This window comes from Hoplias malabaricus, chromosome 8, assembly GCF_029633855.1.
Source record: "Hoplias malabaricus isolate fHopMal1 chromosome 8, fHopMal1.hap1, whole genome shotgun sequence".
Classification (NCBI taxonomy): Eukaryota; Metazoa; Chordata; class Actinopteri; order Characiformes; family Erythrinidae; genus Hoplias; species Hoplias malabaricus.
In genome coordinates this window covers 44,272,525-44,344,613 of record NC_089807.1, presented here as the reverse complement: position 1 = coordinate 44,344,613, position 72,089 = coordinate 44,272,525, and the positions used below count along the sequence as shown (strand labels likewise).

The window sequence follows — 72,089 nt, the reverse complement described above, 5'->3', positions numbered from 1 at the left end:
TTCCAGCCTACCTTCAACAATTTTACCTACAGGAGAAGCTCTAACTGTAGAAAGTTCAACAAAAGTAACTGAATCTGTGTCTGAGTCCACAGTATTGGGAGAGGTGCCTACATCTTTACTGGCTTCAACAGTTTCCGAAACAACTACAAGTCCAAGCAGTAGTCTTGAGACAATGTCTGTTACATCTTCAACAACTGCCACTAGTGGGGCTTTAACAGGAAATGTAGAATCAAAAACATCTTCACAATCCACAGGAAGCACAACAGCAGAGCTTCCTTCTACATTTACTCAAGTATTGACATCAGTTACTTCCAGCCTACCTTCAAAAGTTTTACCTACAGGAGAAGCTCTGACTGTAGAAAGTTCAACAAAAGTTACTGAATCTGTGTCTGAGTCCACAGTATTGGGAGAGGTGCCTACATCTTTACTGGCTTCAACAGTTTCCGAAACAAATACAAGTCCAAGCAGTAGTCTTGAGACAATGTCTGTTACATCTTCAACAACTGCCTCTAGTGGGGCTTTAACAGGAAATGTAGAATCACAAACATCTTCACAATCCACAGTAAGCACAACAGCAGAGCTTCCTTCTACATTTACTCAAGTATTGACATCAGTTACTTCCAGCCTACCTTCAACAATTTTACCTACAGGAGAAGCTCTAACTGTAGAAAGTTCAACAAAAGTAATTGAATCTGTGTCTGAGTCCACAGTATTGGGAGAGGTGCCTACATCTTTACTGGCTTCAACACTTTCCGAAACAACTACAAGTCCAAGCAGTAGTCTTGAGACAATGTCTGTTACATCTTCAACAACTGCCACTAGTGGGGCTTTAACAGGAAATGTAGAATCACAAACATCTTCACAATCCACAGTAAGCACAACAGCAGAGCTTCCTTCTACATTTACTCAGTTATTGACATCAGTTACTTCCAGCGTACCTTCAACAGTTTTACCTACAGGAGAAGCTCTAACTGTAGAAAGTTCAACAAAAGCAACTGAATCTGTGTCTGAATCCACAGTATTGGGAGAGGTGCCTACATCTTTAGTGACTTCAACAGTTTCTGAAACAACTACAAGTCCAAGCAGTAGTCTTGAGACAATGGCTGTTATATCTTCAACAACTGCCACTAATGGGGCTTTAACAGGAAATGTAGAATCAAAAACATCTTCACAATCCACAGGAAGCACAACAGCAGAGCTTCCTTCTACATTTACTCAAGTATTGACATCAGTTACTTCCAGCCTACCTTTAACAATTTTACCTACAGGAGAAGCTCTAAATGTAGAAAGTTCAACAAAAGTAACAGAACCTGCGTCTGAGTCCACAGTATTTGGAGAGGTGCCTACATCTTTAGTGACTTCAACAGTTTCCGAAACAACTACAAGTCCAAGCAGTAGTCTTGAGACAATGTCTGTTACATCTTCAACAACTGCCACTAGTGGGGCTTTAACAGGAAATGTAGAATCAAAAACATCTTCACAATCCACAGGAAGCACAACAGCAGAGCTTCCTTCTACATTTACTCAAGTATTGACATCAGTTACTTCCAGCCTACCTTTAACAATTTTACCTACAGGAGAAGCTCTAAATGTAGAAAGTTCAACAAAAGTAACAGAACCTGCGTCTGAGTCCACAGTATTTGGAGAGGTGCCTACATCTTTAGTGACTTCAACAGTTTCCGAAACAACTACAAGTCCAAGCAGTAGTCTTGAGACAATGTCTGTTACATCTTCAACAACTGCCACTAGTGGGGCTTTAACAGGAAATGTAGAATCACAAACATCTTCACAATCCACAGTAAGCACAACAGCAGAGCTTCCTTCTACATTTACTCAAGTATTGACATCAGTTACTTCCAGCCTACCTTCAACAATTTTACCTACAGGAGAAGCTCTAAATGTAGAAAGTTCAACAAAAGTAACTGAATCTGTGTCTGAGTCCACAGTATTGGGAGAGGTGCCTACATCTTTACTGGCTTCAACAGTTTCCGAAACAACTACAAGTCCAAGCAGTAGTCTTGAGACAATGTCTGTTACATCTTCAACAACTGCCACTAGTGGGGCTTTAACAGGAAATGTAGAATCAAAAACATCTTCACAATCCACAGGAAGCACAACAGCAGAGCTTCCTTCTACATTTACTCAAGTATTGACATCAGTTACTTCCAGCCTACCTTCAAAAGTTTTACCTACAGGAGAAGCTCTGACTGTAGAAAGTTCAACAAAAGTTACTGAATCTGTGTCTGAGTCCACAGTATTGGGAGAGGTGCCTATATCTTTACTGGCTTCAACAGTTTCCGAAACAACTACAAGTCCAAGCAGTAGTCTTGAGACAATGTCTGTTACATCTTCAACAACTGCCTCTAGTGGGGCTTTAACAGGAAATGTAGAATCACAAACATCTTCACAATCCACAGTAAGCACAACAGCAGAGCTTCCTTCTACATTTACTCAAGTATTGACATCAGTTACTTCCAGCCTACCTTCAACAATTTTACCTACAGGAGAAGCTCTAACTGTAGAAAGTTCAACAAAAGTAATTGAATCTGTGTCTGAGTCCACAGTATTGGGAGAGGTGCCTACATCTTTACTGGCTTCAACACTTTCCGAAACAACTACAAGTCCAAGCAGTAGTCTTGAGACAATGTCTGTTACATCTTCAACAACTGCCACTAGTGGGGCTTTAACAGGAAATGTAGAATCACAAACATCTTCACAATCCACAGTAAGCACAACAGCAGAGCTTCCTTCTACATTTACTCAGTTATTGACATCAGTTACTTCCAGCGTACCTTCAACAGTTTTACCTACAGGAGAAGCTCTAACTTTAGAAAGTTCAACAAAAGCAACTGAATCTGTGTCTGAATCCACAGTATTGGGAGAGGTGCTTACATCTTTAGTGACTTCAACAGTTTCTGAAACAACTACAAGTCCAAGCAGTAGTCTTGAGACAATGGCTGTTATATCTTCAACAACTGCCACTAGTGGGGCTTTAACAGGAAATGTAGAATCAAAAACATCTTCACAATCCACAGTAAGCACAACAGCAGAGCTTCCTTCTACATTTACTCAAGTATTGACATCAGTTACTTCCAGCCTACCTTTAACAATTTTACCTACAGGAGAAGCTCTGACTGTAGAAAGTTCAACAAAAGTTACTGAATCTGTGTCTGAGTCCACAGTATTGGGAGAGGTGCCTACATCTTTACTGGCTTCAACAGTTTCCGAAACAACTACAAGTCCAAGCAGTAGTCTTGAGACAATGTCTGTTACATCTTCAACAACTGCCTCTAGTGGGGCTTTAACAGGAAATGTAGAATCACAAACATCTTCACAATCCACAGTAAGCACAACAGCAGAGCTTCCTTCTACATTTACTCAAGTATTGACATCAGTTACTTCCAGCCTACCTTCAACAATTTTACCTACAGGAGAAGCTCTAACTGTAGAAAGTTCAACAAAAGTAATTGAATCTGTGTCTGAGTCCACAGTATTGGGAGAGGTGCCTACATCTTTACTGGCTTCAAAACTTTCCGAAACAACTACAAGTCCAAGCAGTAGTCTTGAGACAATGTCTGTTACATCTTCAACAACTGCCACTAGTGGGGCTTTAACAGGAAATGTAGAATCACAAACATCTTCACAATCCACAGTAAGCACAACAGCAGAGCTTCCTTCTACATTTACTCAAGTATTGACATCAGTTACTTCCAGCCTACCTTCAACAATTTTACCTACAGGAGAAGCTCTAAATGTAGAAAGTTCAACAAAAGTAACTGAATCTGTGTCTGAGTCCACAGTATTGGGAGAGGTGCCTACATCTTTACTGGCTTCAACAGTTTCCGAAACAACTACAAGTCCAAGCAGTAGTCTTGAGACAATGTCTGTTACATCTTCAACAACTGCCACTAGTGGGGCTTTAACAGGAAATGTAGAATCAAAAACATCTTCACAATCCACAGGAAGCACAACAGCAGAGCTTCCTTCTACATTTACTCAAGTATTGACATCAGTTACTTCCAGCCTACCTTCAAAAGTTTTACCTACAGGAGAAGCTCTGACTGTAGAAAGTTCAACAAAAGTTACTGAATCTGTGTCTGAGTCCACAGTATTGGGAGAGGTGCCTATATCTTTACTGGCTTCAACAGTTTCCGAAACAACTACAAGTCCAAGCAGTAGTCTTGAGACAATGTCTGTTACATCTTCAACAACTGCCTCTAGTGGGGCTTTAACAGGAAATGTAGAATCACAAACATCTTCACAATCCACAGTAAGCACAACAGCAGAGCTTCCTTCTACATTTACTCAAGTATTGACATCAGTTACTTCCAGCCTACCTTCAACAATTTTACCTACAGGAGAAGCTCTAACTGTAGAAAGTTCAACAAAAGTAATTGAATCTGTGTCTGAGTCCACAGTATTGGGAGAGGTGCCTACATCTTTACTGGCTTCAACACTTTCTGAAACAACTACAAGTCCAAGCAGTAGTCTTGAGACAATGTCTGTTACATCTTCAACAACTGCCACTAGTGGGGCTTTAACAGGAAATGTAGAATCACAAACATCTTCACAATCCACAGTAAGCACAACAGCAGAGCTTCCTTCTACATTTACTCAGTTATTGACATCAGTTACTTCCAGCGTACCTTCAACAGTTTTACCTACAGGAGAAGCTCTAACTTTAGAAAGTTCAACAAAAGCAACTGAATCTGTGTCTGAATCCACAGTATTGGGAGAGGTGCTTACATCTTTAGTGACTTCAACAGTTTCTGAAACAACTACAAGTCCAAGCAGTAGTCTTGAGACAATGGCTGTTATATCTTCAACAACTGCCACTAGTGGGGCTTTAACAGGAAATGTAGAATCAAAAACATCTTCACAATCCACAGTAAGCACAACAGCAGAGCTTCCTTCTACATTTACTCAAGTATTGACATCAGTTACTTCCAGCCTACCTTTAACAATTTTACCTACAGGAGAAGCTCTGACTGTAGAAAGTTCAACAAAAGTTACTGAATCTGTGTCTGAGTCCACAGTATTGGGAGAGGTGCCTACATCTTTACTGGCTTCAACAGTTTCCGAAACAACTACAAGTCCAAGCAGTAGTCTTGAGACAATGTCTGTTACATCTTCAACAACTGCCTCTAGTGGGGCTTTAACAGGAAATGTAGAATCACAAACATCTTCACAATCCACAGTAAGCACAACAGCAGAGCTTCCTTCTACATTTACTCAAGTATTGACATCAGTTACTTCCAGCCTACCTTCAACAATTTTACCTACAGGAGAAGCTCTAACTGTAGAAAGTTCAACAAAAGTAATTGAATCTGTGTCTGAGTCCACAGTATTGGGAGAGGTGCCTACATCTTTACTGGCTTCAAAACTTTCCGAAACAACTACAAGTCCAAGCAGTAGTCTTGAGACAATGTCTGTTACATCTTCAACAACTGCCACTAGTGGGGCTTTAACAGGAAATGTAGAATCACAAACATCTTCACAATCCACAGTAAGCACAACAGCAGAGCTTCCTTCTACATTTACTCAGTTATTGACATCAGTTACTTCCAGCGTACCTTCAACAGTTTTACCTACAGGAGAAGCTCTAACTTTAGAAAGTTCAACAAAAGCAACTGAATCTGTGTCTGAATCCACAGTATTGGGAGAGGTGCCTACATCTTTAGTGACTTCAACAGTTTCTGAAACAACTACAAGTCCAAGCAGTAGTCTTGAGACAATGGCTGTTATATCTTCAACAACTGCCACTAGTGGGGCTTTAACAGGAAATGTAGAATCAAAAACATCTTCACAATCCACAGTAAGCACAACAGCAGAGCTTCCTTCTACATTTACTCAAGTATTGACATCAGTTACTTCCAGCCTACCTTCAAAAGTTTTACCTACAGGAGAAGCTCTGACTGTAGAAAGTTCAACAAAAGTTACTGAATCTGTGTCTGAGTCCACAGTATTGGGAGAGGTGCCTACATCTTTACTGGCTTCAACAGTTTCCGAAACAACTACAAGTCCAAGCAGTAGTCTTGAGACAATGTCTGTTACATCTTCAACAACTGCCACTAGTGGGGCTTTAACAGGAAATGTAGAATCAAAAACATCTTCACAATCCACAGGAAGCACAACAGCAGAGCTTCCTTCTACATTTACTCAAGTATTGACATCAGTTACTTCCAGCCTACCTTTAACAATTTTACCTACAGGAGAAGCTCTAACTGTAGAAAGTTCAACAAAAGTAACAGAACCTGCGTCTGAGTCCACAGTATTTGGAGAGGTGCCTACATCTTTAGTGACTTCAACAGTTTCCGAAACAACTACAAGTCCAAGCAGTAGTCTTGAGACAATGTCTGTTACATCTTCAACAACTGCCACTAGTGGGGCTTTAACAGGAAATGTAGAATCACAAACATCTTCACAATCCACAGTAAGCACAACAGCAGAGCTTCCTTCTACATTTACTCAAGTATTGACATCAGTTACTTCCAGCCTACCTTCAACAATTTTACCTACAGGAGAAGCTCTAACTGTAGAAAGTTCAACAAAAGTAACTGAATCTGTGTCTGAGTCCACAGTATTGGGAGAGGTGCCTACATCTTTACTGGCTTCAACAGTTTCCGAAACAACTACAAGTCCAAGCAGTAGTCTTGAGACAATGTCTGTTACATCTTCAACAACTGCCACTAGTGGGGCTTTAACAGGAAATGTAGAATCACAAACATCTTCACAATCCACAGTAAGCACAACAGCAGAGCTTCCTTCTACATTTACTCAAGTATTGACATCAGTTACTTCCAGCCTACCTTCAACAGTTTTACCTACAGGAGAAGCTCTAACTGTAGAAAGTTCAACAAAAGTAACTGAATCTGTGTCTGAGTCCACAGTATTGGGAGAGGTGCCTACATCTTTACTGGCTTCAACACTTTCCGAAACAACTACAAGTCCAAGCAGTAGTCTTGAGACAATGTCTGTTACATCTTCAACAACTGCCACTAGTGGGGCTTTAACAGGAAATGTAGAATCACAAACATCTTCACAATCCACAGTAAGCACAACAGCAGAGCTTCCTTCTACATTTACTCAGTTATTGACATCAGTTACTTCCAGCGTACCTTCAACAGTTTTACCTACAGGAGAAGCTCTAACTTTAGAAAGTTCAACAAAAGCAACTGAATCTGTGTCTGAATCCACAGTATTGGGAGAGGTGCTTACATCTTTAGTGACTTCAACAGTTTCTGAAACAACTACAAGTCCAAGCAGTAGTCTTGAGACAATGGCTGTTATATCTTCAACAACTGCCACTAGTGGGGCTTTAACAGGAAATGTAGAATCAAAAACATCTTCACAATCCACAGTAAGCACAACAGCAGAGCTTCCTTCTACATTTACTCAAGTATTGACATCAGTTACTTCCAGCCTACCTTTAACAATTTTACCTACAGGAGAAGCTCTGACTGTAGAAAGTTCAACAAAAGTTACTGAATCTGTGTCTGAGTCCACAGTATTGGGAGAGGTGCCTACATCTTTACTGGCTTCAACAGTTTCCGAAACAACTACAAGTCCAAGCAGTAGTCTTGAGACAATGTCTGTTACATCTTCAACAACTGCCTCTAGTGGGGCTTTAACAGGAAATGTAGAATCACAAACATCTTCACAATCCACAGTAAGCACAACAGCAGAGCTTCCTTCTACATTTACTCAAGTATTGACATCAGTTACTTCCAGCCTACCTTCAACAATTTTACCTACAGGAGAAGCTCTAACTGTAGAAAGTTCAACAAAAGTAATTGAATCTGTGTCTGAGTCCACAGTATTGGGAGAGGTGCCTACATCTTTACTGGCTTCAAAACTTTCCGAAACAACTACAAGTCCAAGCAGTAGTCTTGAGACAATGTCTGTTACATCTTCAACAACTGCCACTAGTGGGGCTTTAACAGGAAATGTAGAATCACAAACATCTTCACAATCCACAGTAAGCACAACAGCAGAGCTTCCTTCTACATTTACTCAGTTATTGACATCAGTTACTTCCAGCGTACCTTCAACAGTTTTACCTACAGGAGAAGCTCTAACTTTAGAAAGTTCAACAAAAGCAACTGAATCTGTGTCTGAATCCACAGTATTGGGAGAGGTGCCTACATCTTTAGTGACTTCAACAGTTTCTGAAACAACTACAAGTCCAAGCAGTAGTCTTGAGACAATGGCTGTTATATCTTCAACAACTGCCACTAGTGGGGCTTTAACAGGAAATGTAGAATCAAAAACATCTTCACAATCCACAGTAAGCACAACAGCAGAGCTTCCTTCTACATTTACTCAAGTATTGACATCAGTTACTTCCAGCCTACCTTCAAAAGTTTTACCTACAGGAGAAGCTCTGACTGTAGAAAGTTCAACAAAAGTTACTGAATCTGTGTCTGAGTCCACAGTATTGGGAGAGGTGCCTACATCTTTACTGGCTTCAACAGTTTCCGAAACAACTACAAGTCCAAGCAGTAGTCTTGAGACAATGTCTGTTACATCTTCAACAACTGCCACTAGTGGGGCTTTAACAGGAAATGTAGAATCAAAAACATCTTCACAATCCACAGGAAGCACAACAGCAGAGCTTCCTTCTACATTTACTCAAGTATTGACATCAGTTACTTCCAGCCTACCTTTAACAATTTTACCTACAGGAGAAGCTCTAACTGTAGAAAGTTCAACAAAAGTAACAGAACCTGCGTCTGAGTCCACAGTATTTGGAGAGGTGCCTACATCTTTAGTGACTTCAACAGTTTCCGAAACAACTACAAGTCCAAGCAGTAGTCTTGAGACAATGTCTGTTACATCTTCAACAACTGCCACTAGTGGGGCTTTAACAGGAAATGTAGAATCACAAACATCTTCACAATCCACAGTAAGCACAACAGCAGAGCTTCCTTCTACATTTACTCAAGTATTGACATCAGTTACTTCCAGCCTACCTTCAACAATTTTACCTACAGGAGAAGCTCTAACTGTAGAAAGTTCAACAAAAGTAACTGAATCTGTGTCTGAGTCCACAGTATTGGGAGAGGTGCCTACATCTTTACTGGCTTCAACAGTTTCCGAAACAACTACAAGTCCAAGCAGTAGTCTTGAGACAATGTCTGTTACATCTTCAACAACTGCCACTAGTGGGGCTTTAACAGGAAATGTAGAATCACAAACATCTTCACAATCCACAGTAAGCACAACAGCAGAGCTTCCTTCTACATTTACTCAAGTATTGACATCAGTTACTTCCAGCCTACCTTCAACAGTTTTACCTACAGGAGAAGCTCTAACTGTAGAAAGTTCAACAAAAGTAACTGAATCTGTGTCTGAGTCCACAGTATTGGGAGAGGTGCCTACATCTTTACTGGCTTCAACACTTTCCGAAACAACTACAAGTCCAAGCAGTAGTCTTGAGACAATGTCTGTTACATCTTCAACAACTGCCACTAGTGGGGCTTTAACAGGAAATGTAGAATCACAAACATCTTCACAATCCACAGTAAGCACAACAGCAGAGCTTCCTTCTACATTTACTCAAGTATTGACATCAGTTACTTCCAGCCTACCTTTAACAATTTTACCTACAGGAGAAGCTCTAAATGTAGAAAGTTCAACAACAGTAACTGAACCTGCGTCTGAGTCCACAGTATTTGGAGAGGTGCCTACATCTTTAGTGACTTCAACAGTTTCCGAAACAACTACAAGTCCAAGCAGTAGTCTTGAGACAATGTCTGTTACATCTTCAACAACTGCCACTAGTGGGGCTTTAACAGGAAATGTAGAATCACAAACATCTTCACAATCCACAGTAAGCACAACAGCAGAGCTTCCTTCTACATTTACTCAAGTATTGACATCAGTTACTTCCAGCGTACCTTCAACAGTTTTACCTACAGGAGAAGCTCTAACTGTAGAAAGTTTAACAAAAGTAACTGAATCTGTGTCTGAGTCCACAGTATTGGGAGAGGTGCCTACATCTTTAGTGACTTCAACAGTTTCTGAAACAACTACAAGTCCAAGCAGTAGTCTTGAAACAATGTCTGTTACATCTTCAACAACTGCCACTAGTGGGGCTTTAACAGGAAATGTAGAATCAAAAACATCTTCACAATCCACAGTAAGCACAACAGCAGAGCTTCCTTCTACATTTACTCAAGTATTGACATCAGTTACTTCCAGCCTACCTTCAACAATTTTACCTACAGGAGAAGCTCTAACTGTAGAAAGTTCAACAAAAGTAATTGAATCTGTGTCTGAGTCCACAGTATTGGGAGAGGTGCCTACATCTTTACTGACTTCAACAGTTTCCGAAACAACTACAAGTCCAAGCAGTAGTCTTGAGACAATGTCTGTTACATCTTCAACAACTGCCACTAGTGGGGCTTTAACAGGAAATGTAGAATCAAAAACATCTTCACAATCCACAGGAAGCACAACAGCAGAGCTTCCTTCTACATTTACTCAAGTATTGACATCAGTTACTTCCAGCCTACCATTAACAATTTTACCTACAGGAGAAGCTCTAAATGTAGAAAGTTCAACAAAAGTAACAGAACCTGCGTCTGAGTCCACAGTATTTGGAGAGGTGCCTACATCTTTAGTGACTTCAACAGTTTCCAAAACAACTACAAGTCCAAGCAGTAGTCTTGAGACAATGTCTGTTACATCTTCAACAACTGCCACTAGTGGGGCTTTAACAGGAAATGTAGAATCACAAACATCTTCACAATCCACAGTAAGCACAACAGCAGAGCTTCCTTCTACATTTACTCAAGTATTGACATCAGTTACTTCCAGCCTACCTTCAACAATTTTACATACAGGAGAAGCTCTAACTGTAGAAAGTTCAACAAAAGTAACTGAATCTGTGTCTGAGTTCACAGTATTGGGAGAGGTGCCTACACCTTTACTGGCTTCAACACTTTCCGAAACAACTACAAGTCCAAGCAGTAGTCTTGAGACAATGTCTGTTACATCTTCAACAACTGCCACTAGTGGGGCTTTAACAGGAAATGTAGAATCACAAACATCTTCACAATCCACAGTAAGCACAACAGCAGAGCTTCCTTCTACATTTACTCAAGTATTGACATCAGTTACTTCCAGCGTACCTTCAACAGTTTTACCTACAGGAGAAGCTCTAACTGTAGAAAGTTCAACAAAAGTAACTGAATCTGTGTCTGAGTCCACAGTATTGGGAGAGGTGCCTATATCTTTACTGGCTTCAACACTTTCCAAAACAACTACAAGTCCAAGCAGTAGTCTTGAGACAATGTCTGTTACATCTTCAACAACTGCCACTAGTGGGGCTTTAACAGGAAATGTAGAATCAGAAACATCTTCACAATCCACAGTAAGCACAACAGCAGAGCTTCCTTCCACATTTACTCAAGTATTGACATCAGTTACTTCCAGCCTACCTTTAACAATTTTACCTACAGGAGAAGCTCTAACTGTAGAAAGTTCAACAAAAGTAACTGAATCTGTGTCTGAGTCCACAGTATTGGGAGAGGTGCCTACATCTTTAGTGACTTCAACAGTTTCTGAAACAACTACAAGTCCAAGCAGTAGTCTTGAAACAATGTCTGTTACATCTTCAACAACTGCCACTAGTGGGGCTTTAACAGGAAATGTAGAATCACAAACATCTTCACAATCCACAGTAAGCACAACAGCAGAGCTTCCTTCTACATTTACTCAAGTATTGACATCAGTTACTTCCAGCCTACCTTCCACAATTTTACCTACAGGAGAAGCTCTAACTGTAGAAAGTTCAACAAAAGTAATTGAATCTGTGTCTGAGTCCACAGTATTGGGAGAGGTGCCTACATCTTTACTGACTTCAACAGTTTCCGAAACAACTACAAGTCCAAGCAGTAGTTTTGAGACAATGTCTGTTACATCTTCAACAACTGCCACTAGTGGGGCTTTAACAGGAAATATAGAATCACAATCATCTTCACAATCCACAGTAAGCACAACAGCAGAGCTTCCTTCTACATTTACTCAAGTATTGACATCAGTTACTTCCAGCCTACCTTCAACAATTTTACCTACAGGAGAAGCTCTAACTGTAGAAAGTTCAACAAAAGTAATTGAATCTGTGTCTGAGTCCACAGTATTGGGAGAGGTGCCTACATCTTTAGTGACTTCAACAGTTTCCGAAACAACTACAAGTCCAAGCAGTAGTCTTGAGACAATGTCTGTTACATCTTCAACAACTGCCACTAGTGGGGCTTTAACAGGAAATGTAGAATCAAAAACATCTTCACAATCCACAGTAAGCACAACAGCAGAGCTTCCTTCTACATTTACTCAGTTATTGACATCAGTTACTTCCAGCGTACCTTCAACAGTTTTACCTACAGGAGAAGCTCTAACTGTAGAAAGTTCAACAAAAGCAACTGAATCTGTGTCTGAATCCACAGTATTGGGAGAGGTGCCTACATCTTTAGTGACTTCAACAGTTTCTGAAACAACTACAAGTCCAAGCAGTAGTCTTGAGACAATGTCTGTTACATCTTCAACAACTGCCACTAGTGGGGCTTTAACAGGAAATGTAGAATCAGAAACATCTTCACAATCCACAGTAAGCACAACAGCAGAGCTTCCTTCTACATTTACTCAAGTATTGACATCAGTTACTTCCAGCCTACCTTTAACAATTTTACCTACAGGAGAAGCTCTAAATGTAGAAAGTTCAACAAAAGTAACTGAACCTGCATCTGAGTCCACAGTATTGGGAGAGGTGCCTACATCTTTAGTGACTTCAACAGTTTCCGAAACAACTACAAGTCCAAGCAGTAGTCTTGAGACAATGTCTGTTACATCTTCAACAACTGCCACTAGTGGGGCTTTAACAGGAAATGTAGAATCAGAAACATCTTCACAATCCACAGTAAGCACAACAGCAGAGCTTCCTTCTACATTTACTCAAGTATTGACATCAGTTACTTCCAGCCTACCTTCAACAATTTTACCTACAGGAGAAGCTCTAACTGTAGAAAGTTCAACAAAAGTAATTGAATCTGTGTCTGAGTCCACAGTATTGGGAGAGGTGCCTACATCTTTACTGACTTCAACAGTTTCCGAAACAACTACAAGTCCAAGCAGTAGTTTTGAGACAATGTCTGTTACATCTTCAACAACTGCCACTAGTGGGGCTTTAACAGGAAATATAGAATCACAATCATCTTCACAATCCACAGTAAGCACAACAGCAGAGCTTCCTTCTACATTTACTCAAGTATTGACATCAGTTACTTCCAGCCTACCTTCAACAATTTTACCTACAGGAGAAGCTCTAACTGTAGAAAGTTCAACAAAAGTAATTGAATCTGTGTCTGAGTCCACAGTATTGGGAGAGGTGCCTACATCTTTAGTGACTTCAACAGTTTCCGAAACAACTACAAGTCCAAGCAGTAGTCTTGAGACAATGTCTGTTACATCTTCAACAACTGCCACTAGTGGGGCTTTAACAGGAAATGTAGAATCAAAAACATCTTCACAATCCACAGTAAGCACAACAGCAGAGCTTCCTTCTACATTTACTCAGTTATTGACATCAGTTACTTCCAGCGTACCTTCAACAGTTTTACCTACAGGAGAAGCTCTAACTGTAGAAAGTTCAACAAAAGCAACTGAATCTGTGTCTGAATCCACAGTATTGGGAGAGGTGCCTACATCTTTAGTGACTTCAACAGTTTCTGAAACAACTACAAGTCCAAGCAGTAGTCTTGAGACAATGTCTGTTACATCTTCAACAACTGCCACTAGTGGGGCTTTAACAGGAAATGTAGAATCAGAAACATCTTCACAATCCACAGTAAGCACAACAGCAGAGCTTCCTTCTACATTTACTCAAGTATTGACATCAGTTACTTCCAGCCTACCTTTAACAATTTTACCTACAGGAGAAGCTCTAAATGTAGAAAGTTCAACAAAAGTAACTGAACCTGCGTCTGAGTCCACAGTATTGGGAGAGGTGCCTACATCTTTAGTGACTTCAACAGTTTCCGAAACAACTACAAGTCCAAGCAGTAGTCTTGAGACAATGTCTGTTACATCTTCAACAACTGCCACTAGTGGGGCTTTAACAGGAAATGTAGAATCAGAAACATCTTCACAATCCACAGTAAGCACAACAGCAGAGCTTCCTTCTACATTTACTCAAGTATTGACATCAGTTACTTCCAGCGTACCTTCAAAAGTTTTACCTACAGGAGAAGCTCTGACTGTAGAAAGTTCAACAAAAGTTACTGAATCTGTGTCTGAGTCCACAGTATTGGGAGAGGTGCCTACATCTTTACTGGCTTCAACACTTTCCAAAACAACTACAAGTCCAAGCAGTAGTCTTGAGACAATGTCTGTTACATCTTCAACAACTGCCACTAGTGGGGCTTTAACAGGAAATGTAGAATCAAAAACATCTTCACAATCCACAGGAAGCACAACAGCAGAGCTTCCTTCTACATTTACTCAAGTATTGACATCAGATACTTCCAGCCTACCTTTAACAATGTTACCTACAGGAGAAGCTCGAAATGTAGAAAGTTCAACAACAGTAACTGAACCTGCGTCTGAGTCCACAGTATTTGGAGAGGTGCCTACATCTTTACTTACTTCAACAGTTTCCAAAACAACTATAAGTCCAAGCAGTAGTTTTGAGACTATGTCCGTTACATCTTCAACAACTGGCAATAGTGGGGCTTTAACGGGAAATGTAGAATCAGAAACATCTTCACAATCCACAGTAAGCACAACAGCAGAGCTTCCTTCTACATTTACTCAAGTATTGACATCAGTTACTTCCAGCGTACCTTCAACAGTTTTACCTACAGGAGAAGCTCTAACTGTAGAAAGTTCAACAAAAGCAACTGAATCTGTGTTTGAATCCACAGTATTGGGAGAGGTGCCTACATCTTTAGTGACTTCATCAGTTTCTGAAACAACTACAAGTCCAAGCAGTAGTTTTGAGACAATGTCTGTTACATCTTCAACAACTGCCACTAGTGGGGCTTTAACAGGAAATGTAGAATCACAATCATCTTCACAATCCACAGTAAGCACAACAGCAGAGCTTCCTTCTACATTTACTCAAGTATTGACATCAGTTACTTCCAGCCTACCTTCAACAATTTTACCTACAGGAGAAGCTCTAACTGTAGAAAGTTCAACAAAAGTAACTGAATCTGTGTCTGAGTCCACAGTATTGGGAGAGGTGCCTACATCTTTAGTGACTTCAACAGTTTCCGAAACAACTACAAGTCCAAGCAGTAGTCTTGAGACAATGTCTGTTACATCTTCAATAACTGCCACTAGTGGGGCTTTAACAGGAAATGTAGAATCAGAAACATCTTCACAATCCACAGTAAGCACAACAGCAGAGCTTCCTTCTACATTTACTCAAGTATTGACATCAGTTACTTCCAGCCTACCTTTAACAGTTTTACCTACAGGAGAAGCTCTAACTGTAGAACGTTCAACAAAAGTAACTGAATCTGCATCTGAGCCCACAGTATTGGGAGATATCCGTACATCTTTACTGACTTCAAAAGTTTCCGAAACAACTACAAGTCCAAGCTGTAGTTTTGAGACAAAGTCTGTTACATCTTCAACAACTGGCACTAGTGGGGCTTTAACAGGAAATGTAGAATCAGAAACATCTTCACAACCCACAGTAAGCACAACAGCAGAGCTTCCTTCTACATTTACTCAAGTATTGACATCAGTTACTTCCAGCGTGCCTTCAACAGTTTTACCTACAGGAGAAGCTCTAACTGTAGAAAGTTCAACAAAAGTAACTGAATCTGCTTCTGAGTCAACAGTTTTGGGAGATGTGCCTACATCTTTACTGACTTCAACAGTTTCCGAAACAACTACAAGTCCAAGCAGTAGTTTTGAGACAATTTCTGTTACATCTTCAACAACTGCCACTAGTGGGGTTTTAACAGGAACTGTAGAATCACAAACATCTTCACAATCCACCGGGAGCAAAACAGCAGAGACTCTGTCTACATTTACTGAAGTATTAACATCAGTTACTTCCAGCCTACCTTCAACAGTTTTACCTACATTAGGGGCTCTACCTGTAGAAAGTTCAACAAAAGTAACTGAATCTGTGTCTGAGTCCACAGTATTAGGAGAGGTACGTACATCTTCACTGACTTCCACAGTTTCAGAAACAGCTACAAGTTCAAGCAGTAGTCTTGAGACACTCTTTGTTTCATCTTCAACAACTGCTAGTAGTGGGTCTTTTACAGCAAATGTAGAATCAAAGACATCTCCACAATCCACAGTAAGCACAACAGCAGAGGTTCCGTCTACATTCACTCAAGTATTGACATCAGTTACTTCCAGCCTACCTTCAACAGTTTTACCTACAGGAGAAGCTCTAACTGAAGAAAGTTCAACAAAAGTTACAGAAGCTGTGTCTGCGTCCACAGTATTGGGAGATGTGCCTACATCTTTACTGACTTCAATAGTTTCCAAAACAACTACAAGTCCAAGCAGTAGTCCTGAGACAATGTCTGTTACATCTTCAACAACTGCCATTAGTGGGGCTTTAACAGGAAATGTAGATTTACAAACATATTCACAATCCTCAGGGAGCACAACAGCAGAGCATCCTTCCACATTTACTCAAGTATTGACATCAGTTACTTCCAGCGTACCTTCAACAGTTTTACCTACAGGAGGAGCATCTACTATAGAAAGTTCAACAAAAACAACAGAATTTGTGTCTGAGTCCACATTATTGGGAGAGGTGCCTACATCTTTACTGACTTCAACAGTTTCAGAAACAACTACAAGTCCAAGTAGTATTTTTGAGACACTGTCTGTTTCATCTTCTGCAACAACTACCACAAGTGGAGTTTTTACAACAACAAATATAGAATCACATGCATTTCCACAATCCACACTCAGAACAACAGCACATGCTTTTTCTACATTTTTACCAGAATTCAGTTCAGTCAGGCCCAGCTTGCCTTCAGAAGGTTTACCTATAGGGGCAGCATCAACAATACAAGGTTCACCTATAACTGTGCTAACCTCTACACCAGCACCTCTGCAGAACTCTACACCTACAACTCTGCATAACTCTACACCCATAAGTCTGCCCACCTCTCCAGCTTCAACTCTGACAATCTCTCCATCTCCAACTCTGCAGACACACAAAGATTCATCTCTGCAGAACTCTACACTTCCTAATCTTCAGAGCACTAAATTTTCAACCTCGAAAAGCACCAAATCACCTTCTGCACAGAACATTACAATCACAAATCTGCCATTCCCTACAGATCCAAATCTACAGAACTCTACCACATCAACACTGAAGAGCACTACAACCCTGGCTCCAAATGTGTAAGTGAATGTAATTTAAACAAACACCATTTCCAGAAAAGTTTGGAAAGTTTGGAAAATTTTGTTCATTTTATGTTAGAAACCACAACCTAGTGCTAGCCTTGAAAATCATTAATATCCACCCAAATGAAAACACTTCTTCAACACTTCAAACCATTATTGTAAATAGTGTAATCTATTTCTCTCTCTGTCTCTGATCTTCAGTCTAACTTTTCAATTCAAACTGTTGGTTCCAATTACGAATCAATTACAAATCTTTCATTCATTGTGTGAAACAGCTTATCCAATTCAGGCTCCTAAGCCTACCCAGAATCACTGGGCACAAGGCTGGAACACACCCTGGAGAGAGCACATGTCCTTCACAGGACAACACACATTCACACATTTACTCACACCTATGGACATTTTTGAGTCACCAATCTATTTACCAATGTGTGTTTTTGGACCCTGGGAGGAAACCAGAGCAGATATTTTATTAATCACCTTGGGAAACAAAGACTCCCTATTTAACCCTTCCATTGCAGTGAATACACAAACACATACACACACACACTGCAATTCTATGGTATTCCAGGTGTTATTTGGCAGTGTTGTACTACCTGTTCTTGACATTACTGTCTAAATTTCTAATTAATTAAAAGAAAATATTGTTTTTCTTTCAGGCTTGGGACCATAATTATTAATATTGTTCTGGTGTTTAAGAACGTGCCTGTCCTCCCCAGCGAAGCCCAAGTTATGAATGCTGCCAACACTTATCTGGACTCAAGTGTGAGAATGAAGCGAGATGTCAGAATGCAGAAACTCAGTAATCCAGTGAGCATTCAGAACATCACCTATACCAGTGAGTCTCAATTATTTTTAGTTGTTAATCTAGCCTCTGTAGGAAATGCCAACAATTTTCACTAAAATATTTGTTTTTACACATTGATAATGTATGTGACAGTCTATCATTAGATAAATCTGTTTAAGTTGTGAAGTGTCTACATTGCGAAACCTCACTTTTGGGTCCAAACCTCTGCTCAGTATTGCCAAATAAAATATTTATTGACTTTATATACCATCCAGTGAGTTATTAAACAAAACAGACTAGCACCAAATCTAGCGACTTTCTGTACAAACCTTAGCGACTTCATATAGAACAGAATTGAAGGTAACACAACTAGATAGAACCTCTGCTCCAAAGCTGGAGCTGCATGTGACATAACTCCCTCTCTGTGGTTCCTATGCTCTAGAGACAGAGAAGCACAGTCAGTCCGCACTGCAGCTCACATAGATAAGAAGGATCTGCAAATGTGCCAAAAGTGTCACTTATAACATTTGTTTCCTTTTATATATAATTTATTTCTTTTTCTCAATTCCTGAATGTGATTGAATCTGAACATTGTGAAACATCACACGTGGCGCCACACATAAACAAAAAGTTAGATTCCTGGTGATGCCACAGCCTTCTATAACCATTAGATACTATAAGAGAATTGATCGTTTGTGATCTCATCCTAGCATGCTGAGCAATATAGTATGACTGATTAAAAATTAGCTGACAACAGTTTAGCTACTGCTGAATTATTACCTGTTAAGGGGGACTGGTTTAAAATATGGATTTTCCAATAGGTTTGTGTTCTAATGATTGTTTTCACTAAGGGTCTGTGAGGTTTCACTGTGAGGTTTACTATAACTAAGTAAAGTAAACAGTGTAAATCCAGGATTGCTTTATAATTTTTATAATTTTTTTAATTTCTCTTTTAGAGACGAATAATAGTTCATACACCATCAGCTTTAAATTCCAGATTAGCAATGTGAACATATCATCCAATGCAGAAATGAGGAATGAAACACATAATGCAATTGAGAATATCACCAACTCCCTGGTAAGTGTCTTATAGCCAAGACAAATATAACTGAATAAACTTTGTCATAAAACAACAAGAATTATTTGATGCATATGTTGCCTAACATCACAGTTGTACTTATTTATGTATTTTGCCTGTTTTCAGCTGAACAAGATATTAAATGGCAAAAATTCTACACCATTTATTTTCCCACAACCAATATTCACGTAAGTGAAGAGACCACCCTTTTTCATTTACATATATGATCAGTGTTTAAAGGTATATATGTATAAATCATAAACAAGAATATATTTAATTTACTTTCTTGATACATTTTTAGGGATAACAAGACTGTGATTGAGGCAGACTCTATGTATGTGTTCACGGCGGGAGACATCAAATCCACGAGTGCATTTCTTTCCGAAATAATGACAGTTAGTGGATTGACCTCCATCACCCCTGCAGTTACAAATGCAATTAGTGGAGGAGGGGGAGGGTTTCCAGGCTGGGCTCTGGCAATTATTATTCCCTGCAGCATCGCCATCATTCTCATTCCAGCTTGGATTACACTCTGTGTAAGTAATGCCAAAAAATGTATAAACACACATTAAAATCTATAAACATCCATGAACATGAACATATGCGTCCCTGAGGATTCATAAATATCCATGAATATTTAAAGATACTAAAACATCCATACATATTCATAAACATCTATAAATCTATATTTATTTGGTGATTTCTGCCTGAATAATATGTGTATACACACCAGATACACAACCAAAACCAAAACAGATCACTAATTCACATTGTTAATGTTGAAGCAGGTATGCTCTGGTAAGCACTGCAAACTTACTGCCATGATATTTATGGTGAACTTGAGGCACAAGAAAATAACTGCTTCTCTACTGAAGTTTTATTCAGGTATTTTGAATGTGAAGCTGATGAATCAAAACCTGGGGGGGGGGGGGGGGGCAGGTGTGTCTTGGCAGAGTGACAAATAAGGTTTAAAAAGAATGAAACAAGGAAACTGGCTGAAGATCAGCTCCAAATTGGGAACATGAAGAGATATAAAGTGGGTGATGGTGAAGAATTGGCTGAGCTTTTGTTTGAACTTCTTACTTCAGCCACCAGAAACAGGGGCAGTACTGCCATAACACGAGCTGGTGAGTGTGGGCTGTGGTGAGCCTGTCCATGATGCAGTGATGAGCAAAAGGTGGGAAATGACAAACAAAGCAAACCCTGGGATGGCATACTTTAACAAAGGATATTTTTTTATCTAAATAAATGATTGCAACACAAAAGCTGTTTTCTTTCCTTTCTCACGCTGATGCTTCTCTTTCCTGATAGCTCCCATTTATATTTTTCTCTTTCATTTGGGGTTGTTTTTCTTGTTCTTTTTATATTATTTACCACCTACTCTCTCCATCTGCAGGGTTTAAAGCAACACTAGGTAGTATTTTTACCTTAAAATGGCAGCTTTAAAATTATTGTGATGCTCCACTGAAATGTAATATGGAGAACAGAGCCTCTGTTGTTGCTATTCTGGGCTCAGCAGTACAGAAGCTGCATTATGTATCTTTTGGAGTAGGGAAGGAAAGTGACCCCCTTACAGTTTCAGCTTCATTTTCATTTTGTTCCTCTATCACAGCTCTGACCAAAAAACACAAAAAACACAAGTGAATCCCAACTAAATCAAATCAAATTTATTTGTATAGCGCTTTTTACAACTGATGTTGTCACAAAGCAGCTTCACAGAATTCCAGTAAGACAAAGTTTTGACATGAAATGTAAAAAAAAAAAAATGTAAAAACCCTCAAGTGAGCAAGCCAGGGGCGACAGTGGCAAGGAAAAACTCCCTCAGCTGAGGAAGAAACCTTGGGAGGAACCAAGGCTCACAAGGGGTGACCCATCCTCCTCTGGTCAATATTTACAGTAAAAATGTAAAATGACTGTAAACATGATATTTAAGTTCATCTGATTATTATGTGCATGTACACACGTCGTAGTTATCAAAAATATCAGGAGGGATAATGTCACCTCAGATGTTACTGCTGTAACTAACTGTTCTTTAGATTACATATGAAAACTAATAGTCATTTGTGCTGTGTTTTTTTCAGTGTATGTTGTGTGGATGCTGCGCTGCCATTAGGAGGCGCTACAGCAGAAGGAGGTCCTACAATGTCCAATACACCACACGCAATGGACTCTTCTAACTACGCAACTTCAAACCTATACAACACAAACACAACAACAACACAAACACATTAAATAATAATAAATATTTTGTTTTTGAGAAGTGATAACTTTAACTTAATGATGTCTTCTATTTTATAAGATCAAGTTTCCAAAACATTTAAAAACATACATAAATAAATAAATAAAATTGTGTAATAGTACATTTTCTGAAAATGCACTTTTAAACTGCCTTAATATAAATGTACATTGCTTTAATTTATTCTTAATAAATAAACCTATATTTTAAAAATAATTTGCCTATTTCATTCAATTTTGTATTAACACAAATATTCCAATTCTCTACTGAGTTGATAATGAATAATTTATTTAAAAATGAAAAAAAAGTTTTAGTAGCTCTCCTTCTGGGGGGAGGACTGCGCTGTTTGCATTATTCAGTTTGAGTACTTTTTACTTCATCCTTTTTTACTTATTTATTCATGTACTTTTCTCTCAACGGGCAGATACATAGTTAATGAAAAATGTTTAATCCTTTGGAACAGGGGTGTTAAACTTGGGTGCAGGTTTTCATTCCAACCATGCAGAAGCCACACCTCATTCCATCTGTTTTTAATCATTGGATCTAATCAATAGATCTTGACTTTCAGTAGTGTGGGGCTTTTGCGTGGTTGAAAAGAACACCTGCACCCACGCGGCCCTCCGTGGATTTGGTTTGACACCCCTGCTTTAGACTGATGCTGTTATTAACTTCCACTTTAGTCTCTGCCTACCTGTAGATGTAGTTAATGTAAAATTGATCCTCAAACACAGAGAAAGGAGTGGACAACATGGATACTGAAGAACTATAAGACAAAAATACAAACAACAACAACAATAACAAACAAAAAAAAACACTGCTACTGTGGCTCAGTCCATTTTAAGAAAAATAAATAAAACATTAAATAAAAATAAATAAATAAATAAATAATGTACACATCTGCTCATGAAATGATTTAACTGGGCTGTAACTTGTCTCTGTTCATAAATACACAAATAGTCTGATATCTTTATATCATTCAGCTGGCCACACGGTCAGGATTCACCCAGATGTTCTCACCCCCCCTGAATCTCCATCTGTGATTTTGTGTATACACACTTCCCTGTATCATTTTATACTGGTCTCTCACTGAAGCATCCACGGCTTCTATAGTTCATACCACAGTAGGCAGATCTTGGCAATATCAATTCGATGTGAGACTAGCCTGTAAGAAATATTTGTGCGCTGATTCTCTGTTGTTGTCAGTTCTCTGACATCTGGCATGCAGTGATGTCACGCTCAAGAAAACGCATTCGTGTAGCACACACTCAGGCAGGTGTTTGAAGTGTTTCTTTACTTCACGCCAGTGTTTAGACAGCCAGTAAGAAAAGAGGATGAATTGGAAAAAACAACTTTCGTGACTGCATGTTTTGTAAATTATTAATTAAAATTGACATTCCTAGTATAATAAAAACATTTATATTCTTCAAATATTAGTGCATAATATTTATTTTTACTGAGTTTTACTTATTTAAATTGGATATTTAATATGAAATAACCTCTGATCAGGGCTCATTTCTCAATTTTTCTGCGGATAAAATGTAACTAGGTATAGACATGTGGAAAGATTGTTGCCTGTAGAAGATGTGTAAACTTATGTACAATTTGAAAATTAGTATTAATTTCATTACAACAATTTGAATGAAAATTAAGACTTCATAGATTAGTGTTTTCATTATAATTTACCCAATGACAGGCATTTACAGAAATGGGGTAAATGTATTACCTTAATATATATAGGAATTGAAACACAATACACTTTGATAAAAACAGCACAGTGAAAACAACATCATGATTTTTTAGCTTAATAAATTAATTGAAGTTATGTAATAACATAATTTTGGGAGTAGGACCACGCCCAAACTCCTCCTCTCAGCTCTATATACACCCTGCAAATTCACATCATTTCCGCGTCGGACAAACTCGCTTCATTTAGTTCAGGAGACGAATCTCGACTTGACTACTTCATTACGTCAGCTCGCTCCTCCATGCTGGGTCATTCCTGCTGATCCCCATATTCGGAGGCGTGTTCGGCCTTTATCAAGCCCACCGAGCCTCCTGTATTAAAACCTGCTGCCACCTCCACCCCGTCTCCACCCTTTTCTCGTATTCATTTATCCAATGGGGGGTCCGGCTTCATACACATTCATAAGCCACCCTGAACTCCTCCCCAAATACTTCTGAGTTCACCTCCCCATTTCAGCCTCTCCGGGTGTGGTCCGTACTAGCAAAAACATGTTTAAATGATTAACTCAGATCAGGAATTAAGATTAAATGAAACATATTTATTTCTGGATTAAACACCACTTAAGAAAGTTCCTTTCTCAAATTTAAGAATATTTGAGGGTATATTGAACAATATCATAATCAAATGAGTTAGAATTAAAACCATAGAAACAAGCATTACGACATTTCTCTGATATGTCTGTGTTCTTCAGCTGGAAATGTGTAAATATTAAATGAATAATAAAAAAAAACACCCTGATAACCAGAAACCAAAGTCTAAATTAACAAAAATAATAACATGTTTTGATTCCAGTCTTTGTACTGAAAAAAGTTTAATTACGTTTGTGTCTGAACTATTTTTTTTCTTTTGGACACACTACTTTTGTGCATTTTTCAGTTCCAAATATTAATGGACACTACTATTCTTACTACATTATCAAGTATCATTATTTTACATGTAACTACATACAGCATATCATCTCAGTCAGAAATATAATAAAGATTTCTCTTTACAGAGAATGTGGAAAATATTTGTTGCTGACAGTAAAATGATGAGATAAATTTTATGTTAAATATGCATATTAAATATGTGAAAATGACACATGTAAACAAAACATTGCTGTTTTCATATTGATATTCTTTGAAAAAAATGCATTATTATTTAAATAATTATTATTTATAATTCATTTTTGAGCTGTTTCAGCTGTGTGTGTATGTGTGTGTGTGTGTGTGTGTGTGTGTGAAACTTGATTAAGTAATTTATATTTTTAACATGACATTATAAATAACTAATATCAATACTTTTCTAGAAATTAACATATCATCATGACCTGGATAGATTGTAAATATTAAAGACAGTAAATACTAAACCCAGGGAAAATCAGAGTAAATAAACACTATAATCTGCATTTGTCTACATTTCTACAGAACTACATCTGTCTGAGGGAATATTTATCTCATTTATAATAAAGATCACAGATTCTATTGATTGTATTATTCACTAAATTATACTTATGATCAATTACTAAACTGAAAAGATGTTTTAGTGGTTCATATTTCAGATATTTGTATTTCAGTATGTATTATCTCTAAAAATCTTTATTAGTAAAATAAACTAACAAATGACTGATAAGAGAGTTGTTTAACAATTCTAATTTGACATAAGAAATAATATCTCATTCCTCAAATATAAGATTTATTTTTATCAGCGATAGGAAACTGTAAACTGTTGTATCTTGATTTTGAGTTTAAAGATTAAACAAGTGCAGTACTTTGAAACAAATCCTGCATTTATTTTTATTTACCTAAAAGCTATTTGTGGTGTAATAGGAAACTATTTCACAACTGAAAAGTATTTACATAAGAGAGATTCCAAAGACACACCTAGCACAGGTGTGTATGTCTGTGTGTGCGTCTGTGTGTGTGCATGACAGAGACAGGTACATTCCACCTGTTAAGGTCTCGCCCAAAATAATCCTTTAAGCAAACAACAGACACATGCTTCTCATCTCTTCATCTCCAGCTTCACACAAATAAACACACACACACACACACACACACACACACACACACACACACACACACACATAAAAGTCATGATATAAAGTAACGGGATACTATGTGTATTGGTAAGCATAAAGCCTGAAGTGAAGAGATTAGACTGTGTATATGTGTGCGCATATTTTAATCTTGAAGTTATATTTTAAGATCAGGTTTTCAGAATAGGTTCGGGTTAGAGGTAAGATTGCAGATAGGGTGAAGGTTAAATTTAAGGTTACAGTAAGTGTATTTTCCTTTGAATTTCTATTGTTTATGAAAGGTCATCTGTAAATAAGCTTGCTTTGCCTTACAGTTTTAGTTAATGTAAAGGCAAATTTATGCTTCTGTGTCAAAGACATGGCATAAGCAACCCACAGGTTGAGCATTGCCATGTACCCAATGCCGTACCCTACAATGAAGTGTAACTACAGTATGCTTTGCAACAATGAAAATCCACAACAACTGTGATTGTTCTTCAGTTGGACAAACTGAGAAGAAATACCTCAGTCCTTAAAGCTGAACTCTTATATTCTCCATGCTACAGAGGCTGCAGGAAGCAGCAAATTCATGGGGTTAGAATTATAATTAGAATAATAGTTAGATTAGAGTTACTATAAGGTGCAGGGGTAGGATTATAGTTAGGGTAAGGTAAAAATAAGTTTGAGGTTAAGGAAAGCGTTGTGTTTATTATTAAGCAAATAATAATTAAGGCCTTTGCAATGTTCCCTGGAATCATGGAGAAAAGACTGTTTACAATGTTTGTGTGTGTGTGAATTAAGGAGGATATACCTGTAACTAAAACAGTGGAATGACAGGTTTATTTCACAGTTCAGATGTGATTGTAATTTGATGGACACCACACCTTCTTTTGGAATGTGAACTTTGTAGCTGGTACTTTTATTATATATAATATACACACAAACACACACACACATACACATAGGGGAAAATGGGAAAATTCCAATACCAAATACAGAAATAACAAAACAACAGTGTGTGCAATTATTCATTCATTCATTCATTGTCCAGTTCTGGGAGGCTGGAATACACCCTGGAGGGGATGCTAGTCCTTCACATTATCTTATTATTCTTATCAGTCCTTATCATTTAATTGGTTTTGTTATATTTGTTTGTTTTCTGCTGTTGTCCCATATTTGAGATTGTTATGCAATGAAGTCAAGCACAGAACAAGTGGAACATGTTTATGGGTGGAGCTTCAAGCACGTCAAACTCCATCAGAACTTGATGATTGCACTTATTTTTAAACATAATGTTCTACACACACCTGTCTCATATATCACTGATTCTTGAGATAAGGAAGAAAACTTGTGTTACATTGCAAAGTCTACTTTTTTCTTAAAATGTAAGAAATTAGCAATAATACAAATTTGTATCTTTTAAAAACTTAAAAAGTTAAATAAGAAGGATCTGTGAATGTTCATTAAATTAAATGAATATAGTTTAAAATAATTTATTTATAACTTGTTAATCTTGAATAAATCAGGCAATGTCATGTTTAGCAATGACCCTGAGGACTCCTTTCCACTTCCTGCCCTTGGTGGGTGTAACAGTAATGTTTTTCATATTTTGAAATGTTTTGTCCCTTATCATATATATATATATATATATATATATATATATATATATATAGTGATATATAACTTCCTACCTATCTATCTAGGTACATAACATACACATGCACTCACACACTTGCATGTTAATGTCATACCTAATGACAGCAAGACTGTTGACCACATGAATTACTTTAATAACTAAAGTGGAACAGAAATAAAAATATTCATAAAAAAAATAAAAATTCATTTTTTCAGTTAGATATTCATTCAGGATTGTTTATTCAGTTTTTTTTTATTTTTTCAGTTTTTGAAAATTCTTGATATAAGGCACTAACAGTTTAAATATCTAAACTCCTTTTGTGTTTAAGTAAAATCAACCAAATCTTGTCAAACACTTTAATCCTTTAAGTGTGGTTCTGCTCAAACACTGAGGCCTCAGGCATTTCTCTGTTTTCAGCAGCCTCCAGTGTCTCAGACTTTATTACCAACACTGTCACATTTACAACAGAAATATCTACACATTTAAAAAAAACCTAATTAAAGTAAAATAATTTAAAAATCTCAATGATACTGGGAACCTTCAACAACACTGCAAGAATAATTTCTTTATTGCTTGAATTTGTATAAATATATAATTGTCTTGATGGTAAACAAATGGAACATGTTCTGATTGGTCTAAAGTTCAGAAAATTATGAACTGCTTAATTCAATTATCCAGAGTGAGCAGATAACAGAAAATCACTTATTGGATGACAAGTTCTTGGTCTTGAACACTAGTCCAACTGGTCCAGAAAGTCCTGGATGAATCTCCAACACTCCAGAGAATGCAATACACTACTTTATATTGTATTTTAAAATACCAATAAAGTGCACCATGCCACAGCCAGTATGTTAGCTTCATGTACAGCTGCTCTGGAGAATCCAATTTAATTACATATTTTTTTCTTTAGAGATCTGCAGTAGTGTTTTGCTCATTTTGTTATACATTTGCCAAAAATGCACATTTCCTTAAAGCAAGTTAATCTCAGAACGGAAAACTTTAGGAATATTGAGTTATTGATTTAAATGAGTGTGTGTGTATTTTGTAATGAGTCAGTACTAAAGTATAAGAGGAATTCTTGGTGTGATAATGACAGGTTGGATATACACCTGTTATTGTTAATTTGAGAGAGACAGACAGAGAGAGAGAGAGAGAGAGAGAGAGAGAGAGAGAGAGAAACAGGGTGAGGCATAGAGAATTACACATGAAAACCACCCCTAATGCGTCAATGTAGCAAATAAATAACCTTCACTACTTTCCTACATTCCTTCAGAAGCATCTTGTACTCACTCTGCCACACACAGAAATACACACACGCTTATTTATTAAACACACACAGATATAACACTCTTATTTATTAAACACACACAGAAATAACACTCTTATTTATTATACAAACTCCAACACATGCTGATACACTCTAGGTGGATTATGACTCTGAAGATGTTAATAAGGTAAGGACATTGCCTTTTTTCCAGTTTTTTAATCACTACAGTGATACAGAGCTACCATCAGCTCTGCAGGGTTTGACCCTGGAAAAAATGTTACTGAGCTTGATAAAAATTTCAAAACATTTACCTATACTTCTTTTAGATTAATCTTTTTTTTTTTTTTTAAGAATGATTAAAAAATTCAGTTTCTGTAAAGCTGAATTATAGCTGAATTAACAATGAATAGCTACTGTAAATGTATAATAAATCTGTATTATTAAGTTTAATTACCATTATTAAACAATGAAATCTAAATTGAACCTGACCTACAGCAGTGATAAATATGGATTAAAGCAGAATTTTATGCGGATTCTGATTCACAGGTTAATTCTCAAGAAAAATGTCAGCAGCAGAAAACACACATTCCTCACATTACGTAAGTCCTAAGTTTATTTCATATTCATCATCAGTACCTGAAGATAGCCTCATATTAGTCTTTTTTTTTAAAATAATGTTAATATATGTTATATGTAATAATGTTAAAATATGGACTATGTTTCAAATGTGAGGACATTATATCAGACATTATACAATAAATATTGTGCAGACTCTTACTAAACAAATATTTACTTACATACTCTCAGAAGTAAAACATGTATTTCCATGTTTAGTTTACTACATCATTTGAACAGCAGCTATACTTCACATGTTTTAAATATCTCATGATGAATAATGCAATATAAGCACTCCAAAATTATGCTGAATATAATCTTTTTTTCCTTTTAAAGTTAAAAGGTTTTGTCCTTCTCCTGTAAATGTATTATTTTGGACATAAATGTTTATCTTTGGACAGTGACGATATGTTTTTCTGTTAGATCTATCTTCAAATAGATAGACAGAAAAAAAATGGATGAAAATTCTTCTTAATCTTCTAACATTATGATGTTCACTGTATTTCTTTTATTATTGTCTAATAATATTTATTTAACAACAGTGTGTCTGTGGTGTGTGTTTATCGGGAATGAAGCACAAACGTGAGTAAATATTTTTATTCATGAAAACAATCAGTATTTGGCAGATGCTATAATTATTTTTTAACTTAGTTTCTGCTGCCATTTTGGAGGTGTTCTGTTGTCTAGGCTGTTTTATTTAGAGCACTCTAAGACTTTTCTTTTCCTTATAATCCCATGTAGGAAAAAGTAAAAAAAGATTTTAAATCTTGTTAATCCTTAGCTGGGCGGCACGGTGGCGCAGCAGGTAGTGTCGCAGTCACACAGCTCCAGGGACCTGGAGGTTGTGGGTTCGATTCCCACTCCGGGTTACTGTCTGTGAGGAGTTGGTGTGTTCTTCTCGTGTCCGCGTGGGTTTCCTCTGGGTGCTCCGGTTTCCTCCCACAGTCCAAAAACACACGTTGGTAGGTGAATTGGTGACTCAAAAAAAGTGTCCGTAGGTGTGAGTGAATGTGTGTGTGTGTGTGTTGCCCTGTGAAGGACTGGCACCCCCTCCAGGGTGTATTCCCGCCTTGCGTTCAATGATTCCAGGTAGGCTCTGGACCCACCGCGACCCTGAATTGGATATGCGGTTAGAGATAATGAATGAATAATCCTTAGCTAGATTCTCGTTCATCCATATGGCTGTAAATATATAACTAAGATAAAATGATGATGAGAGTGTGGTTTATTTTTGCACTGTGTCCTAGGTTGCTTAATGAAAATTAAATGCATTTTTTTAAACGTAATTGTGTTGAGCAATGCTTCAGCTTCAGTACTATGTTAAGCCCTTGTAATCTACACAATAACATGGCTTTATCATCATCTCCATCATCATTTCAATTACAACCTAAATATGTAATATATTTATAATGTCATGCTTTAATGGGAAAAACATTACTATTAAGTGAAGGCTCAGCACAAATTTCGGTGATTGCAGCAGTACTTTTGCTGTTCAGTCAAAATCACAGCCCTTCATTTAAAATGTAAAAACATCCTGCCCCAGCTATTGAAAAAATGCCCATGAGTTCCAGGGGTTTATAGTTTGGGAATTATTCACATGTAAACACACATTTCATGAAAATGACGGTAGGTAAAATGTACATACAAAGTTAGAGGCTGCAATGTAAGGACTGAGTTTATTATGGTCTGGTCATAGGGAAATTTTGGGGAAATTTGTCCATTTTGACCTCAATGAAAATATCTCTATGAAGATTCCTGGCACCTTCCTTATGCTTCTCCAGTTTAAATGCTGTCAAAACGGCTGAAAATATAAATGATACATAAGGTTACTCCTGATTTACATTGCTGTAACAATACCTCCAAAATGGCACCTTTGTGATATCACATTGTAATAATAAATGACATCACAAATAAAAATGTGACAACACAGACAATAATGACATTTGACATCAAATATAATAATCATGTCACACTATAGCTAATTATCTTATTGGACTCACGAAAACTAATTGCAGTGATTTAGTGATTGTATTAGTGAATATCATAAAAATGTACTCAGCTAAAAAAATGTTTCTGTAGAACGACACCGCCTGCACAGTCAAATGAAACCTCCATCGCAAACATCATGACCATGGAACATTCTACAGCTACAATAAGTATGTTTACAACCTCAGAAACTCTAACTACAGCAAATGAGACACCTCCATGGACTGAGACCACCATGTCCACAAATGAAGTGGCTCAAAGCATTGCTCCTGAAACATCTGAAACAACTGTTATTACAACTACTCCAACAAGTATAGATGCTTTGACCACTTTAACTGAAGCATCCACAACTACAAGTGCAGCATCAACAATTGTTATTACAACTACACCCACAAGTACAGAAGGTTTGACCACTTCAACTGAAGCGTACACAACTACAAGTTCAGCACCAACACCTGATATTACAACTATTCCTACAAGTACTGAGGCTTTGACCACTTCAACTGAAGCATACACAACTACAAGTTCAGCACCAACACCTGATATTACAACTATTCCTACAAGTACTGAAGCTTTGACCACTTCCACTGAAGCTTCCACAGCTACAAGTGCAACACCAACAACTTTAATTACAAGTACTCCCACAGGTACAGAGGCTTTGACCACTTCAACTGAAGCATCAACAACTACAAGCGCAGCAACAACTGACATTACAACTACTCCATCAAATACAGAAGTTTCAACCATTTCCACTGAAACATCTACAGCCTCAAGTACAGAAACAACAGTTGCTGAGACATCAACATCCACAGGTACAGAGGCACCAACCACTTCAAATGAAGCATCCACAACTACAAGTGCAGTCCAAACAATTAGTATTACAACTACCCTCACCAGTACAGAACCTTTGACCACTTCCACTGAATCATCCGCAACTACAAGTGCAGAAACAACAGCTACTGAGACAATAATTTCCACAAGTGCACAGGCTTTGATCACTTCAACTGAAGCATCCACAACTACAAGTGCAGCATCAACAACTGATATAATAACCACATCAACAAGTACAGAAACTTTGACCACTTCAACTGAAGCATCCACAGCTACAAGTTCAGCACCAACACCTGCTATTACAACTATTCCTACAAGTTCTGAAGCTTTGACCACTTCAACTGAAGCTTCCACAGCTACAAGTGCAACACCAACAACTTTAATTACAAGTACTCCCACAGGTACAGAGGCTTTGACCACTTCAACTGAAGCATCAACAACTACAAGCGCAGCAACAACTGACATTACAACTACTCCATCAAATACAGAAGTTTCAACCATTTCCACTGAAACATCTACAGCCTCAAGTACAGAAACAACAGTTGCTGAGACATCAACATCCACAGGTACAGAGGCACCAACCACTTCAAATGAAGCATCCACAACTACAAGTGCAGTCCAAACAATTAGTATTACAACTACCCTCACCAGTACAGAACCTTTGACCACTTCCACTGAATCATCCGCAACTACAAGTGCAGAAACAACAGCTACTGAGACAATAATTTCCACAAGTGCACAGGCTTTGATCACTTCAACTGAAGCATCCACAACTACAAGTGCAGCATCAACAACTGATATAATAACCACATCAACAAGTACAGAAACTTTGACCACTTCAACTGAAGCATCCACAGCTACAAGTTCAGCACCAACACCTGCTATTACAACTATTCCTACAAGTTCTGAAGCTTTGACCACTTCAACTGAAGCTTCCACAGCTACAAGTGCAACACCAACAACTTTAATTACAAGTACTCCCACAGGTACAGAGGCTTTGACCACTTCAACTGAAGCATCAACAACTACAAGCGCAGCAACAACTGACATTACAACTACTCCATCAAATACAGAAGTTTCAACCATTTCCACTGAAACATCTACAGCCACAAGTACAGAAACAACAGCTGCTGAGACATCTGCATCCACAAGTACAGAGGCACCAACCACTTCAAATGAAGCATCCACAACTACAAGTGCAGTCCAAACAATTAGTATTACAACTACCCTCACCAGTACAGAACCTTTGACCACTTCCACTGAATCATCCGCAACTACAAGTGCAGAAACAACAGCTACTGAGACAATAATTTCCACAAGTGCACAGGCTTTGATCACTTCAACTGAAGCATCCACAACTACAAGTGCAGCATCAACAACTGATATAATAACCACATCAACAAGTACAGAAACTTTGACCACTTCAACTGAAGCATCCACAGCTACAAGTTCAGCACCAACACCTGCTATTACAACTATTCCTACAAGTTCTGAAGCTTTGACCACTTCAACTGAAGCTTCCACAGCTACAAGTGCAACACCAACAACTTTAATTACAAGTACTCCCACAGGTACAGAGGCTTTGACCACTTCAACTGAAGCATCAACAACTACAAGCGCAGCAACAACTGACATTACAACTACTCCATCAAATACAGAAGTTTCAACCATTTCCACTGAAACATCTACAGCCACAAGTACAGAAACAACAGCTGCTGAGACATCTGCATCCACAAGTACAGAGGCACCAACCACTTCAAATGAAGCATCCACAACTACAAGTGCAGTCCAAACAATTAGTATTACAACTACCCTCACCAGTACAGAACCTTTGACCACTTCCACTGAATCATCCGCAACTACAAGTGCAGAAACAACAGCTACTGAGACAATAATTTCCACAAGTGCAGAGGCTTTGATCACTTCAACTGAAGCATCCACAACTACAAGTGCAGCATCAACAACTGATATAATAACCACATCAACAAGTACAGAAACTTTGACCACTTCAACTGAAGCATCCACAGCTACAAGTTCAGCACCAACACCTGCTATTACAACTATTCCTACAAGTTCTGAAGCTTTGACCACTTCCACTGAAGCTTCCACAGTTACAAGTGCAACACCAACAACTTTAATTACAAGTACTCCCACAGGTACAGAGGCTTTGACCACTTCAACTGAAGCATCAACAACTACAAGCACAGCAACAACTGACATTACAACTACTCCATCAAATACAGAAGTTTCAACCATTTCCACTGAAACATCTACAGCCTCAAGTACAGAAACAACAGCTGCTGAGACATCAACATCCACAGGTACAGAGGCACCAACCACTTCAAATGAAGCATCCGCAACTACAAGTGCAGTCCAAACAATTAGTATTACAACTACCCTCACCAGTACAGAACCTTTGACCACTTCCACTGAATCATCCGCAACTACAAGTGCAGAAACAACAGCTACTGAGACAATAATTTCCACAAGTGCAGAGGCTTTGATCACTTCAACTGAAGCATCCACAACTACAAGTGCAGCATCAACAACTGATATAATAACCACATCAACAAGTACAGAAACTTTGACCACTTCAACTGAAGCATCCACAGCTACAAGTTCAGCACCAACACCAGCTATTACAAATATTCCTACAAGTTCTGAAGCTTTGACCACTTCCACTGAAGCTTCCACAGCTACAAGTGCAACACCAACAACTTTAATTACAAGTACTCCCACAGGTACAGAGGCTTTGACCACTTCAACTGAAGCATCAACAACTACAAGCACAGCAACAACTGACATTACAACTACTCCATCAAATACAGAAGTTTCAACCATTTCCACTGAAACATCTACAGCCACAAGTACAGAAACAACAGCTGCTGAGACATCTGCATCCACAAGTACAGAGGCACCAACCACTTCAAATGAAGCATCCACAACTACAAGTGCAGTCCAAACAATTAGTATTACAACTACCCTCACCAGTACAGAACCTTTGACCACTTCCACTGAATCATCCGCAACTACAAGTGCAGAAACAACAGCTACTGAGACAATAATTTCCACAAGTGCAGAGGCTTTGATCACTTCAACTGAAGCATCCACAACTACAAGTGCAGCATCAACAACTGATATAATAACCACATTAACAAGTACAGAAACTTTGACCACTTCAACTGAAGCATCCACAGCTACAAGTTCAGCACCAACACCTGCTATTACAACTATTCCTACAAGTTCTGAAGCTTTGACCACTTCCACTGAAGCTTCCACAGTTACAAGTGCAACACCAACAACTTTAATTACAAGTACTCCCACAGGTACAGAGGCTTTGACCACTTCAACTGAAGCATCAACAACTACAAGCACAGCAACAACTGACATTACAACTACTCCATCAAATACAGAAGTTTCAACCATTTCCACTGAAACATCTACAGCCTCAAGTACAGAAACAACAGCTGCTGAGACATCAACATCCACAGGTACAGAGGCACCAACCACTTCAAATGAAGCATCCGCAACTACAAGTGCAGTCCAAACAATTAGTATTACAACTACCCTCACCATTACAGAACCTTTGACCACTTCCACTGAATCATCCGCAACTACAAGTGCAGAAACAACAGCTACTGAGACAATAATTTCCACAAGTGCAGAGGCTTTGATCACTTCAACTGAAGCATCCACAACTACAAGTGCAGCATCAACAACTGATATAATAACCACATCAACAAGTACAGAAACTTTGACCACTTCAACTGAAGCATCCACAGCTACAAGTTCAGCACCAACACCAGCTATTACAAATATTCCTACAAGTTCTGAAGCTTTGACCACTTCCACTGAAGCTTCCACAGCTACAAGTGCAACACCAACAACTTTAATTACAAGTACTCCCACAGGTACAGAGGCTTTGACCACTTCAACTGAAGCATCAACAACTACAAGCACAGCAACAACTGACATTACAACTACTCCATCAAATACAGAAGTTTCAACCATTTCCACTGAAACATCTACAGCCACAAGTACAGAAACAACAGCTGCTGAGACATCTACATCCACAAGTACAGAGGGACCAACCACTTCAAATGAAGCATCCACAACTACAAGTGCAGTTCAAACAATTAGTATTACAACTACCCTCACCAGTACAGAACCTTTGACCACTTCCACTGAATCATCCGCAACTACAAGTGCAGAAACAACAGCTACTGAGACAATCATTTCCACAAGTGCAGAGGCTTTGATCACTTCAACTGAAGCATCCACAACTACAAGTGCAGCATCAACAACTGATATAATAACCACATCAACAAGTACAGAAACTTTGACCACTTCAACTGAAGCATCCACAGCTACAAGTTCAGCACCAACACCTGCTATTACAACTATTCCTACAAGTTCTGAAGCTTTGACCACTTCAACTGAAGCTTCCACAGCTACAAGTGCAACACCAACAACTTTAATTACAAGTACTCCCACAGGTACAGAGGCTTTCACCACTTCAACTGAAGCATCAACAACTACAAGCGCAGCAACAACTGACATTACAACTACTCCATCAAATACAGAAGTTTCAACCATTTCCACTGAAACATCTACAGCCACAAGTACAGAAACAACAGCTGCTGAGACATCTGCATCCACAAGTACAGAGGCAACAACCACTTCAAATGAAGCATCCACAACTACAAGTGCAGTCCAAACAATTAGTATTACAACTACCCTCACCAGTACAGAACCTTTGACCACTTCCACTGAATCATCCGCAACTACAAGTGCAGAAACAACAGCTACTGAGACAATAATTTCCACAAGTGCAGAGGCTTTGATCACTTCAACTGAAGCATCCACAACTACAAGTGCAGCATCAACAACTGATATAATAACCACATCAACAAGTACAGAAACTTTGACCACTTCAACTGAAGCATCCACAGCTACAAGTTCAGCACCAACACCTGCTATTACAACTATTCCTACAAGTTCTGAAGCTTTGACCACTTCCACTGAAGCTTCCACAGCTACAAGTGCAACACCAACAACTTTAATTACAAGTACTCCCACAGGTACAGAAGCTTTAACCACATCAACTGAAGTATCAACAACTACAAGCGCAGCACCAACAACTGATATTGCAACTATTCTACCAAGAATAGAAATTTTAGCCATTTCCACCGAAACATCTACAGCCACAAGTACAGAAACAACAGCTGCTGAGACATCTACATCCACAAGTACAGAGGCACCAACCACTTCAAATGAAGCATCCACAGCTACAAGTGGTAATACAACTACCCTCACCAGTACAGAACCTTTGACCACTTCCACTGAATCATCCGCAACTACAAGTGCAGAAACAACAGCTACTGAGACAATAATTTCCACAAGTGCAGAGGTGTTGATCACTTCAACTGAAGCATCCACATCTACAAGTGCAGCATCAACAACTGATATAATAACCACATCAACAAGTACAGAAACTTTGACCACTTCAACTGAAGCATCCACAGCTACAAGTGCAACACCAACAACCTTAATTACAAGTACTCCCACAGGTACAGAGGCTTTGACCACTTCAAATGAAGCATCCACAACTACAAGTGCAGTCCAAACAATTAGTATTACAACTACCCTCACCAGTACAGAACCTTTGACCACTTCCACTGAATCATCCGCAACTACAAGTGCAGAAACAACAGCTACTGAGACAATCACTTCCACAAGTGCAGAGGTGTTGACCACTTCAGCTGAAGCATCCATAGCAACAAGTGCAAAACCAACACCTTTAATTACAAGTACTCCCACAGTTACAGAAGCTTTAACCACTTCAGCTGAATCATCCATGGCTACAAGTGCAACACCAACAAATGATATGACAACTATTTCCACAAGTACAGAAGCTTTGACAGCTTCCACTGAAACATCTACAGCTACAAGTGAAGCACCAACAACTGATATTACAACTATTTCCACAAGTACAGATGCTTTGACCACTTCAACTGAAACATCTACAGCTACAAGTGCAGCACCAACAACTGATATTACAACTATTTCCACAAGTACAGATGCTTTGACCACTTCAATTGAAACATCTACAGCTACAAGTGCAGCACCAACAACTGATATTACAACTATTTCCACAAGTAAAGCTGCTTTGACCACTTCAACTGAAGCATACACAACTACAAGTTCAGCACCAACACCTGATATTACAACGATTCCTACAAGTACTGAGGCTTTGACCAGTTCCACTGAAGCATCCACAGCTACAAGTGCAGCACCAACAACTTTAATTACAAGTACTCCCACAGGTACAGAAGCTTTCACCACTTCAACTGAAGCATCAACAACTACAAGCGCAGCAACAACTTACATTACAACTATTCCATCAAATACAGAAGTTTCAACCATTTCCACTGAAACATCTACAGCCACAAGTACAGAAACAACAGCTGCGGAGACATCTACGTCCACAAGTACAGAGGCACCAACCACTTCAAATGAAGTATCCACAGCTACAAGTGCAGTTCAAACAATTGGTATTACAACTACCCTCACCAGTACAGAACCTTTGACAACTTCCACTGAAGCATACACAACTACAAGTTCAGCACCAACACCTAATATTACAATGATTCCTACAAGTACTGAGGCTTTGACCACTTCCACTGAAGCATCCACAGCTACAAGTCTAACACCAACAACTTTAATTACAAGTACTCCCGCAGGTACAGAAGCTTTGACCACTTCAACTGAAGCATCAACAGCAACAAGTGTAGCATCAACAATTGTTATTACAACTACACCCACAAGTACAGAAGGTTTGACCACGTCAACTGAAGCATACACAACTACAAGTTCAACACCAACAACTGATATTACAACTATTCCTACAAGTTCTGAAGCTTTGACCACTTCCACCGAAGCATCCACAGCTACAAGTGCAACACCAACAACTTTAATTACAAGTACTCCCACAGGTACAGAAGCTTTGACCACATCAACTGAAGTATCAACAACTACAAGCGCAGCACCAACAACTGATATTGCAACTATTCTACCAAGAATAGAAATTTTAGCCATTTCCGCCGAAACATCTACAGCCACAAGTACAGAAACAACAGCTGCTGAGACATCTACATCCACAAGTACAGAGGCACCAACCACTTCAAATGAAGCATCCACAGCTACAAGTGCAGTTCAAACAATTGGTAATACAACTACTCTCACCAGTACAGAACCTTTGACCACTTCCACTGAATCAGTCGCAACTACAAGCGCAGAAACCACAGCTACTGAGACAATCACTTCTACAAGTGCAGAGGCTTTGATCACTTCAACTGAAGCATCCACAACTACAAGTGCAGCATCAACAACTGATATAATAACTACATCAACAAGTACAGAAACTTTGACCGCTTCAACTGAAGCATCCACAGCAACAAGTGCAGCACCAACACCTGATACTACAACTATTTCTACAAGTACAGAAACTTTGACCACTTCAGTTGAAGCATCCACAGCGACAAGTGCAACACCAACACCTTTAATTACAAGTACTCCCACAGGTGCAGAAGCTTTAATCACTTCAGTTGAATCATCCACAGCTACAAGTGCAGCACCAACAACTGATATGACAACTATTTTCACAAGTACAGATGCTTTGACCACTTCAACTGAAGCATACACAACTACAAGTTCAGCCCCCACAACTGATATTACAACTATTTCCACAAGTATAGAAGCCTTGACCACTTCCACTGAAATATCTACAGCCACAAGTACAGAAACAACAGCTACTGAGACATCTATATCCACAAGTACAGAGGCACCAATCACTTCAAATGAAACATCCACAACTACAAGTGCAGTTCAAACAATTGTTATTTCAACTACTCCAACAAGTACAGAAGCTTTGATCACTTCCACCGAAGCATCCACAACTAGAAGTGCAGCACCAACAACTGATATTACAACTATTTCCACAAGTACAGATGCTTTGACCTCTTCCACTGAAGCATCTACAGCTACAAGTGCAACACCAACATCTTTAATTATAACTACTCCCACAAGTACAAGAGCTTTGATCACTTCAACAGAAACATCCATAACTACAAGCGCAGTACAAACCACTGATCTTACAACTATTTCCACAAGTACAGAAACTTTGATCACCTCAACTGAAGCATCCACAGCAACAAGTGCAACACCAACACATTTAATTACAAGTACCCCCAAAGGTACAGAAGCTTTAACCACTTCAACTGAATCATCCACAGCTACAAGCGCAGCACCAATAACTGATATTACAACTATTTCCACAAGCACAGAAACTTTGACCACTTCCACTGAAGCATCTACAGCTACAAGTGCAACACCAACTTCTTTAATTATAACTACATCAACAAGTTCAGAAGCTTTGACCACTTCAATTGAAGCATTCACAACTACAAGTGCAGCACCAACAACTGATATTACAACTATTTCCACAAGTACAGGAGCTTTGACCATTTCCACTGAAGCATCTACAGCGACACGTACAGAAACAACAGCTACTGAGACATCTACGTCCACAAGTACAGAGGTCCCAACCACTTCAAATGAAGCATCCACAACTACAAGTGCAACAACAACAACTGTTATTTCAACTACACCCACAAGTACAGAGGGTTTGACCACTTCAGCTGAAGCATCCACAACAACAAGTGCAAAACCAACATCTTTAATTACAAGTACTCCTACAGGTACAGAAGCTTTAACCACTTTAATTGAATCATCCACAACAACAAGCGCAGCACCAACAACTGATATTACAACTATTTCCACAAGTACAGATACTTTGACCACTTCCACTGAAGCATCTACAGCTACAAGTGCAACACCATCATCTTTAATTATAACTACTCCCACAAGTACAGAAGCTTTGACCGCTTCCACTGAAGCATCCACAGCTACAAGTGCAACAGCAACAACTTTAATTACAAGTACTCCCACAGGTACAGAAGCTTTGACCACTTCAACTGAAGCATCAACCACTACAAGTGCAGAAACAACAGCTACTGAGACAATCACATCTACAAGTGCAGCATCAGCAACTGATATTACAACTACTTCCACAAGTACAGACACAACAGGTACTGAGACATCTACGTCCACAAGTACAGAGACCCCAACCATTTCAAATGAAGCATCCACAACTACAAGTGCAACAACAACTGTTATTTCAACTACTCCAACAAGTACAGAAGCTTTGACCACTTCCACTGAAGCATCCACAGCTACAAGTGCCGCACCAACAACTGCTGAGACAAGCAGTGCCACAACTACAGATGCTTTGAGTACTTCCAGTGAAACATCCAACACAAGAATTTTAGAACCAACAAATTTTATTACAACAACATCCAAAATTATAGAAGCTTTCGCCACTTCAACTGAAGCATCCATAGGTACAAGTGCAGCACCAACAACTGCTGAGAGAAGCACTGCCACAAGTACAGAGGCTTCAGCTACTACCACTGAAGCATCCACAACAAGTGCAGCACCAACAACTGCTGAGCCAAGCACTGCCACAAGTACAGAGACCTCAATTACTACCACTGAAGTATCCACAATTACAAGTGCAACAACAACTTTGACCACTTCAATTGAAGCATCCACGATTGTAAGTGTAGCACCAACAACTTATATTACAACTTATTCCACAAGTACAGAGGCTTTGACGAATTCCACTGAAGCATACACAACAAGAAGTGCAGAACCAACAACTAGTCCCCCAAGTACAGAGGCCTCAACTACTACCACTGAAGCATCTACAACAAGTGCAGCACCAGCAACTGTTGAGACAAGCACTGCCACAAGTACAGAGGCCTCAACTACTATCACTGAAGCATCAACAAGTGCAATACCAACCATGGTTGAGAGAAGCACTGCCACAGCTAATGAGTTGTCAACTACTACCACTGAAGCATCCACAACAAGTGCAGCACCAACAACTGTTCAGACAAGCACTGCCACAAGTACAGATGCTTCAGCTATAAACACTGAGGCATCCACTTTTACAAGTGCAGTACTAAACACCCTTGAGAGAACTACCATCACAAGTACAGAGACTGCAATCACTTTTACTGGAGCATATACAGCATCTACTGAAACAACTTCTGCTACAGAGTTTCCAAGCACAACTGCTGAGCCATTCACAAGTACAAACATTGCAACATCTACTAATGTATCATCTTCTGCCAGAAGTACAGAAGGTGCAATTACTAATACTGAAGCATCCACCAATACATTTACAGCACCAACAATGACTGGGGCAACACTGGGTGCAGACAAAATGGGTTTACTTAATATATCTTCTTCAAACACCTCTACTGCTGCAACCACTAAAACCACCCCTGCTGAGACAAATACTTCAAAAACTACATTTAGTTCAAGCACTCTTACTGAAACATCCACAAATACAAGTTTGCTGACTGAAATTGTATCGACACATCAATCTTCTACAAACGCTGCACCAACAACTGCTGAAACAAATACACAATTAACTGCAACAACTGCTACAACACTATCACCAACATCCAATCCCACAATTACATCAGCAACATCTGTGATAACAATGAAAGTAAACACTACAACGGTTGCTCAAGACATGCCTATTGTCCCAATATCAGTACAAAATACTGAAAAATTGAACAATTTAACAACACTCAACACAACAACAACCACTCAACAAACATCAGGAGTGAACGTACCAGTGAGAAATATGTAAGTATTAACTGGATAATAATATATAATGTGACAAAATCAAAACAAAAAATATTTGTATTTTTATTTATCAATGACAATAAACATTAACCAAAATTTAAGTTTCCACAAGAACCAGAGGCAGCTAATAAGCAAATTTTCATCTGTAGTCCCTGGACAGGTGATAACTAAATAAAAAAAAAACTTAATATAAAAATAATTAACAAAATCTCTCTTAATTGCAGCTCTGCAATAGTTTACACTCAGCTTCGGTTCAGCTCCTCCTCTCCTGCTCCCAGTGAGAGTTTGGTCCTCAGGGCGACCAAAATTCTGCTGGACTCTAGACAGGCAAACCTCAGTGATTCTACTCAAGTGCTCAACTACACCTATGAACGTAGGTTTTGCTTGTAACTTGCATGTTCTACTGTGTACAGCAATGTCATGCCTTTGAAATATGTAAACTAATTACTCACTTATCATTTGATTTGTTACCTCAGAGATATCAAATACTTCCTTTGCGTTGATAATTACATTCAACATCACTTACAACACCACTGGAGTCAACAATGAAACCTACGTTCAATTGGAGAACTCCACCAACCAAGCAGTGAGTCTACATCTCCATCAGTCTAATACAACACAGTTCACCTGTCACACGACTGGGGAAATGCAAATGAGCTAAGGGAACTCATTGAGATGAAAGTCACAACAATATACTCATGTCACCTGACTGAGTTCAGTACAGAAACAGTTTAAATTCAGAAGTTGTGCAGAGGTGCATCATTTGAAAGAGTAAGGAATCCTAGATCTCTAGATCTGTTCAGCAATTTCCAGCGGGCTTCATGATTCTGGAGGTGCTGACCCAGATAATTCAGTATGTAGTCAGCTATGAATTTATGCCTGAAAATTCTCTGTTAATCAGAAGGTGGTGTCAAGGTAGCAATTGTTTATGATTTGATCATGAGTAAGACTGGTTTGAATCCTGATTCACACACATAAAAGTGCCTTCAGCTTTAAATGCAATTATGAAAAGTACATGAAATGTAAGGGACATCCCATTATTCATCATTTTATCTCAAAATATCTGTTTGTGTCTCCAGTTAAACACACTGCTGAATAAACCTGGTTCACCACAGTTTGAAGCCAAGAGCTCCAATTTTACGTAAGTTTAGACCGGCACCGAATTGTCCTGAATCTGTGCAGTACAAGAATTTAAAATGACTGATCATTCACTGTCTCTGAACAGATCCATTGGAAACCAGATTCAAGGAGACGTGGAATACAGCTTCCAAGATGGAGACACTGTAACACCAATCAGCTTCCTTGACGAGCTCAGGACCCTGAGTGGTACGTTATAGATCACGACATCGTCCACATTTTCACTGAGAAATATACCAATTAATCCTTAATTCACTGATGACTTCATGTTGTTCTCTTGTAGCTCCATCTACAACAGTTTCTCCAACAAGTCCAACCAGTCTGCTGGTGACTTCTACAGCAGCTCAAACACAAATGTATGTTCAGCAGATTTCAGAGATATTTCGTGTACATTGACATTTTCCTCTTGAGGGAACCTTGAAGAAAATTAATCCTAATGTTTCATTTTCTTCCAGTCGTTTGTCTGCAGTGGTGAAAAGCCATATGCTGTTCAGCTCCTCCTCTCCTGTTCCCAGTGAGAGTTTGGTCCTCAGTGCGACCAAAATTCTGCTGGACTCTAGACAGGCAAACCTCAGTGATTCTACTCAAGTGCTCAACTACACCTATGAACGTAGGTTTTGCTTGTAACTTGCATGTTCTACTGTGTACAGCAATGTCATGCCTTTGAAATATGTAAACTAATTACTCACTTATCATTTGATTTGTTACCTCAGAGATATCAAATACTTCCTTTGCGTTGATAATTACATTCAACATCACTTACAACACCACTGGAGTCAACAATGAAACCTACGTTCAATTGGAGAACTCCACCAACCAAGCAGTGAGTCTACATCTCCATCAGTCTAATACAACACAGTTCACCTGTCACACGACTGGGGAAATGCAAATGAGCTAAGGGAACTCATTGAGATGAAAGTCACAACAATATACTCATGTCACCTGACTGAGTTCAGTACAGAAACAGTTTAAATTCAGAAGTTGTGCAGAGGTGCATCATTTGAAAGAGTAAGGAATCCTAGATCTCTAGATCTGTTCAGCAACTTCCAGCGGGCTTCATGATTCTGGAGGTGCTGACCCAGATAATTCAGTATGTAGTCAGCTATGAATTTATGCCTGAAAATTCTCTGTTAATCAGAAGGTGGTGTCAAGGTAGCAATTGTTTATGATTTGATCATGAGTAAGACTGGTTTGAATCCTGATTCACACATATAAAAGTGCCTTCAGCTTTAAATGCAATTATGAAAAGTACATGAAATGTAAGGGACATCCCATTATTCATCATTTTATCTCAAAATATCTGTTTGTGTCTCCAGTTAAACACACTGCTGAATAAACCTGGTTCACCACAGTTTGAAGCCAAGAGCTCCAATTTTACGTAAGTTTAGACCGGCACCGAATTGTCCTGAATCTGTGCAGTACAAGAATTTAAAATGACTGATCATTCACTGTCTCTGAACAGATCCATTGGAAACCAGATTCAAGGAGACGTGGAATACAGCTTCCAAGATGGAGACACTGTAACACCAATCAGCTTCCTTGACGAGCTCAGGACCCTGAGTGGTACGTTATAGATCACGACATCGTCCACATTTTCACTGAGAAATATACCAATTAATCCTTAATTCACTGATGACTTCATGTTGTTCTCTTGTAGCTCCATCTACAACAGTTTCTCCAACAAGTCCAACCAGTCTGCTGGTGACTTCTACAGCAGCTCAAACACAAATGTATGTTCAGCAGATTTCAGAGATATTTCGTGTACATTGACATTTTCCTCTTGAGGGAACCTTGAAGAAAATTAATCCTAATGTTTCATTTTCTTCCAGTCGTTTGTCTGCAGTGGTGAAAAGCCATATGCTGTTCAGCTCCTCCTCTCCTGTTCCCAGTGAGAGTTTGGTCCTCAGTGCGACCAAAATTCTGCTGGACTCTAGACAGGCAAACCTCAGTGATTCTACTCAAGTGCTCAACTACACCTATGAACGTAGGTTTTGCTTGTAACTTGCATGTTCTACTGTGTACAGCAATGTCATGCCTTTGAAATATGTAAACTAATTACTCACTTATCATTTGATTTGTTACCTCAGAGATATCAAATACTTCCTTTGCGTTGATAATTACATTCAACATCACTTACAACACCACTGGAGTCAACAATGAAACCTACGTTCAATTGGAGAACTCCACCAACCAAGCAGTGAGTCTACATCTCCATCAGTCTAATACAACACAGTTCACCTGTCACACGACTGGGGAAATGCAAATGAGCTAAGGGAACTCATTGAGATGAAAGTCACAACAATATACTCATGTCACCTGACTGAGTTCAGTACAGAAACAGTTTAAATTCAGAAGTTGTGCAGAGGTGCATCATTTGAAAGAGTAAGGAATCCTAGATCTCTAGATCTGTTCAGCAACTTCCAGCGGGCTTCATGATTCTGGAGGTGCTGACCCAGATAATTCAGTATGTAGTCAGCTATGAATTTATGCCTGAAAATTCTCTGTTAATCAGAAGGTGGTGTCAAGGTAGCAATTGTTTATGATTTGATCATGAGTAAGACTGGTTTGAATCCTGATTCACACATATAAAAGTGCCTTCAGCTTTAAATGCAATTATGAAAAGTACATGAAATGTAAGGGACATCCCATTATTCATCATTTTATCTCAAAATATCTGTTTGTGTCTCCAGTTAAACACACTGCTGAATAAACCTGGTTCACCACAGTTTGAAGCCAAGAGCTCCAATTTTACGTAAGTTTAGACCGGCACCGAATTGTCCTGAATCTGTGCAGTACAAGAATTTAAAATGACTGATCATTCACTGTCTCTGAACAGATCCATTGGAAACCAGATTCAAGGAGACGTGGAATACAGCTTCCAAGATGGAGACACTGTAACACCAATCAGCTTCCTTGACGAGCTCAGGACCCTGAGTGGTACGTTATAGATCACGACATCGTCCACATTTTCACTGAGAAATATACCAATTAATCCTTAATTCACTGATGACTTCATGTTGTTCTCTTGTAGCTCCATCTACAACAGTTTCTCCAACAAGTCCAACCAGTCTGCTGGTGACTTCTACAGCAGCTCAAACACAAATGTATGTTCAGCAGATTTCAGAGATATTTCGTGTACATTGACATTTTCCTCTTGAGGGAACCTTGAAGAAAATTAATCCTAATGTTTCATTTTCTTCCAGTCGTTTGTCTGCAGTGGTGAAAAGCCATATGCTGTTCAGCTCCTCCTCTCCTGTTCCCAGTGAGAGTTTGGTCCTCAGTGCGACCAAAATTCTGCTGGACTCTAGACAGGCAAACCTCAGTGATTCTACTCAAGTGCTCAACTACACCTATGAACGTAGGTTTTGCTTGTAACTTGCATGTTCTACTGTGTACAGCAATGTCATGCCTTTGAAATATGTAAACTAATTACTCACTTATCATTTGATTTGTTACCTCAGAGATATCAAATACTTCCTTTGCGTTGATAATTACATTCAACATCACTTACAACACCACTGGAGTCAACAATGAAACCTACGTTCAATTGGAGAACTCCACCAACCAAGCAGTGAGTCTACATCTCCATCAGTCTAATACAACACAGTTCACCTGTCACACGACTGGGGAAATGCAAATGAGCTAAGGGAACTCATTGAGATGAAAGTCACAACAATATACTCATGTCACCTGACTGAGTTCAGTACAGAAACAGTTTAAATTCAGAAGTTGTGCAGAGGTGCATCATTTGAAAGAGTAAGGAATCCTAGATCTCTAGATCTGTTCAGCAACTTCCAGCGGGCTTCATGATTCTGGAGGTGCTGACCCAGATAATTCAGTATGTAGTCAGCTATGAATTTATGCCTGAAAATTCTCTGTTAATCAGAAGGTGGTGTCAAGGTAGCAATTGTTTATGATTTGATAATGAGTAAGACTGGTTTGAATCCTGATTCACACATATAAAAGTGCCTTCAGCTTTAAATGCAATTATGAAAAGTACATGAAATGTAAGGGACATCCCATTATTCATCATTTTATCTCAAAATATCTGTTTGTGTCTCCAGTTAAACACACTGCTGAATAAACCTGGTTCACCACAGTTTGAAGCCAAGAGCTCCAATTTTACGTAAGTTTAGACCAGCACCGAATTGTCCTGAATCTGTGCAGTACAAGAATTTAAAATGACTGATCATTCACTGTCTCTGAACAGATCCATTGGAAACCAGATTCAAGGAGACGTGGAATACAGCTTCCAAGATGGAGACACTGTAACACCAATCAGCTTCCTTGACGAGCTCAGGACCCTGAGTGGTACGTTATAGATCACGACATCGTCCACATTTTCACTGAGAAATATACCAATTAATCCTTAATTCACTGATGACTTCATGTTGTTCTCTTGTAGCTCCATCTACAACAGTTTCTCCAACAAGTCCAACCAGTCTGCTGGTGACTTCTACAGCAGCTCAAACACAAATGTATGTTCAGCAGATTTCAGAGATATTTCGTGTACATTGACATTTTCCTCTTGAGGGAACCTTGAAGAAAATTAATCCTAATGTTTCATTTTCTTCCAGTCGTTTGTCTGCAGTGGTGAAAAGCCATATGCTGTTCAGCTCCTCCTCTCCTGTTCCCAGTGAGAGTTTGGTCCTCAGTGCGACCAAAATTCTGCTGGACTCTAGACAGGCAAACCTCAGTGATTCTACTCAAGTGCTCAACTACACCTATGAACGTAGGTTTTGCTTGTAACTTGCATGTTCTACTGTGTACAGCAATGTCATGCCTTTGAAATATGTAAACTAATTACTCACTTATCATTTGATTTGTTACCTCAGAGATATCAAATACTTCCTTTGCGTTGATAATTACATTCAACATCACTTACAACACCACTGGAGTCAACAATGAAACCTACGTTCAATTGGAGAACTCCACCAACCAAGCAGTGAGTCTACATCTCCATCAGTCTAATACAACACAGTTCACCTGTCACACGACTGGGGAAATGCAAATGAGCTAAGGGAACTCATTGAGATGAAAGTCACAACAATATACTCATGTCACCTGACTGAGTTCAGTACAGAAACAGTTTAAATTCAGAAGTTGTGCAGAGGTGCATCATTTGAAAGAGTAAGGAATCCTAGATCTCTAGATCTGTTCAGCAACTTCCAGCGGGCTTCATGATTCTGGAGGTGCTGACCCAGATAATTCAGTATGTAGTCAGCTATGAATTTATGCCTGAAAATTCTCTGTTAATCAGAAGGTGGTGTCAAGGTAGCAATTGTTTATGATTTGATCATGAGTAAGACTGGTTTGAATCCTGATTCACACACATAAAAGTGCCTTCAGCTTTAAATGCAATTATGAAAAGTACATGAAATGTAAGGGACATCCCATTATTCATCATTTTATCTCAAAATATCTGTTTGTGTCTCCAGTTAAACACACTGCTGAATAAACCTGGTTCACCACAGTTTGAAGCCAAGAGCTCCAATTTTACGTAAGTTTAGACCGGCACCGAATTGTCCTGAATCTGTGCAGTACAAGAATTTAAAATGACTGATCATTCACTGTCTCTGAACAGATCCATTGGAAACCAGATTCAAGGAGACGTGGAATACAGCTTCCAAGATGGAGACACTGTAACACCAATCAGCTTCCTTGACGAGCTCAGGACCCTGAGTGGTACGTTATAGATCACGACATCGTCCACATTTTCACTGAGAAATATACCAATTAATCCTTAATTCACTGATGACTTCATGTTGTTCTCTTGTAGCTCCATCTACAACAGTTTCTCCAACAAGTCCAACCAGTCTGCTGGTGACTTCTACAGCAGCTCAAACACAAATGTATGTTCAGCAGATTTCAGAGATATTTCGTGTACATTGACATTTTCCTCTTGAGGGAACCTTGAAGAAAATTAATCCTAATGTTTCATTTTCTTCCAGTCGTTTGTCTGCAGTGGTGAAAAGCCATATGCTGTTCAGCTCCTCCTCTCCTGTTCCCAGTGAGAGTTTGGTCCTCAGTGCGACCAAAATTCTGCTGGACTCTAGACAGGCAAACCTCAGTGATTCTACTCAAGTGCTCAACTACACCTATGAACGTAGGTTTTGCTTGTAACTTGCATGTTCTACTGTGTACAGCAATGTCATGCCTTTGAAATATGTAAACTAATTACTCACTTATCATTTGATTTGTTACCTCAGAGATATCAAATACTTCCTTTGCGTTGATAATTACATTCAACATCACTTACAACACCACTGGAGTCAACAATGAAACCTACGTTCAATTGGAGAACTCCACCAACCAAGCAGTGAGTCTACATCTCCATCAGTCTAATACAACACAGTTCACCTGTCACACGACTGGGGAAATGCAAATGAGCTAAGGGAACTCATTGAGATGAAAGTCACAACAATATACTCATGTCACCTGACTGAGTTCAGTACAGAAACAGTTTAAATTCAGAAGTTGTGCAGAGGTGCATCATTTGAAAGAGTAAGGAATCCTAGATCTCTAGATCTGTTCAGCAACTTCCAGCGGGCTTCATGATTCTGGAGGTGCTGACCCAGATAATTCAGTATGTAGTCAGCTATGAATTTATGCCTGAAAATTCTCTGTTAATCAGAAGGTGGTGTCAAGGTAGCAATTGTTTATGATTTGATCATGAGTAAGACTGGTTTGAATCCTGATTCACACACATAAAAGTGCCTTCAGCTTTAAATGCAATTATGAAAAGTACATGAAATGTAAGGGACATCCCATTATTCATCATTTTATCTCAAAATATCTGTTTGTGTCTCCAGTTAAACACACTGCTGAATAAACCTGGTTCACCACAGTTTGAAGCCAAGAGCTCCAATTTTACGTAAGTTTAGACCGGCACCGAATTGTCCTGAATCTGTGCAGTACAAGAATTTAAAATGACTGATCATTCACTGTCTCTGAACAGATCCATTGGAAACCAGATTCAAGGAGACGTGGAATACAGCTTCCAAGATGGAGACACTGTAACACCAATCAGCTTCCTTGACGAGCTCAGGACCCTGAGTGGTACGTTATAGATCACGACATCGTCCACATTTTCACTGAGAAATATACCAATTAATCCTTAATTCACTGATGACTTCATGTTGTTCTCTTGTAGCTCCATCTACAACAGTTTCTCCAACAAGTCCAACCAGTCTGCTGGTGACTTCTACAGCAGCTCAAACACAAATGTATGTTCAGCAGATTTCAGAGATGTTTCGTGTACATTGACATTTTCCTCTTGAGGGAACCTTGAAGAAAATGAATCCTAATGTTTCATTTTCTTCCAGTCGTTTGTCTGCAGTGGTGAAAAGCCATATGCTGTTCAGCTCCTCCTCTCCTGTTCCCAGTGAGAGTTTGGTCCTCAGTGCGACCAAAATTCTGCTGGACTCTAGACAGGCAAACCTCAGTGATTCTACTCAAGTGCTCAACTACACCTATGAACGTAGGTTTTGCTTGTAACTTGCATGTTCTACTGTGTACAGCAATGTCATGCCTTTGAAATATGTAAACTAATTACTCACTTATCATTTGATTTGTTACCTCAGAGATATCAAATACTTCCTTTGCGTTGATAATTACATTCAACATCACTTACAACACCACTGAAGTCAACAATGAAACCTACGTTCAATTGGAGAACTCCACCAACCAAGCAGTGAGTCTACATCTCCATCAGTCTAATACAACACAGTTCACCTGTCACACGACTGGGGAAATGCAAATGAGCTAAGGGAACTCATTGAGATGAAAGTCACAACAATATACTCATGTCACCTGACTGAGTTCAGTACAGAAACAGTTTAAATTCAGAAGTTGTGCAGAGGTGCATCATTTGAAAGAGTAAGGAATCCTAGATCTCTAGATCTGTTCAGCAACTTCCAGCGGGCTTCATGATTCTGGAGGTGCTGACCCAGATAATTCAGTATGTAGTCAGCTATGAATTTATGCCTGAAAATTCTCTGTTAATCAGAAGGTGGTGTCAAGGTAGCAATTGTTTATGATTTGATCATGAGTAAGACTGGTTTGAATCCTGATTCACACACATAAAAGTGCCTTCAGCTTTAAATGCAATTATGAAAAGTACATGAAATGTAAGGGACATCCCATTATTCATCATTTTATCTCAAAATATCTGTTTGTGTCTCCAGTTAAACACACTGCTGAATAAACCTGGTTCACCACAGTTTGAAGCCAAGAGCTCCAATTTTACGTAAGTTTAGACCGGCACCAAATTGTCCTGAATCTGTGCAGTACAAGAATTTAAAATGACTGATCATTCACTGTCTCTGAACAGATCCATTGGAAACCAGATTCAAGGAGACATGGAATACAGCTTCCAAGATGGAGACACTGTAACACCAATCAGCTTCCTTGACGAGCTCAGGACCCTGAGTGGTATGTTATAGATCACGACATCGTCCACATTTTCACTGAGAAATATACCAATTAATCCTTAATTCACTGATGACTTTATGTTGTTCTCTTGTAGCTCCATCTACAACAGTTTCTCCAACAAGTCCAACCAGTCTGCTGGTGACTTCTACAGCAGCTCAAACACAAATGTATGTTCAGCAGATTTTAGAGATATTTCGTGTACATTGACATTTTCCTCTTGAGGGAACCTTGAAGAAAATTAATCCTAATGTTTCATTTTCTTCCAGTCGTTTGTCTGCAGTGGTGAAAAGCCATATGCTGTTCAGCTCCTCCTCTCCTGTTCCCAGTGAGAGTTTGGTCCTCAGTGCGACCAAAATTCTGCTGGACTCTAGACAGGCAAACCTCAGTGATTCTACTCAAGTGCTCAACTACACCTATGAACGTAGGTTTTGCTTGTAACTTGCATGTTCTACTGTGTACAGCAATGTCATGCCTTTGAAATATGTAAACTAATTACTCACTTATCATTTGATTTGTTACCTCAGAGATATCAAATACTTCCTTTGCGTTGATAATTACATTCAACATCACTTACAACACCACTGGAGTCAACAATGAAACCTACGTTCAATTGGAGAACTCCACCAACCAAGCAGTGAGTCTACATCTCCATCAGTCTAATACAACACAGTTCACCTGTCACACGACTGGGGAAATGCAAATGAGCTAAGGGAACTCATTGAGATGAAAGTCACAACAATATACTCATGTCACCTGACTGAGTTCAGTACAGAAACAGTTTAAATTCAGAAGTTGTGCAGAGGTGCATCATTTGAAAGAGTAAGGAATCCTAGATCTCTAGATCTGTTCAGCAACTTCCAGCGGGCTTCATGATTCTGGAGGTGCTGACCCAGATAATTCAGTATGTAGTCAGCTATGAATTTATGCCTGAAAATTCTCTGTTAATCAGAAGGTGGTGTCAAGGTAGCAATTGTTTATGATTTGATCATGAGTAAGACTGGTTTGAATCCTGATTCACACACATAAAAGTGCCTTCAGCTTTAAATGCAATTATGAAAAGTACATGAAATGTAAGGGACATCCCATTATTCATCATTTTATCTCAAAATATCTGTTTGTGTCTCCAGTTAAACACACTGCTGAATAAACCTGGTTCACCACAGTTTGAAGCCAAGAGCTCCAATTTTACGTAAGTTTAGACCGGCACCAAATTGTCCTGAATCTGTGCAGTACAAGAATTTAAAATGACTGATCATTCACTGTCTCTGAACAGATCCATTGGAAACCAGATTCAAGGAGACATGGAATACAGCTTCCAAGATGGAGACACTGTAACACCAATCAGCTTCCTTGACGAGCTCAGGACCCTGAGTGGTACGTTATAGATCACGACATCGTCCACATTTTCACTGAGAAATATACCAATTAATCCTTAATTCACTGATGACTTCATGTTGTTCTCTTGTAGCTCCATCTACAACAGTTTCTCCAACAAGTCCAACCAGTCTGCTGGTGACATCTACAGCAGCTCAAACACAAATGTATGTTCAGCAGATTTCAGAGATATTTCGTGTACATTGACATTTTCCTCTTGAGGGAACCTTGAAGAAAATTAATCCTAATGTTTCATTTTCTTCCAGTCGTTTGTCTGCAGTGGTGAAAAGCCATATGCTGTTCAGCTCCTCCTCTCCTGTTCCCAGTGAGAGTTTGGTCCTCAGTGCGACCAAAATTCTGCTGGACTCTAGACAGGCAAACCTCAGTGATTCTACTCAAGTGCTCAACTACACCTATGAACGTAGGTTTTGCTTGTAACTTGCATGTTCTACTGTGTACAGCAATGTCATGCCTTTGAAATATGTAAACTAATTACTCACTTATCATTTGATTTGTTACCTCAGAGATATCAAATACTTCCTTTGCGTTGATAATTACATTCAACATCACTTACAACACCACTGGAGTCAACAATGAAACCTACGTTCAATTGGAGAACTCCACCAACCAAGCAGTGAGTCTACATCTCCATCAGTCTAATACAACACAGTTCACCTGTCACACTACTGGGGAAATGCAAATGAGCTAAGGGAACTCACTGAGATGAAATTCACAACAATATACTCATGTCACCTGACTGAGTTCAGTACAGAAACAGTTTAAATTCAGAAGTTGTGCAGAGGTGCATCATTTGAAAGAGTAAGGAATCCTAGATCTCTAGATCTGTTCAGCAACTTCCAGCGGGCTTCATGATTCTGGAGGTGCTGACCCAGATAATTCAGTATGTAGTCAGCTATGAATTTATGCCTGAAAATTCTCTGTTAATCAGAAGGTGGTGTCAAGGTAGCAATTGTTTATGATTTGATCATGAGTAAGACTGGTTTGAATCCTGATTCACACATATAAAAGTGCCTTCAGCTTTAAATGCAATTATGAAAAGTACATGAAATGTAAGGGACATCCCATTATTCATCATTTTATCTCAAAATATCTGTTTGTGTCTCCAGTTAAACACACTGCTGAATAAACCTGGTTCACCACAGTTTGAAGCCAAGAGCTCCAATTTTACGTAAGTTTAGACCGGCACCGAATTGTCCTGAATCTGTGCAGTACAAGAATTTAAAATGACTGATCATTCACTGTCTCTGAACAGATCCATTGGAAACCAGATTCAAGGAGACGTGGAATACAGCTTCCAAGATGGAGACACTGTAACACCAATCAGCTTCCTTGACGAGCTCAGGACCCTGAGTGGTACGTTATAGATCACGACATCGTCCACATTTTCACTGAGAAATATACCAATTAATCCTTAATTCACTGATGACTTCATGTTGTTCTCTTGTAGCTCCATCTACAACAGTTTCTCCAACAAGTCCAACCAGTCTGCTGGTGACTTCTACAGCAGCTCAAACACAAATGTATGTTCAGCAGATTTCAGAGATATTTCGTGTACATTGACATTTTCCTCTTGAGGGAACCTTGAAGAAAATTAATCCTAATGTTTCATTTTCTTCCAGTCGTTTGTCTGCAGTGGTGAAAAGCCATATGCTGTTCAGCTCCTCCTCTCCTGTTCCCAGTGAGAGTTTGGTCCTCAGTGCGACCAAAATTCTGCTGGACTCTAGACAGGCAAACCTCAGTGATTCTACTCAAGTGCTCAACTACACCTATGAACGTAGGTTTTGCTTGTAACTTGCATGTTCTACTGTGTACAGCAATGTCATGCCTTTGAAATATGTAAACTAATTACTCACTTATCATTTGATTTGTTACCTCAGAGATATCAAATACTTCCTTTGCGTTGATAATTACATTCAACATCACTTACAACACCACTGGAGTCAACAATGAAACCTACGTTCAATTGGAGAACTCCACCAACCAAGCAGTGAGTCTACATCTCCATCAGTCTAATACAACACAGTTCACCTGTCACACGACTGGGGAAATGCAAATGAGCTAAGGGAACTCATTGAGATGAAAGTCACAACAATATACTCATGTCACCTGACTGAGTTCAGTACAGAAACAGTTTAAATTCAGAAGTTGTGCAGAGGTGCATCATTTGAAAGAGTAAGGAATCCTAGATCTCTAGATCTGTTCAGCAACTTCCAGCGGGCTTCATGATTCTGGAGGTGCTGACCCAGATAATTCAGTATGTAGTCAGCTATGAATTTATGCCTGAAAATTCTCTGTTAATCAGAAGGTGGTGTCAAGGTAGCAATTGTTTATGATTTGATCATGAGTAAGACTGGTTTGAATCCTGATTCACACACATAAAAGTGCCTTCAGCTTTAAATGCAATTATGAAAAGTACATGAAATGTAAGGGACATCCCATTATTCATCATTTTATCTCAAAATATCTGTTTGTGTCTCCAGTTAAAAACACTGCTGAATAAACCTGGTTCACCACAGTTTGAAGCCAAGAGCTCCAATTTTACGTAAGTTTAGACCGGCACCGAATTGTCCTGAATCTGTGCAGTACAAGAATTTAAAATGACTGATCATTCACTGTCTCTGAACAGATCCATTGGAAACCAGATTCAAGGAGACGTGGAATACAGCTTCCAAGATGGAGACACTGTAACACCAATCAGCTTCCTTGACGAGCTCAGGACCCTGAGTGGTACGTTATAGATCACGACATCGTCCACATTTTCACTGAGAAATATACCAATTAATCCTTAATTCACTGATGACTTCATGTTGTTCTCTTGTAGCTCCATCTACAACAGTTTCTCCAACAAGTCCAACCAGTCTGCTGGTGACTTCTACAGCAGCTCAAACACAAATGTATGTTCAGCAGATTTCAGAGATATTTCGTGTACATTGACATTTTCCTCTTGAGGGAACCTTGAAGAAAATTAATCCTAATGTTTCATTTTCTTCCAGTCGTTTGTCTGCAGTGGTGAAAAGCCATATGCTGTTCAGCTCCTCCTCTCCTGTTCCCAGTGAGAGTTTGGTCCTCAGTGCGACCAAAATTCTGCTGGACTCTAGACAGGCAAACCTCAGTGATTCTACTCAAGTGCTCAACTACACCTATGAACGTAGGTTTTGCTTGTAACTTGCATGTTCTACTGTGTACAGCAATGTCATGCCTTTGAAATATGTAAACTAATTACTCACTTATCATTTGATTTGTTACCTCAGAGATATCAAATACTTCCTTTGCGTTGATAATTACATTCAACATCACTTACAACACCACTGGAGTCAACAATGAAACCTACGTTCAATTGGAGAACTCCACCAACCAAGCAGTGAGTCTACATCTCCATCAGTCTAATACAACACAGTTCACCTGTCACACGACTGGGGAAATGCAAATGAGCTAAGGGAACTCATTGAGATGAAAGTCACAACAATATACTCATGTCACCTGACTGAGTTCAGTACAGAAACAGTTTAAATTCAGAAGTTGTGCAGAGGTGCATCATTTGAAAGAGTAAGGAATCCTAGATCTCTAGATCTGTTCAGCAACTTCCAGCGGGCTTCATGATTCTGGAGGTGCTGACCCAGATAATTCAGTATGTAGTCAGCTATGAATTTATGCCTGAAAATTCTCTGTTAATCAGAAGGTGGTGTCAAGGTAGCAATTGTTTATGATTTGATCATGAGTAAGACTGGTTTGAATCCTGATTCACACACATAAAAGTGCCTTCAGCTTTAAATGCAATTATGAAAAGTACATGAAATGTAAGGGACATCCCATTATTCATCATTTTATCTCAAAATATCTGTTTGTGTCTCCAGTTAAACACACTGCTGAATAAACCTGGTTCACCACAGTTTGAAGCCAAGAGCTCCAATTTTACGTAAGTTTAGACCGGCACCGAATTGTCCTGAATCTGTGCAGTACAAGAATTTAAAATGACTGATCATTCACTGTCTCTGAACAGATCCATTGGAAACCAGATTCAAGGAGACGTGGAATACAGCTTCCAAGATGGAGACACTGTAACACCAATCAGCTTCCTTGACGAGCTCAGGACCCTGAGTGGTACGTTATAGATCACGACATCGTCCACATTTTCACTGAGAAATATACCAATTAATCCTTAATTCACTGATGACTTCATGTTGTTCTCTTGTAGCTCCATCTACAACAGTTTCTCCAACAAGTCCAACCAGTCTGCTGGTGACTTCTACAGCAGCTCAAACACAAATGTATGTTCAGCAGATTTCAGAGATGTTTCGTGTACATTGACATTTTCCTCTTGAGGGAACCTTGAAGAAAATGAATCCTAATGTTTCATTTTCTTCCAGTCGTTTGTCTGCAGTGGTGAAAAGCCATATGCTGTTCAGCTCCTCCTCTCCTGTTCCCAGTGAGAGTTTGGTCCTCAGTGCGACCAAAATTCTGCTGGACTCTAGACAGGCAAACCTCAGTGATTCTACTCAAGTGCTCAACTACACCTATGAACGTAGGTTTTGCTTGTAACTTGCATGTTCTACTGTGTACAGCAATGTCATGCCTTTGAAATATGTAAACTAATTACTCACTTATCATTTGATTTGTTACCTCAGAGATATCAAATACTTCCTTTGCGTTGATAATTACATTCAACATCACTTACAACACCACTGAAGTCAACAATGAAACCTACGTTCAATTGGAGAACTCCACCAACCAAGCAGTGAGTCTACATCTCCATCAGTCTAATACAACACAGTTCACCTGTCACACGACTGGGGAAATGCAAATGAGCTAAGGGAACTCATTGAGATGAAAGTCACAACAATATACTCATGTCACCTGACTGAGTTCAGTACAGAAACAGTTTAAATTCAGAAGTTGTGCAGAGGTGCATCATTTGAAAGAGTAAGGAATCCTAGATCTCTAGATCTGTTCAGCAACTTCCAGCGGGCTTCATGATTCTGGAGGTGCTGACCCAGATAATTCAGTATGTAGTCAGCTATGAATTTATGCCTGAAAATTCTCTGTTAATCAGAAGGTGGTGTCAAGGTAGCAATTGTTTATGATTTGATCATGAGTAAGACTGGTTTGAATCCTGATTCACACACATAAAAGTGCCTTCAGCTTTAAATGCAATTATGAAAAGTACATGAAATGTAAGGGACATCCCATTATTCATCATTTTATCTCAAAATATCTGTTTGTGTCTCCAGTTAAACACACTGCTGAATAAACCTGGTTCACCACAGTTTGAAGCCAAGAGCTCCAATTTTACGTAAGTTTAGACCGGCACCAAATTGTCCTGAATCTGTGCAGTACAAGAATTTAAAATGACTGATCATTCACTGTCTCTGAACAGATCCATTGGAAACCAGATTCAAGGAGACATGGAATACAGCTTCCAAGATGGAGACACTGTAACACCAATCAGCTTCCTTGACGAGCTCAGGACCCTGAGTGGTACGTTATAGATCACGACATCGTCCACATTTTCACTGAGAAATATACCAATTAATCCTTAATTCACTGATGACTTTATGTTGTTCTCTTGTAGCTCCATCTACAACAGTTTCTCCAACAAGTCCAACCAGTCTGCTGGTGACTTCTACAGCAGCTCAAACACAAATGTATGTTCAGCAGATTTCAGAGATATTTCGTGTACATTGACATTTTCCTCTTGAGGGAACCTTGAAGAAAATTAATCCTAATGTTTCATTTTCTTCCAGTCGTTTGTCTGCAGTGGTGAAAAGCCATATGCTGTTCAGCTCCTCCTCTCCTGTTCCCAGTGAGAGTTTGGTCCTCAGTGCGACCAAAATTCTGCTGGACTCTAGACAGGCAAACCTCAGTGATTCTACTCAAGTGCTCAACTACACCTATGAACGTAGGTTTTGCTTGTAACTTGCATGTTCTACTGTGTACAGCAATGTCATGCCTTTGAAATATGTAAACTAATTACTCACTTATCATTTGATTTGTTACCTCAGAGATATCAAATACTTCCTTTGCGTTGATAATTACATTCAACATCACTTACAACACCACTGGAGTCAACAATGAAACCTACGTTCAATTGGAGAACTCCACCAACCAAGCAGTGAGTCTACATCTCCATCAGTCTAATACAACACAGTTCACCTGTCACACGACTGGGGAAATGCAAATGAGCTAAGGGAACTCATTGAGATGAAAGTCACAACAATATACTCATGTCACCTGACTGAGTTCAGTACAGAAACAGTTTAAATTCAGAAGTTGTGCAGAGGTGCATCATTTGAAAGAGTAAGGAATCCTAGATCTCTAGATCTGTTCAGCAACTTCCAGCGGGCTTCATGATTCTGGAGGTGCTGACCCAGATAATTCAGTATGTAGTCAGCTATGAATTTATGCCTGAAAATTCTCTGTTAATCAGAAGGTGGTGTCAAGGTAGCAATTGTTTATGATTTGATCATGAGTAAGACTGGTTTGAATCCTGATTCACACACATAAAAGTGCCTTCAGCTTTAAATGCAATTATGAAAAGTACATGAAATGTAAGGGACATCCCATTATTCATCATTTTATCTCAAAATATCTGTTTGTGTCTCCAGTTAAACACACTGCTGAATAAACCTGGTTCACCACAGTTTGAAGCTAAGAGCTCCAAGTTTACGTAAGTTTACACCGGCACCGAATTTTCCTGAATCTGTGCAGTACAAGAATTTAAAATGACTGTTCATTCACTGTCTCTGAACAGAACCATTGGAAACCAGATTCAAGGAGACGTGGAATACAGCTTCCAAGATGGAGACACTGTAACACCAATCAGCTTCCTTGAAGAGCTCAGGACCCTGAGTGGTATTTTACAGATTAATATCTTGATTCTCAGTTGTTTTCACTACATTATGTTCCTGGTTAAGTGATTTTGCAATAAATGTACTTCTCGTTCAGCCTTGTTTAGAAATATGCCACATTATGTAAATAATCATATCTTTTCATAGATCACACTTCTACAACAGCGAGCACAATGACAACTCTGAATATCCTGAAACCAACTTCTACAAACACAACTACTTCTACTAGTCCACAAACCACCGCAACTCCAACTGTGTACGTGCATAAATAGTTTAGATTAATTATGTATCCCTATAATTCCCTATAAAACTTTCCTATATAAATTCCCTATAAAAAATCCATTACTTGTCTGTGCATAACTACTGATCTGACTGCAAAATCACTGTCAACATCATTCTATTTTTTCTCATTGTTTTAGTTGTGTTGTATCTTGTATTTCATCCGTCTAGATGATTTGCATGCATTTAAATGATAAATTGTCTCTTTACTGTCTCATTTTTCATGTTATTGAACCTCATTTCTTATTTTTCAGGGTGGGAACGGTGTTGATTTACATTCGTCTGGTGTTTAGGAATGTGTTGGCTATACCCACCGAGTCACAAATTTTGAATGCTGTCAACGCTAAGCTGAACTCCAGCTTAAGACTAAAGCGAGACCTCAGCACTCAGAAACTTAGTAACCCAGTGAGCATTCAGAACGTCACCTTAACCGGTGAGTCAGGTTTCATTTGCCTTCATTAGGAAATAGTGGATGTTCCACCATCTTTATGCTCTGCTTATTTCTGAGGATGAATATTGGTCCAAAAATTAAATGTCCCTCTGGATAGATGAGGTTGTTCTGTATGGGGGTCATGCAATGAGTTGTCTGTGTGGCTGGATTTCTCTGTGATATAAATGAATGTGGTGTTTGAAAATCCTGTAATCATTTTCTGTGGGAAACTATATGTTTCTAAACCAGATTTGTTTCCCTTTTGTGTTAATTTCTCCCCTGTATAATACTAAGTTCAATATCAAAAAATCTACATGTAAACACTGGTCTGAATTACCAACTTATTACAGAGGGAAATCATGTAATTTGCTGTATGCTAAGTGAAATATACATGCATGAAAATGCAGTTAATTTTTTTAGATCTGTAAACCTTTCATGGGTATAAAAATCATAGAGCTGATTTCTAAGTTATTGTATTGAGTTATTGTACTGTGACTACCATGCTAGCTTGGGGCTAATGTGATAGCTTGTGGTTGAGCACCACAGTTTCTTCAAGATAAACATTTTGTGTTGTTACATTAAAATCTCACATATATGTATTAATCTGTTTAATTATTAAAATGTGTCTGTTTATTTCTTTTCCAGTAACAAGTAGCAACTCCTTCTTTCTCAGCTTTGGGTTCAAAATTGATGAAGTCATCTTTTCTGAGAACATAGGGCTGAGGAACGACACATACATCACTGTGCAGGACCAAATCAACAGCCTGGTGAGTCTTCATTTATCACAGAATTACTACAAGTATTTCATCCCTTAACTCATCTCTCAATGCATCACTCAATTTTCCTTCATATATGCACAAATGCAGCCGTGGCTCATGATGAATCTTAATTCTTATTTTCAGCTGAATACAATACTGAACGATCCAAATGCTCCAGCTTTCCATATTGACCCAGCGACCTTCACGTAAAGCTTATTAAATCTAATACAGTTGTCACACATTTTATTTTGGAGTGGTGTGTATTCTGTGAGAAGAGGCTAATTTGAGTCTGTTCATGTTTTTGTGCAGAGGTAATAGCACAATGATTGTGGCAAATCAAGAGTATGTTTACGATGCGGCGCAGATCACGTCACCGAGTGCATTCCTGCAGGCGATCTTGACTGCTAATAATAATAATAATAATCCAGAATATCTTGACTTCTCTGGAGGAGGTTTTCCAGGATGGGCTCTGGCCATAATTATTCCTTGTGGAATTGCCATAATCCTCGTCCCCTGCTGGATCTTACTCTGCGTAAGTGATAACTTTCAAAATACAATCTTTAAGGCTTTTAAATTTTAAAATTTACATTTTTTAAATATTAAAATAATTTGCATCTCCAAAATAACACATTAACTTTATGAATATCATTTATATTTTATTCATTTTTTATTATATGTGTTTTTATTATTATTATAATTGTTATTATTGTTATTATTGCTATACAATTGAATTCTAACAAGAATTAGAAGTAATTTTCTTAGTTTTTTTCTTTTTACAGATTTTGCTGTCTGGTTGTTGTGGAGCTGTCAGGCGCCGTTATCATCGACGACGATCTTATAACGTTGAATATCCCATTCACAACAGCCTCTTCTAATTAATTTAATTTAAGTCATTTATCATTTAAATAATTAATGAATGTGAATTCTGTGATAAAGATTTAATTTCCCTGTCCTCATTCTTTAACCTGAAATAATCCAGTGATTAATCTAAATGTAAATAATTAATACAGGGTGTGTTATTTTTTGGAACAATTTGCTTTTATACACTGTATTTTATTTATTCTACAGTATGTTATGTGCCTGTGTTGCTGGATTAATACAGGAGTTTGTCAGATGTAAGCAGTGTATTTAACCTGCAAAAAAATCTAATTTATTACATTAATTTATTTATCAGTATCAGTATTTAACCACGGACATTAAAAATTGCATGTCTTTACAATAATTCATCTATTATACAAATAATGTTTCACATTTCATTTAAAATTTTATGGAACTGTTCTTTATTATTTAAACATTTGTGCACTTTACATAAATAATATTACTGATTTCTTACTGAATGATTAACATCTGTTCTCTGTATATAATTAAAATATTTTTATAATATCTTTGTTGTAATTGCACCAGTGATTCATCTTGGTATATTGCAAAAGATGCATGATATATATGTTCTCTTTCATGTGTGTTGAGAGTTCACCAAAATGACATCAGGAGTTCTAAATCACTAAAATCATTAAAGTTGCACTAGCAACACATTTTAAACATTGCTATAAACAGCAAATAATTAATTGCAGTGTAAAGATATAATGGATTAAAGGCATCCTGATATTTGCATTATTCTCAGATGCTCAGTTCATTGCTTTCACTTTTCGGATGGCCATGCGTGCACATTAACCCCGCCCTGTGGAAAAGCTAGCCCTCCCCATGCTGGTTTTGCCCTGAAAAAGAGAAAAGGCAGTGGCCACTCACAAACTTTTGTGTATGAATTTGGCAGAATGCAGTGCGATAATTTCAGGAGAAAACAACCCTTCTCATATTCCTCCACTGAGAGCAAAACATGGTCTTCAGCATAAAAACGGCGGCTGACAAAGAGAGAGACAGACAAGAATCAACACTGGACTAGCTTTTCCGATATGGAGAATAATAAGTGCAGCTGAAGGTCTCCAACAGGACTCTGAACTCACATTTCTTCTCCTTTTCATGTTCCACCTTAAATGGGGCTACAGTTACACTGTGTTGAAATGCTGAGAAAGGCACATGTAAATCAAACAATATGCAAAAGCCCTACATTTTTACTCTTATTTTACCCTTTTGTCAATTTATTTATAAAGCACATTTAAAAACAACAACGGTTGTACAACGTGATGTACACATTTCCCACTTTTTTTGGAGCAGTTACAGACATCAGTTTCTAAATGTGTGTCTATTTACAAAATACTGTTGTGTTGTTCAGGGAATTGACCATACATTCTTGCTACATTTTACAAAATATCCCAAATATACTGTTCTTGTGTGTAAAAGTGTACACAATTTAACAGCAAACCAAACTCCCTTCAGATATATGCATGAGAGTCAGGATGTAGCCTCCAATCTTCTGAGTTTTATTAAGCTGTGTATTCATACACCAAATGAATGGTAGTGAAACAAAAATAAGAATAAATACAATACAACATAAGTAATGCCAGCAGAGCTGTAACATATTCAGGGCAACAGTACATTGTTAATATTTCTAAACACTGTGGAGTGTCATATTTTATATATAAAGGATTAAACTCTCCCACATATGGTGTACCATGAGTAGAGACAGAAAAACAGAAACAAAGCTAACAACAGAAACAGTCATAGTGTATCTCAATATAAATAAACTCAAAGTATTAAAGCAAACATGGACAACAAAAATCAATGTAGGATTTGTAAGTATTCCTCGTCACTTACAGACGATGCTTTTTGTGGCATAAACAAACAAGTTTACATGGAATTGTTCCACAAAGCATGGGTGCTGGGGAACTGAGAGTTACTTTCTACTTAAAAAGGGAACACAAAAATGGTCAAACTAAACTTCCTCAGCAGGGGGTGCTACATCTAATCAACTACAGACAAAACACCAACCTTCCCAGAAATGGATTTGTAAATATATCATATATTAGCCTTTCATTTGAGTCTCCCACCACCAGAGTGGGAGCAGAAATTGTTTCACTCTTGGATCAAAGCCCAACCCTAACATAACCCTAAAGATCTAACCCTAAACGTAACCTTCAGTAATTAATTTAAATAAATAAATAAATAATAATAATAATAATAATAATAATAATAATAATAAAACCACACAGCACTAGGGTCTTGGTGTCTTAGGGTTTGATGCTCACTAAGTGCTAACTGCAAGCTAGCAGACTATAAGCTATGTACAGCTCCTCACATCAAGCCACATTCTCTGTAAAAAAAAAAACATTTTGCTATCATTTTAATTTTAAAAAAATCATTCATTATCTGTAACCACTTATCCAGCTCAAGGTTCTGGTGGGTCCAGAGCCACCCCAGGATCAATTGGTGCAAAAGGGGAACACACCCTGAAAGGGGTGCCAATCTTTCAAAAGACAAATTCACTCACACTTACGGACACTTTTGAGTCTCCAATCCACCTACCAACATGTGTTTTTGGACTGTGGGAGGAAACCGAAGCACCTGGAGGAAACCCACGCAGGCACTGGGAGAACACACCACACTCCTCACAGATAGTCACCCGGAGGAAACCCACGCAGACACAGAGAGAACACACCACACTCCTCACAGACAGTCACCAGGAGGAAACCCACACAGACACAGGGAGAACACACCACACTCCTCACAGACAGTCACCAGGAGGAAACCCACGCAGACACAGGGAGAACACACCACACTCCTCACAGACAGTCACACGGAGGAAACCCACGCAGACACAGGGAGAACACACCACACTCCTCACAGACAGTCACCAGAAGGAAACACACGCAGACACAGGGAGAACACACCACACTCCTCACAGACAGTCACCTGGAGCGGTAATTGAACCCATGACCTCCAAGTCCCTGGGGCTGTGTGACAGAGACAGAAACCTGCTGTGCTACTGTGACGCCCTGGTCTAACACCAGGAGTACTAGAAATGAAAATGGGTATTTTTCTTGTCGGATCATGTCCTAGTACACATTAGGCCCACTGAATCAATTTGTACCTTTTAACTAATTAAAAAAAAACACCTGTTGTTTTTTGAGTTGTTTAAAGAAATCACTGGAAGTATTTCCTTGTACTTTTGTCTAGTGGCTTACCAAGTCAGGGCCTGATCCCCTAGAGAGTGTATGGGGCTTATGAATGAAAAACATTACACACATCACTTGTAGTAATTCCACTGTAAAAGTAATTTGCTAGTTTATTTTGTTTTGTTCAATAAAAAGTTGCCGTTTATAATAAATTCCAGTGGAGCAAAAGATATGCATGGGTGGGTTTGGGGGATGGCAAATTACAAGTTCTTTCAAACCGTTTTGTTAATATATTTTAATATTGGTCTCAAAGCATTATTAATTAAAGATGTAAATATCAGCCTGTCATGTGGGTCTCCCACCACCAGAGGGAAACCAAGTGTTGGAATTGAATTTCTGGCATGCTAAACTGGTCATATAAAGGCTGCATGAAAATCATTCTCTGTGAAGCTATAACTCCACAAGTTTCTTCTTCTCATTTCTTCTTAAAATCTCTCTTTCTGTACTCTCTCTGAGACACTATTTCTCCCTTCCATTCTGTTAAAAATAAGAGATGCAAGAGACACAACATCCTGATTATAGTTGATATGTCGACATGACAAGACACATGTCAGCCATAGCTAAATCCCTGTGAATTAGCACAGGTGGACACACTCTCCTTCCTGGTTGTTCCATGGACATCCCGTACACAAGGGGAGCACAAGGCACTTAATTTGGGTGTGAATACCCTGCTTCTTCTCGTTCCAAATGCTATGATGCAGTTTTTTCCTTTGTTTACTTTAAACCACTGTGTGATTTATGATAAATGAGCTTTGAAGCTACACAGAGATTATGACAGGTTTGTTTTTTTTTTTAGGAGATTTTTAAATTTCACAACAAAACCATGCTTTTTGTGAAATCAGTCTCTAAAGCCCTGCTGGGAGTGGAGGAGTGTGCCAGGGGAATGGCTTTAATGAAGCAATGTCTATGTCTTTGTCTCTTCAATGATGGATCTCCTGCGTCCAGACGCATTAACATCACTGCAGGATGATAAAGTTCCCCCAAATTATCTGCAGTATTTCCTCTCTCCCAAAATTACTGCTTGTGCTTGACCATCATACCTACCTCTAGAAGAAGCACACAGGGCCTCTTGCAGCCCTAACAGGTTTAGTTCTGCCTGATGTTCTTAGCAGCAGCTAAGTACACAGAGGTCTTCAGTACAGTTTCAGGTTCAGTGTCAGCCTGGCCTCCTCTCAGCTCTAGTTCACCACACTGACTTTTGTATTCGGCAGCATCTAAGCTTGAGATGTCTCTTGGATTCTAGCCAACACAAACTAGCTAAGAATGCTTTCTGAATAAAGACTTTCTAAATTAAATTGCCCTAACTGTGTGTAAATGAGTGCCTAAACCCAAGCTAACTGAGGTAGACTCGTTTTTTTTTCATTAAGGTTCTTATTAGTCCTAGCATTGTGCTAACAATGTTGTGTTGTTTATGTTGCCATGGTGACTCCAGTGCCAGTCATCCAGTCAGCCTGCATTTTTTACTTTATATTATTCACTTTGCACCCATATGCATCTGTGTCCCTCTGAAATCACTCTCCTGGTTCCCTCAGGGGGTTTCTCAAATTACAACAGGAATGACTACTAAGGTATATATAAGTAGTTTATTAATGTATTAAATATCACTGAACAGTAAACAGTAATTATATATTGTTTTTGATACTTTTTATATGACATTTACCCTCTTTATAACTTTAACCAATGTTCCCTTTTTGTAAAGTGTTACCACAGGTAATTTATATTTTAAGGCCAAGTCAACTTACTTTTAAAGATAAAATACCAAAATGTCAGGTTACATATTCAAATAAACAACTCCATAAATAAAGAACAACTGGTTTGGTTAAATGTATATAGAGAAGAAATGCATCAGTGCTGTGCAGCCGTATAAGGTTGAGGTGTGTATATATAATTAAAAATATCTTTGTAATATAATTTATTTATATCTTTGTTTGCTTGTTTGTTTATATGTCTCTGCTTATCTTAACATCATCTCTGTGACGTTTGTGATTTACGTGATGTTATAAAGTCAGGAATGAGTGGAACGTGTTTTGGGTGGAGATTTAATCACGGCAAACTCAAATTCAGAACATTATGATTACCTCTGTTTATAAATGTTTTATTACACACACGCCAGCCAACACACCTCTATGTAACATTCATTCATCCATTCATTCATTCATTATCTGTAACCCTTATCCAGTTCAGGGTCGTGGTGTGTCCAGAGCCTACCTGGAATCATTGGGCGCAAGGTGGGAATACACCCTGGAGGGGGCGCCAGTCCTTCACAGGGCAACACAGACACACACACATTCACTCACACACTCACACCTACAGACACTTTTGAGTCGCCAATCCACCTACCAACGTGTGTTTTTTGGACTGTGGGAGGAAACCGGAGCACTGGAGAGAACACACCACACTCCTCAAAGACAGTCACCCGGAGGAAACCCACATGGATACGGGGTGAACACACCAAACTCCTCACAGACAGTCACCCGGAGTGGGACTGAAACCCACAAGTTCCAGGTCCCTGGAGCTGTGTGACTGCGACACCTACCTGCTGTGCCACCGTGCGCACCCCCCCCCCCCTTTATGTAACATTGTGTGCATAAATTTTAATTAATATTAAACAAACTTACAAAACATCACTCTCGTTACACAAACTTCATTTTGGTAATGTCTGATTATGAGATGGTTGTCACAAGAAAATTTTTAAATGCCATGAATGAGCAGCAGACACTGCGCAGTGATACAGACCCAGGGTCTCAGTGTCCTGGGTTTGGTATTCACCCAAGTTTAGCTAAGCTGGCTTACTGCTAGCTAGCTGATGTATTAACCTACTTAAAATTCACTGCACTTAAATTGGATCAGTTTCTCAAATCAAGCCAAATTCTATAATTTTTTGGAAAGCTCATGGTATCAGTTTAATTAATACCAATCCATTACCATATAATACCATTCATACCAATCCAATTTTTAAGTTCAGAGTTAGCCTTAACCCTAACCACATAACTCTCCTCACTTGGTTTGGGCCTTGAAAACATATTGCCACGCTGTCAAAGAAATGCAAATAGGTGCTGATAAGTGTAAAGCACTGGAGAGAGTTGAGGGGAGAGAGAGAGGTTCATTTTACCTTTACATTTACATTTACATTTATGCATTTGGCAGACGCTTTTATCCAAAGCGACTTACAAAATAGGATCTAACATTTGAACTACAGAACAAATTATACAAAATACCTTACATTAAGTGCAATATGCAGGAAGTAATAAGTGCATTAAAGAAAGACATTCAGTGCAAAAGATACTCTCGGAAGAGCTGGGTTTTCAATGATTTCTTGAATGAAGAGAGGGTTTCTGTTGCTCTGATAGTGCTTGGAAGCTCGTTCCACCAGCGTGGTACCAGAGATGAGAATAGCCTCAACTGACCTGTACGGGGGGTTGGTCGTGTTAGTAGGCGCTCCTTTGAGGAACGGAGAGGGCGGGCGCTAACGTATGGTTTTAAGAGTCTATTGAGGTAGATGGGAGCAGAACCAGTGAATACTCTGAAGGCCATCATTAGTATTTTAAGTTTCTGAATAAGACACAACTGGCCACACCAACATTCCAGAAAATATTGGAAGGCTTATGTTATTAACTTAATTAATATTAAACCAGTTTTACAAGCTTGTAGTGCCCACACCTGTGATTTAAATCTAGGTCAGCTTAATATATGATCACATACATGTGACGGGTCACTGCTTCTTTGTGATGGATGGAATGAAGAAGATCGGCTCAGAATATTTCTCTCTCTGTGTGACTTTATTGTGCCTGTATACACACATACACAATCTCTTCCTCAGGTTATGTTTTCTGCAACTGCACATAAGCTCTCCAGCAATGCACAAACGCTACTGGGGGTAAGGGAAACGTGTAAGGACAAAAAGGGAGAAAACTGAAGCTTTTTCAGTTGCGTAGAATTGTAGTTCATTCTCAGCATGGAAACAGTATACTACATTAACGTGACAAATGACATTTCCGAAATATATATATATCAGCTCTTATAAAGAAAAATGAAACCTACAAATGTGTTTAGTAGACCATAATTTTGAGAGAATTCACACAAATGAGTATTTTGTTTTTATAACTCTGTTACACTCACCCCCACTGAATTCTAACAAAATTTACGTCTACACCAGGACAACTTACACAGAAATCTACAGTATGGGTTCCATAATAAAGGAAGAGCAACTTTCGAGTATCCATTAAGGATGAAATGGAAAGAGAATGACGTCAAGTTCTCCGATCCCCAAATATAGGGTGCCTTTTACACCCTACCACTAATCAGTGTCTTTTAGACCTTATACATCAATATTTTTACATATGAAAATGTCCCTTGAGTACAGCACAAAAAAATAAGGTACTTTAAAGAAAAATAGGTTTTACCCTCTAAGAGTCTGAACAACTGAACTGCAAACTTTCTGAATATTCTGCTGGAAATCTTTAGTAATGTCCTGTCTTGACATAGTGTAAAGAAGTCTGTTAACAGGTTGAACTGCACGACCTACCTTAGTCCTTAAACAGACAACAGGGTTAGAATGCTCTGTGTGACTATCTTTAAGCATCATGTCAGCATGCTGTTGGTCATTAGCATAGTCAGACTGTACTTGGGTAAAAGGCAGATTATCAAGTGTAGAAAAACAGTCAATATCATGAATGGTCTCAATGTCATGTCTAGGTGAAACATCTGAGTCAGAATTGTCTACAGCGCCAGGTGATAACGAAAAATTGATTCACACAAATGAGTATTTTATTTTGTTTTCTTTTTATAACTCGGTTACATATGCTTAAAGCTGATTTTGAATTTAAATATCACTGATCATCATTTTGATGTGACATGCCTGAGAGATCCAGTGAGAGTGTAATGATGGTCTGAGATTCAGGATTCACTCAGAAAAGCTTTTATATCTGTCTTTTACTCATTACTCACTACTGCAACACCACCAACCAAGCCACAATATCTACAACAAATACAGCCCGCGTCTTAACGTGTACGTACCCAGAACTTACAATATACCTTCACGCGTTTTATTGTGTGTTTTCCCATGATTTTAAGTGTATTTACCCGGTACTTACAGTGTACCTTCCCATAACTTCATTATATGCGTCAGTACATCTAAGACACTTACCAACCCGTGTTTTAACGTGTACTTACTTGGCATTTACAGTGCATCTCTTTTCTTTTTTATGGTATACATTCCAGCGTTTTAAGGGAAATTTACCTCATACTTATAATGTACCTTCACATAACTTACGGGTTCTTTTTATGAACTGGTAAATATCAAATAATTATGGGTTCTTTCAGGTACTTAAATATTGGGGAGTATAAGTGTAATTTCTGATATTTTACCATGTAATTTCTCTGAATTTATGGTGTACAATCTATGTGTATGAGAGTCATTGATTTATGCATTTATTCAGCTTCACTCACATTCCAGGGACTTTCTAATAATTTTTATTATCTCATATTTCACTTAGCAGACTAGATAATGTAGTTCCCCACAGTGAATAAATACATAAGCTTATTAGAGGAAGTTATCCAAAGGGACGGAGTTTCAGTAGCCTTTTCGTGTGGGAAGGCTCACTCATTTTTATAACACCATGTTGAGAGAAAGTATGGCGCGGCTCCTTAATTTTAGGCCTGAAAATGTATTATATGTTCTAATTGTCAACATAAATCACCTTAACCCACTATATACCCCATATATGTAGGTATATACTGTGTATGTTTTGTGCAATTAAATTGTTGTTTTATATGTTTTAAATGTGCTTACTCTTACGTGTGATTGAGTCTGAGGTGTGTTAAAGTGTCATTTAAGGTGGAATGTAAATTATGCAGTGAGATTACAGGTACTGTTTGTTTGTAGAACATGTGTTGAATATAATTATCATAAATTGGTACTTGTTGACATGGTTTAACCATGTTTAGAAAAAATAAATGCTCTTCCAGTGAAATGTTTCTGATACAAGATTACATATTTAGAAAGTCGGTGGTCATGGGAAACATATATTACCCAATAATATCACATCATATATTCCTGCCCCACCACCACCCTGACCAATCAGAGCAATCAGAGCACATATTTTGCAGTCAGTACAATAATTAAGTCGATTTTGTTTTATTCTGAAGTTCAGAAATACAGTCCCTGACAGAAGTTCTGTCACTTATCCATGTTGTGGAAACAAAAGCTTATAACCTGACTTTAAATTCATCCATTGGTTTTAGAAATGACTCATATGAAACCTGAAACCCTCCCAAATGAGGTATAATTTACGGAAATAAATTTGCTTCACTGCAGAAATATTGATCATTTAATGAACACAGAAAGGTCAGATTTTGGCAAGACAAAAGTTTTGTCGCCCACAGAAAGTAATGTGA

The 72,089-nt window shown here is 38.7% G+C and overlaps 2 protein-coding genes across 3 annotated transcripts; both read left to right on the top strand.

The window, feature by feature from the left end:
• The first annotated feature begins 15,467 nt into the window (after window positions 1-15,467).
• LOC136706038 (uncharacterized) lies at window positions 15,468-21,600 on the top strand. Of its 2 annotated transcripts, none has more exons than XM_066679938.1 (6): window positions 15,468-17,388; window positions 18,111-18,229; window positions 19,135-19,256; window positions 19,383-19,444; window positions 19,558-19,792; window positions 21,338-21,600. In XM_066679938.1, exons 1-6 carry the CDS (start codon window positions 16,550-16,552, stop codon window positions 21,431-21,433), a joined length of 1,473 nt encoding a protein of 490 aa, XP_066536035.1. In that variant the 5' UTR covers window positions 15,468-16,549; the 3' UTR covers window positions 21,434-21,600. The 2 variants fall into 2 exon arrangements, with proteins under 2 accessions (XP_066536035.1, XP_066536034.1); XM_066679937.1 differs by having other exon boundaries at window positions 18,051-18,229.
• A 6,609-nt stretch (window positions 21,601-28,209) lies between these two features.
• LOC136705081 (serine-rich adhesin for platelets-like) lies at window positions 28,210-63,038 on the top strand. Its single transcript, XM_066678298.1, has 69 exons — window positions 28,210-28,322; window positions 28,682-28,734; window positions 29,293-29,332; window positions 30,830-42,346; window positions 42,571-42,719; window positions 42,823-42,932; window positions 43,426-43,487; window positions 43,572-43,672; window positions 43,767-43,839; window positions 43,939-44,093; window positions 44,197-44,306; window positions 44,800-44,861; window positions 44,946-45,046; window positions 45,141-45,213; window positions 45,313-45,467; window positions 45,571-45,680; window positions 46,174-46,235; window positions 46,320-46,420; window positions 46,515-46,587; window positions 46,687-46,841; window positions 46,945-47,054; window positions 47,548-47,609; window positions 47,694-47,794; window positions 47,889-47,961; window positions 48,061-48,215; window positions 48,319-48,428; window positions 48,922-48,983; window positions 49,068-49,168; window positions 49,263-49,335; window positions 49,435-49,589; window positions 49,693-49,802; window positions 50,296-50,357; window positions 50,442-50,542; window positions 50,637-50,709; window positions 50,809-50,963; window positions 51,067-51,176; window positions 51,670-51,731; window positions 51,816-51,916; window positions 52,011-52,083; window positions 52,183-52,337; window positions 52,441-52,550; window positions 53,044-53,105; window positions 53,190-53,290; window positions 53,385-53,457; window positions 53,557-53,711; window positions 53,815-53,924; window positions 54,418-54,479; window positions 54,564-54,664; window positions 54,759-54,831; window positions 54,931-55,085; window positions 55,189-55,298; window positions 55,792-55,853; window positions 55,938-56,038; window positions 56,133-56,205; window positions 56,305-56,459; window positions 56,563-56,672; window positions 57,166-57,227; window positions 57,312-57,412; window positions 57,507-57,579; window positions 57,679-57,833; window positions 57,937-58,046; window positions 58,540-58,601; window positions 58,686-58,783; window positions 58,881-58,920; window positions 60,690-60,868; window positions 61,511-61,632; window positions 61,768-61,829; window positions 61,933-62,155; window positions 62,403-63,038. Exons 1-69 carry the CDS (start codon window positions 28,300-28,302, stop codon window positions 62,496-62,498), a joined length of 18,285 nt encoding a protein of 6,094 aa, XP_066534395.1. The 5' UTR covers window positions 28,210-28,299; the 3' UTR covers window positions 62,499-63,038.
• The last annotated feature ends 9,051 nt before the right edge of the window (window positions 63,039-72,089 follow it).

Excerpts from the sequence above, each read along its gene's own strand:
- LOC136706038 (XM_066679937.1), top strand. The coding sequence starts at position 16,550 with ATGTCTGTTACATCTTCAACAACTGCCATTAGTGGGGCTTTAACAGGA. Across the intron at positions 18,230-19,134 it reads TCAGAACATCACCTATACCA|AGACGAATAATAGTTCATAC; the intron begins GTGAGTCTCAAT and ends TTTCTCTTTTAG. Across the intron at positions 19,445-19,557 it reads TTCCCACAACCAATATTCAC|GGATAACAAGACTGTGATTG; the intron begins GTAAGTGAAGAG and ends ATACATTTTTAG.
- LOC136705081 (XM_066678298.1), top strand. The coding sequence starts at position 28,300 with ATGACTCTGAAGATGTTAATAAG. Across the intron at positions 50,964-51,066 it reads GCTCAACTACACCTATGAAC|AGATATCAAATACTTCCTTT; the intron begins GTAGGTTTTGCT and ends TTGTTACCTCAG. Across the intron at positions 56,039-56,132 it reads CGAGCTCAGGACCCTGAGTG|CTCCATCTACAACAGTTTCT; the intron begins GTACGTTATAGA and ends GTTCTCTTGTAG.